Source organism: Martes martes (assembly GCF_963455335.1).
Source record: "Martes martes genome assembly, chromosome: Y".
Classification (NCBI taxonomy): domain Eukaryota; kingdom Metazoa; phylum Chordata; class Mammalia; order Carnivora; family Mustelidae; genus Martes; species Martes martes.
The window spans coordinates 18,868,624-18,938,531 of record NC_137907.1 but is presented as its reverse complement, the minus strand read 5'-3'; the positions used below and the strand labels follow the sequence as shown (position 1 = coordinate 18,938,531).

General features: G+C 61.3%; 4 protein-coding genes across 4 annotated transcripts; all 4 read right to left on the bottom strand.

The window, feature by feature from the left end:
• Positions 1 to 2,018: 2,018 nt before the first annotated feature.
• On the bottom strand, positions 2,019 to 9,552 carry LOC308337800 (testis-specific Y-encoded protein 10-like; the record flags this gene model as incomplete). The annotated part of the gene is made up of 7 exons (XM_080795998.1): positions 2,019 to 2,216; positions 2,918 to 3,002; positions 3,097 to 3,242; positions 3,342 to 3,453; positions 3,614 to 3,691; positions 4,122 to 4,424; positions 9,547 to 9,552. 7 exons carry the CDS (start codon positions 9,550 to 9,552, stop codon positions 2,194 to 2,196), a joined length of 753 nt encoding a protein of 250 aa, XP_080652124.1. The 3' UTR covers positions 2,019 to 2,193.
• A 10,407-nt stretch (positions 9,553 to 19,959) lies between these two features.
• On the bottom strand, positions 19,960 to 27,502 carry LOC308337799 (testis-specific Y-encoded protein 10-like; the record flags this gene model as incomplete). The annotated part of the gene is made up of 7 exons (XM_080795997.1): positions 19,960 to 20,157; positions 20,859 to 20,943; positions 21,038 to 21,183; positions 21,283 to 21,394; positions 21,555 to 21,632; positions 22,063 to 22,365; positions 27,497 to 27,502. The coding sequence occupies 7 exons, from the start codon at positions 27,500 to 27,502 to the stop codon at positions 20,135 to 20,137; spliced, it is 753 nt and encodes a 250-aa protein (XP_080652123.1). The 3' UTR covers positions 19,960 to 20,134.
• Positions 27,503 to 38,010: 10,508 nt separating this feature from the next.
• LOC308337818 (testis-specific Y-encoded protein 10-like) lies at positions 38,011 to 40,377 on the bottom strand. The gene is made up of 6 exons (XM_080796016.1): positions 40,093 to 40,377; positions 39,585 to 39,662; positions 39,334 to 39,445; positions 39,089 to 39,234; positions 38,910 to 38,994; positions 38,011 to 38,208 (listed from the first exon to the last, which is right to left on the bottom strand). The coding sequence occupies exons 1-6, from the start codon at positions 40,213 to 40,215 to the stop codon at positions 38,186 to 38,188; spliced, it is 567 nt and encodes a 188-aa protein (XP_080652142.1). The 5' UTR covers positions 40,216 to 40,377; the 3' UTR covers positions 38,011 to 38,185.
• A 15,579-nt stretch (positions 40,378 to 55,956) lies between these two features.
• On the bottom strand, positions 55,957 to 57,883 carry LOC308337815 (testis-specific Y-encoded protein 10-like). The gene is made up of 5 exons (XM_080796013.1): positions 57,513 to 57,883; positions 57,262 to 57,373; positions 57,017 to 57,162; positions 56,838 to 56,922; positions 55,957 to 56,136 (listed from the first exon to the last, which is right to left on the bottom strand). Exons 1-5 carry the CDS (start codon positions 57,570 to 57,572, stop codon positions 56,114 to 56,116), a joined length of 426 nt encoding a protein of 141 aa, XP_080652139.1. The 5' UTR covers positions 57,573 to 57,883; the 3' UTR covers positions 55,957 to 56,113.
• Positions 57,884 to 69,908: the final 12,025 nt, after the last annotated feature.

Sequence of the window (69,908 nt, the reverse complement as noted above, 5' to 3'; positions counted from 1 at the left end):
ACCCAGCACTTGCAACCTTGCCCAAACCACTAGAGGAGGCTCCTCTGGTGTTACCGCAGGAACAGGAGCACAGCCTTGGAGAGGGAGAAGGCTGGGGTGGTGACAGGGGGAGGGGGAGGAGGGGGAGACTGGGAGGAGAGGGAGAGAAGCCCAGAAGGAGAAGAAGAGCTGGGGGAGAGAGGGGGAATGGGAGGGAGGGAGAGAAGGGAAGAGAGGGACAGGGGCAGGAGGGAGAGCCGTGCGCAGGGATGGGGAGGGAGAGACAGGCAGGGCGTGGCGAGGAAGAGCGGAGGCGGGGAGGCAAGGACTGGTCTGCCCCCAGCTGAATTCATACTTTGCGAGGCATGTAGACCCAAAGGACACATCGCCTGTGAGGAAGGGGCCACCCACGCGTGGGGAAGCAACAGTTCGGCTGAGCAGAGCTGAATCCAGTGGTGTCAACCAGGGCAGCTGTCATGTTTCCCGAAAACATGAGACAGCAAATGGGGAAGTCACGGAGGAATAGAGGGTGGAAACAGCCAGGGAGTACACAGACACCAAGTACTGTGATTGTGGACTGCCCTGTGTCAGTAACGGGGCTGGTCAGTAACGGGGCTTCACAGCACTGGAGTAAGATGTGGACGACAGCAGAACGGGCAGGTGTTGAAAAGCTGGCCACATCTATGCTCCGTGCAAGAGACTGGCCTCTGAGTCCCAAAGTCACAAAGAATTTGAAAGTGGGAGGAGTGAGGCCAAGACCTCAGAAGATGGACGGTGCCCTACACGGTCAAAGCAGCCTGCGCGCACTTGGCCCTTAACCAGGGGAGCGTGCTCCGTGGGGTGTTGGTGAGGACTAGGGGTGCCCTTTGGTGGCATTTCCCTTTTGGGGTCTAACCGGATAGAGGGCATTGGGCACCTGCCTTCAGACCACGGAGAAGGAGGCAGATCAGCCTCGGGGTCAGCACGGGACAGACAGCACACGGGCGGGTGTCCTGGGTCTCGCATTCGGCAATACTCTGCCCTCTCCTCTGCTGACCATCTGGGGGACCCCAAGCCAACGTCCTAGGGAAGCCGGGAAGTGGGGATCATGGGGCTGCGTGGGGTTGTCAGTATGTGAGCGTGTCTCTGGACATGTGAGTGGGTGAAGGTTGTGTGCCTGGGAGGGTGAGTGAGTGTGTGCGTGTCAGGACATGAGGGTGACTGAATCACTGTGTGTTGGCTGGGGGGTGTTGGCTCTGCTCCTGAGTATGTGTCAGTGTATGTGAGTGGCTAAATATTCTGTGGCTTAGGGCGGTTGGAACCCGATGGTGTTCGTGTGTCTGTGTGCGCGCGCGCGTGCGTGTGTGTGTGTGTGCGGGCCCGCACGCGCGCGCGCGCGCGCGCCTTTCCCTGCAATTTATGCTTCCGCCCAGCTACCTGGGCCAGAACGACAGGGTGATCTTTCCTACCTTCCCTCCTCCCACTTTCCCCTCTCCGACAGTCCCTCCACAGGGCCTGGCCCCCACTCGCTCCCGCTGTATCTGGGGCTGAGAGGATGACTGTGTCAGCAAGGGCCTGGGCCCCTTGTTTAGAAGAAAGGAGAGCCCTGGCACTGGGGTTCAACGGAGTAATGAAACTACAGTCCCACCCGTGCTGTGTCTGAGGTCATCCACCAGGGAGCATCTCTGGGAGACGGTCATCGCCATCCACCAAAAGTTGACACTGGACACGTTTGGCCCTGGCTCGCCCTTCCCTTTCTTTGACCTCTGTTATTTCCCCAGGGAAGGCATGGGCCCTGTTAGCTGGCCTTTCGCTCATCTCCTCTCCCTGCCCACCTCCACCATCCCTAGGGGAAGGACCTCTGCCACGCTGGGATGCAGTCCCAGAGCTCGTGTGACCTGGACCTCTGGGCCAGCATACGGCCCCACCCCTTCCACGGAATAAGGATGCCGGGGCAGAGTAGTAAGCATCGACGGGAATCCCATGAGCTCAGGCTCCCCACCTGCCCCTTTCCATGAAGACGACCGTGTGTGAGCGTACACACAGTAACACACATAAACACGGTTGACGTCGTTTTTCCACATTTCAGTATTTTTACAGGGGGCCTCAATCGGCCCTGTGTTTCTCCCAGGCACCAGACTGGAGGTGTTCCCTGTGGGAGGGACCAGGCTGATCATCCGGCTCCATCTGAAGGTCCTGGACTCTTTCCGGGTCAAGGGCAAGGCTTCTGCGTATTCACCTCAACATGCTCAAGTTCCCTGGGAGAGACGGAGACACAGACACAGACGCACGGGCACACAGTCACCCGGGCACACATGAGGCGGCCGGTGAGTATCCTCTACGGGCCACACGCAGGTTTGCTTGAGGGTTTCAAGGCCCTTTCGGGGAACGGAGGCCATTCTCCCCTGCCCCTCTCCCCGGCCCTTGATGGCGATCCCCCTACATTTCCTCCACCCACATAGCAACGGTATCTGTGCACGCTCTCCAGTGTTCTCTGGCTGATTGCGGTGGGCACAGGAGATTGCCCAGGGAGATGACTGGGAGGACTCTACCGATGAACACACAAAAGTGACGGGGTGACGCATGAGCCTTTACGCCAGGGAACGCAGACATCTGCGCCAAGGCTGGCAAGAGGTGCTTAGGTGGGCTCAAAGCTGAGGCGGTGGCGAGGAGACCTGAGGGCAGGAGTTCACGGCCAGGGAGTGGCACTTCCCGCAAGGCAGCTGCTGAGCCGACTGCTTCTCCGGCTCTGCTCACTGGTGTTGCCTGACCCGCCTGCCTCAAGCTTCCCAGGCAGAACCAGTTTGACACCGCCCTCCCCGACTCACGGTGATGCCCTTTGGACACGGGGTCACCGCCTCTTGAGTGTTCCTCTAAGCCTCCGTTTCTGCATTTGCGGAGCCCAGCTCCCACGGAGCCGCACGGAGCATTTTCAGCACCCACGCCCTGGGCGTCTCACCTGCCCTCCTCTCAGTTCCCTCTGCTGGGGCCTTCTTCCTCACGTAGTACTGCAGGGGATCGGGCCACAGGTCGTCCATGATGATCTGGCAGGGGAAACGGGGCAGGGCTCAGATGCACATCCCAGTCCGCTGGGGAGCACAGGCAGGTTCACGTGCGCGGTTTGTCACAGGGACCCACCTCAGCTATCCTGCTAGGCCCGGCAAAGCTGTGGTCAGAGAACCAGCTGAAGAAGTTAAGGCTGCTCTTGTGGCGTCTGCGGCTACAGGCCTCCTGTTCGTAACAGTGGTGCCACTGGATGGGAGTGGAATGAGACGGCTCGTACCCTGCAAGAGGAAGGGTCCGTGCGAAGGCGCTGGATGATGCATCAGGTTCAACCCTGCCGCCTCCACCTGCTGCCGCCCATCCACGCAGAGGCCCCTTACCAGCAGCCCTGAGGACATACTCCTTCTCAACGACGTCGTTGCGGAAGTAGGAGTTCTCGCGAAAGAAGAGCAGGATCTTGCGGCCATCACGGGGAGACTCGAGTTCCTCCACCTGCCGGGCGGCAAAGTGGGGGAGAGGGTTGAGATCTCTGTCCAGCAGACCCTTCCCCTCCTAAGGCCTTGGGCCTTAGGGCCCCTCCCCTAACAGAATCGCTTCTGTTACCCCCTCTTCTCCCATCCCCCAGGCCGGGCCTCCATCTCCCGGGCCAGACCTTCAAATCCGTCATGGAGCCAAGTATGCCTTCATCTTGCTCACTGAGCATGGCTGACATCTGCGGGTGGTTCACAAACTGCTTCGGGTCAAGGACTCTCCGAGGGCTGGAGAAGAAAGAGCTAGAACAACAGAGCAGGTCTGCACAGCAAGTGCGCCCTGCATCTCCCCTCCTACCACCGGGACCCACTCCACCTCACAGATTGTGTCAAGGGCCCCTGCGCCCCCGCACGGCCTGCTGCATTAGTTAGTTAGGTAATTCCCTGCTGGGCACTAACACAGAAAGCTGGAAATCCTCGGTGACCTCCCTGCCCACCCACGGCCCCCTCCCCGGCACATCGAGGGCAACCTGCGGCCCCACCAGGGACCCCCACCCGGAAGCAGGGATTCGAAACTGTCGTGATCACCGAGGCATGAGCCAGGCCACCACAACGCAGGCCCCCTGCCACAGGAGTCTCCTGCGCTAGCCCGGCCACATCGGGGTCCCTCCGTGAAGGTATCAAGGATACAGCCTTGGCCCAGAAGCCAGGGATGCCCCGGATGAGGGCGCTTCGGTGGTCCAGGTGACGCCGTCGCCTCTGCCAGAACCTGAGCTTGAGCCCAGAGTAGGCCCTGCTGGCGTCTTTGTTCATGGGCTCCAGCTCTGACTGCAGGGCCTCGAGGGCCTGGAGCGGGGACGGGGGCGGACCTGGCCGTGCCTCTGGCCGTTCTTCCCCTTCCTGCTTCTCCTGCAGCTCCTGCGCTTCTCGCTCCTTCTGGCTCTCCTCCCAGGCCTCTTCCCTCCTGTCTTCCTCCTCCTCATCCTCCTCCTCCTGCACCTCTGGTACCTCTGCAACCTCATCCTCAACAGCCTCCTCCTCCTCCTCCTCCTCTTCCTCCTCCTCCTCCTCCTCTTCCTCCTCCTCCTCCTCAGTCTCCTCGCCCTCCTCAGCCTCCCCCTCTTCTTCAGCCTCACTGCCAACCTCCCTAGCCTCGTCGTCCTCGTCCTCGTCCTCCTCCTCAGTCTCCCGGGGTCCTCTGCCACCTGGACCACCGCAAGCTGCCACACCAACATTACGTCATCCCCCACTAGCACAAGCTCCACCACCAGGATGGCGCCCTCTCTCTCCCAACGGCCCTCCTCGTCCTGCGCTGGCTCTGCCGCCATCCCCACGCCTAGGCCCAGCAGCACCTTCGCCTCTCTTCTGGGGGTGGGGCTATATGTCCGCGGACAGCCGCGTCCCGATGGACCCCTCCCTCGACGGAGTCGGTCAGGATTGGGGGGCAGTCCCGCGTCCCATGTGGCCCCCAGCTGGGGCAGCTGCGGAGGAACGGAGCAGGAGGGGTGAGCACGCGGCTCCCGCAGGCGGCCCGGCAGTGGAGCTCCGCGGCCCAGCGAAGGGGGCACGTCAGCCGTCTCCTCGCAGAAGCCACCGGAGTCTGGGACGCATGCGCACAAGGGCTTCCGGCCAGGAGGCCACGGGGCCGAGGTGGAGGTGGCACGCGTGGGGCCTCGGCGCGAAGGAGGCCTGATCCACGCCCAGGACAATGGCCGGACCCCAGGTGCTGCCAGCGGCAAGGCCGTGGGCGTGGCCACCACAGGCCCCGCCCCTCACCCCCTGCGGGAGCCGGCCAGGGAGGCAGCCAGTGCGCCTCCTCCAGGGTGGCCTCGGGCTCTACCTAAGGCGCCCCAGGCCCCAGGGCCCACAACCCCCTCCCCTCCATCCCGTGGCCTCCTCCAGCCCGCTCTCCACCCGGTGTTTGTAGCCTGTCAATGCGAAACCGTCCCTTGCCCTTCCCCAACACGATCGTCCAAGACTGAGGACAGCGTATGCACCACCGGGAACCCTGGCCTAGCGTGCGTGGAAACGTCAGCCCAGGCATTGCGGAATAGGGCCATTCCAGGAGACAGAGGTCGGAAGCGGTCTGCCTGTTCGGGGCACGGGGCTAGGGGGCGGGGGTTCGGCCACAGTTTGCCCCCAGGCCACGTCCTTGGCTGCTCAGGAGAAGAGGGACCGAGAGTGCTCAATCCGTCTCTCCGCCTGTCCTTTCCCCATGCTCTGCTCTCCCTCTTCCCCCGACTCGGTGTTTGTCTTCAGGGCGCTGTTTCTCTGCCCACTCTCTGGCCACAGGGTCTCTGGAAGATGAAGGCTTCAGGAAGCAAGATGCAGAAGCCTGTCCGAGCACCTCCTTTCCCATGAAATAAGAGCCCTCTTCTCCTCTGTGACTAGCCACTGGTCACGTGACCAGGGAAAGGGTCCCAAGCTGGGTGCCCCCGACACAAACACACACAGACACACACACACACACACACACACACACACACTTACCCACAGACACTCAGTGTGTTTGGCATGGAGCACAGAGGGAGGCGTGCCTTTCGTGCAGCCAAGGGCATCCGGCAACGTGAATCCGGATGCCCCTCCCCTGAGACAATGTCTGGGCGAACCCTGTGGATGGGCAGTTGGGCATTCTGTCTGGCGGCCAGGTGACTACAGTGTGCACCCTTTGGGAGGCCGGAGGCAAGAAGCTGGGGCTGGCTCCCAGGTGACACAGCACGTACGCACGTACCTTCACTTCCAGAGACTGAGTGTCTTCCGTTGCATTCGGGCGAAACCACAAATGCCGTGGGGAAGGCGTTCCCAGCTTGTCTGGCCTGCAGAGGAGAACACATCTTCTCTAGCCTTCCCCTGCGGGCCACCAGGTCAGACCGTGAGCAGAACTTGAGGCTGGGCCGTCACGTCCCCAGGGCCGGCCCGTCACGTCCCCAGGGCTGGCCCCCACTCGTGGAGAGAGGATACCCAACGTGTGGCTTTGGGCCAACAAGGTAGGCTTGGGGCAATTTTGGTGTGCAGCCAGTGCAAGCCGGTCTCCCCCAGCATTACAGGAACAGACGGGTTTCTTACACCACACCTCAGTCATCTCAGTCGTCAAAGGGCCACACGTGCCGCGTCCTGTACACGGAGGTGCCTGTCGTGGTTGCTCTGGCGGTTCTTCACCCTCCACGTGTCCCCGGCAGGTCCGTACCGACTCTTGAGGCCACGGCATCTTCTGTGCCCTCGCACAGGTCTTCTTCGGCTCCGTCTCCTGAACCGGCGGTGGATGCGTGGCTCTGCGCCATGGCTCCACTCCATGGGCGGCTGGACTAATGTTATCGCGGGGGTTCGAGCTGCGCAGAGTTCATGCCGGCTGCCTTCTAAGGTGCCAGCGGTGTTCAGTACAGCCGAGTGCTTACACACCCGTGTGTTCAGACCAAGGTTTCTTTGCGTGCCCACAGGTACCCGTGTGGGCAGCTGGCTGTAACACCGTGGGAAAGGGGTACACAGGCGTGGCCTTCCATGTACACACACGTGCATGTGGAAGCGCGTGCACGGACAGACCTATTCCGTTCCCGGCCGGGTCTGCGGTGGGTTTGCAGTGGACCGGATTTCATATGCACCCCCACGGCCTTGGACTGTGGTTTCCACGTGTTCGGCCATCATGTGGATGATCTCCACGTCCACTCGCAATCCAGGGATACAGACATTCATGCAATGACAGACATCTGGCATTGCCCCTGCTAGGGAAGGAACAGGAGAGGGGCCAAAGGACAAGAGGTAAGCAGCCTGGAACGGAGACCTCACGGGAGGCTGGGTTTCAAGGGCACCTCCCTTGTTTCTTGTCCCCGTCGCCTCGACACACGTACACTGGAAAGCACACACGCATTCTGGGCGCCCCATCCCTTGCCTGCGAGACCACATCCGTGGAAGACCGTTGCCCTGGGTCCTCCAGTCCCGTAGCAAGCGTCCGTCTCCCAGCAGCTCTGGCCATTAAGCCCCTGGAGCGGGCGGTCTTCTTCAGGAGGCGCTCAGCCCTCTTGCGCCACGTACGTGTTTGCCCTGAAGCTGCCCTGAACTCCAGGCAGATGTGCACGAGCCACATCCCCTGGTTTGCACCCTAAGGCCCTGGGAGGAAACCCGATGTCCTTATGATGCGCCCAACAGCTTAAGCCATGCGACCTGCGGCAGGGGTCCAATCCTAAACACCTCTTTCCGGGGCAGGCGGGGCATCCCCCAGTCAAGGAAGCGGAGCGCCTGTGTTTATGGGAGACACCTGGGAGGCGCTTTAGCGGCACCGTCCAGCCTTTCCTCTCCCCTGTAGAGCTCGGCAGGCCCTTCCTAAAAGCCCCGAGGAGCGAGCCGCAGAGGGCTCTAGGGAAAGTGGGTGGGGCGAGCGCAGCACGTTCTGGGGTCCTCCACGTCCGGATCCCCGCGGGCAGCCCCGCTGCAACCGTCAGCATGCCTGGGACTTCCCCTCCATCTTGTCGACACGATGAATCCCACGGACTGGCCTGGGGGAGCTGTGAGGCTACTCTCCAGCTTAGGCGACAAGGAGACCAGAAGACGTGACGATGGCCCCAGCAGTCTTCCTTTGGCCCGTTGCTCTCCACCACCCTAGAATTCTCCCTGAGGGGCTGTATCGGACTTGAGATCCCCAACTTGAGATCTGACCAACCGCGGGCAGACTTGCTGACGTTCAGGCCCGAACCGTGAAGCCGGCAGGGTTCCCGAGCCCGAAGGCCAAACCCTCCTCGACCTACACCTAGCTGCCGGGGCCGCCAGGAGGGAACCCAGTTCCCCAAGGCAATGAGGTCAGGACTCCACAAACAGCATGAGATGTCGGCATAGCACCACAGGGGCCACTGGGAGGCTCTGCCGGGATCCATTCGTGGGCACACGTTGCCAGATCCCAAGCCCAGCTGAGGTGCAGGCGGTGGGGAACGTCGAAGACGGGGTGAGTGCAGGGCGAGCGGACGGGGAGGGGCGAGCCCCGGACTGGTGAGAAGTGGTGCTGGGAAACCCCTGTTGGCTCAGGGAGCAACAAGCTGGGTGCCCCTCGCTGAGGCAGGGAACACGTGCCTGTGGGTTCAGCTCCTCTCCTTTTCGTCCTCCCCGCCTGGTACACAGGAGGTGGACAAGACCGGCCCAAACAGGAGAAGAACAGAGTCCAGGATGGCCTTTCTACTGGGAGGAGAGCTCCCCGCAGGGCTCTTTCCTCTGGAGGAACGTGCTGCTCACGGATTCTTTCTTATTCTTTGCTGCCTTTGGCTAATCAACACAGAGGCGGGTACAAGGTTTGAGCCCCTCTGTAACACACACTGAGACCCCTAGGGTTTTCCCACACCGGCACCATCCGTGCAAGCTGCCTCGATGGGTGGTGTGCTTGACACGTGCCTGCCTTGCCTTGGCCCGTGTGCGTTTTGCGGCGAGAGGGGACAGAGAACCCTGAGTAACCATGGAATGCACACAAGGTCTGTGTGTCAGGAGGGACGTGGCTGCACTCCGCCACTGGCCCCTTTCTCCATAATCAGCAGAGCGGGAAGTGCCATGGGCCCTCTCCTTTCCCGACCAGGGACTCCCAACACACTCATACACACGTGACCCTGTCCAAAGGCTTGGGCACACATCACAGACACACACACTCACACACACACACAGACTCTCGACACCCAGACGTGCATGAGGCCACACAAAATCACACTCACGTGTTCTTCGAAACACAGAGAAACACGTGATGCGTCTGTGCTCGTGCAAACACACGCACATACCCTGCACACCCACACATGATCCCTGAAACCAAGTCATCGAGATGGCACATGCATACCCCCCCCACACACAGACTCACGGCACCCAGGCGTGCATGAGGCCACACGTAACCAGACTCACATTTTCATCTAAACACAGAGTGACATACAAGACACGTGTGTTCGTGCAAACACATGCACATGCTACACGCACCCACACATTATCTCTGATACAAAGGCGTGGAGATGACACATGCGCACAGACACACACACACACACACACACACAGACACATGAAAATGCAAACACACACCCACAAGCTCCATTCACACACACGCACACACACAAACACACACACGCTCAAGGAAACCTACTGAACACACTAAACTCACACTCATCGGTATTAAATTCAGGCTTGTAACAGCAGCCCTTGCATACAGACACATAGGGGCTTGTAAACACGAACACAGACACACACACACAATGCATACGACTCACAGAAGGTCTCCGGCAAAGGCCTACACATACAGTCCCGGCCCCAAAATACATACACACGTGTGTCGCGGAACCATCATACTCACACACGGAAATGACCACATCAAAAACCCCTGGCACAGAGGCATACACAACTGACGCCAACACATCGGAGCATGCACACTCACACACACACACAGAACACACGCAACCACACACACACTCCCCTGAGGATAGAGAAGCACGTAAGCAAAACCCATGGTCTACGTCATCCTGGAACACACAAGTAGCCCATCAAGTGTGCACACACACACACACACACACACATACACACATACTCTCCTCGAACCCACTGTACACACTGTGTACACACTCGCTCATGTTGATCTGAAGCATGCACACCATCCCTTGCCTGCAGACACATAGGTGCTTGCAAAAACACCCAGAACAGACCCAATTCACACGAGGTGTCCGGCACAGGCATACGCATGTGGCACCACCATAAAAACCATTACACGGGTGTGCCCAAGAACACTAACACACACACCCCAACACATCCACAAACTCCAGCACGCAGGCATACGCTACTCACGACGTTACATCTGAGCACGACACACTCACACATAGCCCTGAGGGTACAGAAGCATGTAAGTAAAACACATGGTCTGTGTCATACAGGAACACACACGTAGCCACTCAAACAGGCACACAAACACACACACACAGGTTCATGCTTCTGCAATCACACAGAGCACACCACACACAGTACACCAACACACACGTGCGCTTGCAAGCACACGTACACACAGACAACCCATACAAGGTCTCCGGCACAGGCGTACGCAGTTGACCTGCTCAAAAAGGAAGTATGCCCGTGATCCCCCGCAATCCAGAAACATCCACAGAATCTGACACGCAGGCATTCTCAAGGGTCCAAAACACACACTCATACGCGCACGCCCTGAGGATTCAGACACATGTGAGAAAACCACACATCCTCCCTGATATAGAAATGCACAGTCAACCGCTACACTCACACGCACGTACGTGCACACGCGCTTAAGCCCACGCAAACCCACATGCACTCCCTGCACAACCTATCTCATGTCACAGAGACATGCACCCTCAGCCCTACAACTGGAAACACAAGTTCACATGGAAACATGTACCCACAACACACACCAAACTCTCCAGCACAACTGTGTACAAAGAAGGCCCCAGAGAAACACACATACACACACACACACACACACACACACGCAGACGTTGCTTAGTGAAGAGGAGACACACAATGAAAACACATGGTCTACGGCATAAGGGCATTTCCAATTGTCCCCATACACACAAACACACACACTGATTACAGAAGAGGAGACACACAGTGAATACACCTGCTCGATGGCACAGAGGCATTCCCACTTATCCCCTCACACAGAGACATGCCTACACGCGCGCGCACACACACACGCACAGAAAAACACACACACACAGAGTCTCCAGCACCGAGGCTTGCAAGGGTGGCGACACCTACACACACAGGTACACACCCAAAACCACAATAACCCCTGGGCCTGCAAGTCCCCAAACACACCACAGGAATCTGTGGGCACACAAGGGTATGCACACAAAACACTCCCAGGCAAGGACTACGGCACACAGCCTTGTATGCGTAGCCCTGCAGGGTCACACACCCAGCGGTGCCTGGAAATGCATACGCACCGAATACACACCACTCACCTCACCCAGGCATACAGAATTCTGCGTGCACGCATACACACATGCCTCTGTGCGTAGAAGCACACACCTACGCAAAAAAATGCACGGAACCAGCTCGCAGGCATGACACTCGGCCACGCAAAACCACAGTCCTGCTCACGGGAACACACAACCAAGAAACAGACACCTACACACTCGGCGTCCAGCACACACACGTTCACACTCGCCACACACTCTCGCGTGCGTGCACCTGAAGCCTCCACCCACACATGAGGCAAGCACACGTGGCCACACTCAGAGACACACGTGTGCACACGCCGGCATGCACCTGCAGCACACGTGAACACGCCCACACGGCGCCGGTGTGCATGCAGTCACTCGAGGCCTCGCAACACACTCACCCATGGGTGTGCACACACACAGACGCAAAACATAAACACACCCTGTCTCCGGGATGCAGGCATACACCCTGGTCACCCACGCGCACACACATACGAGACACACAAGCTAAGCGCCCACGCACCCATGACGGCCTGCACACAGGGGAGCAAAAGAGGACATGCAAGTCCACACACACACGTGCAGAATCCTACACACATGGTCCTCAGCTCAGAGGAATGCTCAGGTGGCCAGAGGTGCTTGAAAATGCGCGCACACACACACACACACACACGGATGCGGACCTGCCCACAGCTGCTCCCTCACACACAGCACACTCACGATGTCACACAGCCTGTGGACCACACTGGCGTACCCTCACATATCCGTGGAACTGTCCCCTGCGGTGGGTGGTGTTACCTGCAGGAGGGTCTGGGGTCCACAGGGACGGTGAGGGACCGCCTCCCCCTTGGTCCTGCCGGGACCCTTCGGTTTGTGCTGGACCTGACCAGAAGCATGCATGGCCTCGCATCTCAGCAACGCAGGGCACACTTCCAGGAGCAGGGGAACTTGGAAAAGCTCTCCAAGCGATGTGAATATGGTGGTGCGAGGAGCCAAGGGGGCACCAGGGCCCCGCTCGGGAGCACCTTGGACCCTCCTGGGCCCCCTGCTCTAAAGAACAAGACTTCACCGGGAGAGCTGCACCTTTTTCCCCTCCTCGGCCAGATCCTGCCTAGGAAGGGTGGGGTTCTCTCCCCAGGCCCAGCCCTGCTGCGCCCGGCCCCCAAGCTCTCCATCACGCCCACCCATGGAATCCAACAGGATGGGGGCTGGAGGATCCCACCAGGCTGATTTCCTCCTTGCCATTTCCCGTGCCCCCGACAGAAGCCGACACATGGACCCAAAGGGCTCTGTAACTTGTTTATGGCCCTTCCCCCTGTCCCTGCAGCATTGGGCAGGATACTCTCTAGCGCCGCCCCTGCTGATCCTTGTCCCTGTTTCTGTCCCGTGCAGGCAGAGCACCACGGAGACGAGCCCATCCATGTCTCTCAACGGTGGAGGCCTCATCAAATTCGTCTCGGTGGTCAAACTCGGGTGCTCTCTGATGTCCACTTCCACACAGCGGCCATGCCCCGACACATACACACACGCATCACACACACACAGAGACAAACAGGAAAACACACACAAAAATCTTAGCTATTTGTGAAAACACATGCTGCCGGGATCGCCACGTGATGTTGCGAGCCCGCCTCGTCCCCGTGGGATCCCTGTTCCTCCCCAGCGAGGGCGCCACGACCCTCCTGTGGACGGCCTAGGGCCATTTCCCAGGATGTCCGTATGGCTGCGGGAGGCCAGGCGGTGCTCAGGAACGTGGAGGGCAGCCCGGGAGTCGTGGCCCACGACGGGGACGGGACAAGGAGCCCGACTCCCCAAGATAGGCCGGCCATCCCCAACTGAAGGCGTTGGCAGGAGGACCGAGAGAGGGGCCGACAGCCACGGGAGACAGTTCAGGAAAAGGCGGTGGCGAAGCCTTGCTTCGCCCGATTGAGCAGGGATTTGCCGGCACACAGCATGGGGGGCAGGCACCTGCCGGACTAGACACCTCCTCCGCCCTGTGGGTGTGCTCTGAGTGGCCCCAGGCTCACTTCCCACCCTGCCAGCTGCTGCGTGGGCCCAGGCTCCTCTGAGCCTCAGTTTCCCCGCCATGAAACTGACTGTCCCCGGGCACCCTCCCCACACAGTTCAGGACCCAGCCCTCGGGGCTCCTTACCGACAGGTCTTCCTCTCAGCTCACTCCCATGGGCCGCCTTCCGGCCTAGGGTAGTACTGCAAGGGATTGGGCCACAGCTCTTCGATGATGATCTGGGAGGGGAAAAAAGGCCAGGTGAGCGTGGGGCCCCCGGCCCCGGTCCCCAGCAGCCGGGGCCCCAGCATCACCGTTGCGGACGAAGGCCGCAGGGGCCTCACCTCGGCCATCCTGTTGGGCCCCGGGCAGCTGGGGTCACACAACCAGTTGAAGAAGTTCAGGCTGCTGCTGTCTCGCCTGCGGCTGGCACCTCCACGTTCCTCATCCCAGAACCACTGGACTGGGGTGCAACGAGTCGCCCTATATCCTGCAGGACGAGGAAACTTAAGGGAGGCCGTCCATGGCCAGGGCCCCACGCCCGCTCTCGCTCCCAACCTACAACCTCTCCCCCTCCGGTGCCAAATCCCTCCCCCGCCCCCAGGACCCCATACACCTCCCTTCCCGTTCCCGGGGCCCACGTGCCCGGCGGCCCTCCGCCAGCTCCCCTGAAGCTCAGGCCCACTCTTACCGGCGATGCTAAGGTGATACTCCTTAACGATCACGTCGTTCTGGAAGTAGGGGTTGCTCCCAAAGGAAAACATCAGCCCGCAGCGGTACTTGGGATGAACCAGCTCCTCCACCTGGCCCAGCAAAGCGAGAGGACGGGGAGGGGGAAGGGGACTGAGCGCGGCTCTGAGCAACCCTGCCGCAGCCCCTCCAGCTGCAACCCCACTCCCAAGGCACCACCGCCGGCCTCCGTCTCCAGGGCTAACCTCTAAATTGGTCATGTAGCTGAGCAGGTCTGCGTCCTGGTCACCTGTCACGGCTGATATCTGCGGGTGATTCAGGATCTGCCTTGGGTCAAGGAGCCTCGACGGCAAGTGCTCCGGAAAGAGAACCGGGAACCACCCGGGAACCCCCGGCCCTTCCCGACCGAGAGCCAGGGACCGAATGGGGCCTGTGCACAAACAGAAGGCACCGCCACACTCCCAGCCTCCTCAGCGCTTGCCCTTTCGTCACCCATGCTCTGCCCTGGGGTGGCGCTGGGCTGGAGGATCAACAGGGCGAGGCCAAGAGCCTGCCTGCTTTGCCTTCCCAAGTCCGTCTGGCCTGTGCCCGGGGCCGGCTGGGCCAGGAGGCGGTCAGTCACCACGCTGGATGTCTGGATGGGCTCGGTCCCCCGCTCACGGCCGTGTTTGCTTGTGTGCTCCCCTGAAGCCCTGGGCTCTTGAGGGACCTTCTGTGCCCACAAGGGGGCTGCTCCGCTCACTTGCAGCATGGCTGCACAGCCAGGGTGCCAAGCAAGAGCCTGGCAGAGTCAGCAAGAGAGGGAGGAAAGGGGTAGTGTGGGAGGACGGGGCGCGAAGGAGGAGAGAGAGAGAGACAGAGACACCCAAACTCCGAGGAAGAGACTTGCAGAGGGACGGCAGGGGGGGAGAGAGCGAGCCAGGGTGGGGGACGTGGAGACGGAGAGGCAGGGAGGCAGGAAACGTTTCTGTGAGCACCTGGGCCAGGGGCCTCGGCCCGCCTCAGTAGGACCTGCGGAGACAGAGTTTGTAGCACCCCTGCACCGTGTCCAGGGCCCCGGGGGCCGCTGAAGTCGGCCAGCCCGCTGACTGACCCTCAATGAGTGCAAGCGCACAGAACTCTAGGTCTGCCGTGACCTCGCCAAAAAGACAGGTTGGGAAGGACCGGGAAGGAGGCGCGCAGCCTCTCCATCTGCCCCACGCACCCCCCAAATCCTTTCCTTGCAGCATCTGCTCTGAGCCAAGTGGGACCGGGCTTCACTAGGAGTCCAGAGTGTTGACCCGGGTTCCACGACCGCAGAGGCCTGTTGGGGTGCTGCAGCCCCAAAGCACTGGCCCGGACCTTCTGCTCAGGCAGCAATGCACAGGTCCCAGCCCCTGCCTTTCCCCCCAACGCCCACTCCCTCCCCGCACCCACCTCCTCCGGGACCACCCTCTGCTGGCCCCTGCCCCTCTGCTGTGCAGGAGAAGGCTGGGGCCACTGCTCCCGCCTTGGGCCCACTGCTGCCTGGGCGGCCTACTGCCGCGAGGTGCCCAGCGCTAGAGGCCTGGGGCGCACGGCTGGGGGAGCGAGGCCCATCCCCGCAGCTCTCCTGCCCCTGGCTGAGGCTCTGCACCCTGCTGCCCTGCTCCCACTCTCCTCCACAGGTGCCCAAACCCAGCCAGCAGGCTGAAGGATACGGCGTGTGCCCAGAAGCCAGGGATGCCCTGGATGATGGCCCTTCTTCGAGCCAGGTGACCACTGTGCTTCCGATTCCTCCTGCGCTTCAGCCGCAAGTAGGCCCTGGAGGCTTGGGCGTCCACAGAGCGGAGCGCTTCCTGAACCACCTCCAGCGCGGCAAGTGCGGCCCCGGCTGGGTCGGGCCGGGGCACAGGCTCTGCCTGCCACAGCTCCTTCGGCCTCTCGACCTGCTGTGCTTGCGCCGCCTCCTCGTCTTCCGCCGCCAGCACCTCCTCGTCTTCCGCCGCCAGCACCTCCTCGACTTCCGCCGCCAGCACCTCCACGACTTCCACCGCCAGCACCTCCTCGTCTTCCGCCGCCAGCACCTCCTCGACTTCCACCGCCACCACCTCCACCACCGCCGCGATATCCTCCACCACCAGCACCAACTCCGGCCCCGCGCCGGCCTCCTCTGTGCCCCCCTGGGCCTCAGCTTCCCGCACAGCCTCTGCCACCACCCCCGCAGCCTCGAGGGCCAGAAGCGCCCCCGCGTGCCCGCAGGAGCCGGTCTCCCTGAGGGCCCCCGCCTCCTCACCGCCCTCGTCTGCGACCAAGGTGCTCCAGGATTCTGGGGCAGCCCCGCCTTCCCCGGACCTCGACTCACTCTCCATGTGGCCCTGGCCCTGAGCGCCGGCCGCTGGGGACTGAAGGCGACGGAGGCGGCACCGGCAGGTTCAGCTGCAGCGCCCAGGAACGCCGCTGGGCGGCAGCGCCTAGCAGAGTGCGCGGGCCTGGGGCACGCATGCGCACAGGCCCCCGGGGCGGGCGGTGACGGGGCAGACACGGGCGGCGCAGGGGTGTGGGGCGGGGGGAGGCACGCATGCGGCCTGGGCCGGATGGAGCCCCCGAGCCCCGCGCAGGACGCGGCGTGCTCCCGGGTCTAACCCGTGCCAGGGCAGTGGGCGTGGCCACCACCCGCCCTGTGTCTTGGCCGCACCAGAGCCCGCCCGGGAGCCCGCCCGAGCCCCTCCACCGCGGTGGCCTCCGCGCCTCTCAACCCCAAACGTTCTCTTCAGAGACCCCTGTCAGGCCTTTCCCGCAAGTGCCGTGGTATCCCAGCCCCACTCGTCCCTTTCTCGTCCGTCCGTCTGGGGCCCCTCGGCTGGCGCCAGGAATTGAAATCCGGCGGCTGAATGCCGAGTGTGCCCGCCGCGCGAAAGTCTCCCGCGCTCCTTCTTAGGGGACCTGGGGGAGAGCCCGGGGGGCATCAGCTGCTGCCCCACCTGCGCCCCGTCACTGCCACGTGGCTTTCGCCCTGGGCCTGCCCGGTGGTGCACGGCGCCAGGAGCCCGCCGCCAAGGTGCTGCGTGCAGGGGCCATCCGCCTCCCCAGCCCCCCACCCCCCATCCCCCGCCCCAGCTTTCCGGAAGAGAAGGGAACTGCACGCCAAGTACTTTCCCTGAAGTTACTCTGCAAAGAGCCGAGGTCCCTGGCCACCGGGGTGCCTACAGAGCTGCTAAGCCGGCCCCGGTGAGGTCCGTGATTGCGACTGGGCAGCATGCGACTGGGCCAGGCTTTCAGTCCAAAGAGAAACTCTGCAAATTCCTCTGCCCAAGCCAGTGGTAAAACTTGCTCCCAAGGTGCTTTCCTCTGAGCGGCCCCTTTCGCTTTGTTTCTGTGTCTCTTTTCCTCGTTGCGTTCTCCTTCTCCACCTGACTTGCATGCAAGGGCTCTTGTGTCTTTCTTCCAGCTCCGCTCCAAGTTCTCCCTTAGACTGCGTCGGTGGCTGAGTGGAGTACCGTGCGGGGAGGGGATGGCCAAGTGAGCATGCACAGCCCAAGTGCCCTTTCTCTGGTACTCCCCACGTCGGTCCTTTGAGACAAGACCACACCTCACAGAGGTCTGCTCCGGGGGGCGGGGGCGGGTGCTGTGGCGGGATAGGATGCTTGCCGCCTGAGGTGTCAGGGAAGGCCTCGTGGGTGATGGCAAGGCCACCAGCGTTGCGGTTGCATCGTGGGAGGGCCTCCATTAGAAGGAGTGGGTCGGTGTGTCCTGGGGGATTTTGACCAGAAAGACGCAGGAGGAACTCCCTTGGCGTTAAGTGCAGGGGCTGTGGTCGCAACAAGTGTCACAAACGCCCCTGCAGGGAGTAAGATGCATGGCTGTCTATGGGGCGAAGAAACAAATGTCTGAGACAGTCCGTGAGACAGCTCAGACTTTGGAATTACTGGTACAATCCAAACTGACCCAGCACTTGCAACCTTGCCCAAACCACTAGAGGAGGCTCCTCTGGTGTTACCGCAGGAACAGGAGCACAGCCTTGGAGAGGGAGAAGGCTGGGGTGGTGACAGGGGGAGGGGGAGGAGGGGGAGACTGGGAGGAGAGGGAGAGAAGCCCAGAAGGAGAAGAAGAGCTGGGGGAGAGAGGGGGAATGGGAGGGAGGGAGAGAAGGGAAGAGAGGGACAGGGGCAGGAGGGAGAGCCGTGCGCAGGGATGGGGAGGGAGAGACAGGCAGGGCGTGGCGAGGAAGAGCGGAGGCGGGGAGGCAAGGACTGGTCTGCCCCCAGCTGAATTCATACTTTGCGAGGCATGTAGACCCAAAGGACACATCGCCTGTGAGGAAGGGGCCACCCACGCGTGGGGAAGCAACAGTTCGGCTGAGCAGAGCTGAATCCAGTGGTGTCAACCAGGGCAGCTGTCATGTTTCCCGAAAACATGAGACAGCAAATGGGGAAGTCACGGAGGAATAGAGGGTGGAAACAGCCAGGGAGTACACAGACACCAAGTACTGTGATTGTGGACTGCCCTGTGTCAGTAACGGGGCTGGTCAGTAACGGGGCTTCACAGCACTGGAGTAAGATGTGGACGACAGCAGAACGGGCAGGTGTTGAAAAGCTGGCCACATCTATGCTCCGTGCAAGAGACTGGCCTCTGAGTCCCAAAGTCACAAAGAATTTGAAAGTGGGAGGAGTGAGGCCAAGACCTCAGAAGATGGACGGTGCCCTACACGGTCAAAGCAGCCTGCGCGCACTTGGCCCTTAACCAGGGGAGCGTGCTCCGTGGGGTGTTGGTGAGGACTAGGGGTGCCCTTTGGTGGCATTTCCCTTTTGGGGTCTAACCGGATAGAGGGCATTGGGCACCTGCCTTCAGACCACGGAGAAGGAGGCAGATCAGCCTCGGGGTCAGCACGGGACAGACAGCACACGGGCGGGTGTCCTGGGTCTCGCATTCAGCAATACTCTGCCCTCTCCTCTGCTGACCATCTGGGGGACCCCAAGCCAACGTCCTAGGGAAGCCGGGAAGTGGGGATCATGGGGCTGCGTGGGGTTGTCAGTATGTGAGCGTGTCTCTGGACATGTGAGTGGGTGAAGGTTGTGTGCCTGGGAGGGTGAGTGAGTGTGTGCGTGTCAGGACATGAGGGTGACTGAATCACTGTGTGTTGGCTGGGGGGTGTTGGCTCTGCTCCTGAGTATGTGTCAGTGTATGTGAGTGGCTAAATATTCTGTGGCTTAGGGCGGTTGGAACCCGATGGTGTTCGTGTGTCTGTGTGCGCGCGCGCGTGCGTGTGTGTGTGTGTGCGGGCCCGCACGCGCGCGCGCGCGCGCCTTTCCCTGCAATTTATGCTTCCGCCCAGCTACCTGGGCCAGAACGACAGGGTGATCTTTCCTACCTTCCCTCCTCCCACTTTCCCCTCTCCGACAGTCCCTCCACAGGGCCTGGCCCCCACTCGCTCCCGCTGTATCTGGGGCTGAGAGGATGACTGTGTCAGCAAGGGCCTGGGCCCCTTGTTTAGAAGAAAGGAGAGCCCTGGCACTGGGGTTCAACGGAGTAATGAAACTACAGTCCCACCCGTGCTGTGTCTGAGGTCATCCACCAGGGAGCATCTCTGGGAGACGGTCATCGCCATCCACCAAAAGTTGACACTGGACACGTTTGGCCCTGGCTCGCCCTTCCCTTTCTTTGACCTCTGTTATTTCCCCAGGGAAGGCATGGGCCCTGTTAGCTGGCCTTTCGCTCATCTCCTCTCCCTGCCCACCTCCACCATCCCTAGGGGAAGGACCTCTGCCACGCTGGGATGCAGTCCCAGAGCTCGTGTGACCTGGACCTCTGGGCCAGCATACGGCCCCACCCCTTCCACGGAATAAGGATGCCGGGGCAGAGTAGTAAGCATCGACGGGAATCCCATGAGCTCAGGCTCCCCACCTGCCCCTTTCCATGAAGACGACCGTGTGTGAGCGTACACACAGTAACACACATAAACACGGTTGACGTCGTTTTTCCACATTTCAGTATTTTTACAGGGGGCCTCAATCGGCCCTGTGTTTCTCCCAGGCACCAGACTGGAGGTGTTCCCTGTGGGAGGGACCAGGCTGATCATCCGGCTCCATCTGAAGGTCCTGGACTCTTTCCGGGTCAAGGGCAAGGCTTCTGCGTATTCACCTCAACATGCTCAAGTTCCCTGGGAGAGACGGAGACACAGACACAGACACACGGGCACACAGTCACCCGGGCACACATGAGGCGGCCGGTGAGTATCCTCTACGGGCCACACGCAGGTTTGCTTGAGGGTTTCAAGGCCCTTTCGGGGAACGGAGGCCATTCTCCCCTGCCCCTCTCCCCGGCCCTTGATGGCGATCCCCCTACATTTCCTCCACCCACATAGCAACGGTATCTGTGCACGCTCTCCAGTGTTCTCTGGCTGATTGCGGTGGGCACAGGAGATTGCCCAGGGAGATGACTGGGAGGACTCTACCGATGAACACACAAAAGTGACGGGGTGACGCATGAGCCTTTACGCCAGGGAACGCAGACATCTGCGCCAAGGCTGGCAAGAGGTGCTTAGGTGGGCTCAAAGCTGAGGCGGTGGCGAGGAGACCTGAGGGCAGGAGTTCACGGCCAGGGAGTGGCACTTCCCGCAAGGCAGCTGCTGAGCCGACTGCTTCTCCGGCTCTGCTCACTGGTGTTGCCTGACCCGCCTGCCTCAAGCTTCCCAGGCAGAACCAGTTTGACACCGCCCTCCCCGACTCACGGTGATGCCCTTTGGACACGGGGTCACCGCCTCTTGAGTGTTCCTCTAAGCCTCCGTTTCTGCATTTGCGGAGCCCAGCTCCCACGGAGCCGCACGGAGCATTTTCAGCACCCACGCCCTGGGCGTCTCACCTGCCCTCCTCTCAGTTCCCTCTGCTGGGGCCTTCTTCCTCACGTAGTACTGCAGGGGATCGGGCCACAGGTCGTCCATGATGATCTGGCAGGGGAAACGGGGCAGGGCTCAGATGCACATCCCAGTCCGCTGGGGAGCACAGGCAGGTTCACGTGCGCGGTTTGTCACAGGGACCCACCTCAGCTATCCTGCTAGGCCCGGCAAAGCTGTGGTCAGAGAACCAGCTGAAGAAGTTAAGGCTGCTCTTGTGGCGTCTGCGGCTACAGGCCTCCTGTTCGTAACAGTGGTGCCACTGGATGGGAGTGGAATGAGACGGCTCGTACCCTGCAAGAGGAAGGGTCCGTGCGAAGGCGCTGGATGATGCATCAGGTTCAACCCTGCCGCCTCCACCTGCTGCCGCCCATCCACGCAGAGGCCCCTTACCAGCAGCCCTGAGGACATACTCCTTCTCAACGACGTCGTTGCGGAAGTAGGAGTTCTCGCGAAAGAAGAGCAGGATCTTGCGGCCATCACGGGGAGACTCGAGTTCCTCCACCTGCCGGGCGGCAAAGTGGGGGAGAGGGTTGAGATCTCTGTCCAGCAGACCCTTCCCCTCCTAAGGCCTTGGGCCTTAGGGCCCCTCCCCTAACAGAATCGCTTCTGTTACCCCCTCTTCTCCCATCCCCCAGGCCGGGCCTCCATCTCCCGGGCCAGACCTTCAAATCCGTCATGGAGCCAAGTATGCCTTCATCTTGCTCACTGAGCATGGCTGACATCTGCGGGTGGTTCACAAACTGCTTCGGGTCAAGGACTCTCCGAGGGCTGGAGAAGAAAGAGCTACAACAACAGAGCAGGTCTGCACAGCAAGTGCGCCCTGCATCTCCCCTCCTACCACCGGGACCCACTCCACCTCACAGATTGTGTCAAGGGCCCCTGCGCCCCCGCACGGCCTGCTGCATTAGTTAGTTAGGTAATTCCCTGCTGGGCACTAACACAGAAAGCTGGAAATCCTCGGTGACCTCCCTGCCCACCCACGGCCCCCTCCCCGGCACATCGAGGGCAACCTGCGGCCCCACCAGGGACCCCCACCCGGAAGCAGGGATTCGAAACTGTCGTGATCACCGAGGCATGAGCCAGGCCACCACAACGCAGGCCCCCTGCCACAGGAGTCTCCTGCGCTAGCCCGGCCACATCGGGGTCCCTCCGTGAAGGTATCAAGGATACAGCCTTGGCCCAGAAGCCAGGGATGCCCCGGATGAGGGCGCTTCGGTGGTCCAGGTGACGCCGTCGCCTCTGCCAGAACCTGAGCTTGAGCCCAGAGTAGGCCCTGCTGGCGTCTTTGTTCATGGGCTCCAGCTCTGACTGCAGGGCCTCGAGGGCCTGGAGCGGGGACGGGGGCGGACCTGGCCGTGCCTCTGGCCGTTCTTCCCCTTCCTGCTTCTCCTGCAGCTCCTGCGCTTCTCGCTCCTTCTGGCTCTCCTCCCAGGCCTCTTCCCTCCTGTCTTCCTCCTCCTCATCCTCCTCCTCCTGCACCTCTGGTACCTCTGCAACCTCATCCTCAACAGCCTCCTCCTCCTCCTCCTCCTCTTCCTCCTCCTCCTCCTCCTCTTCCTCCTCCTCCTCCTCAGTCTCCTCGCCCTCCTCAGCCTCCCCCTCTTCTTCAGCCTCACTGCCAACCTCCCTAGCCTCGTCGTCCTCGTCCTCGTCCTCCTCCTCAGTCTCCCCGGGGTCCTCTGCCACCTGGACCACCGCAAGCTGCCACACCAACATTACGTCATCCCCCACTAGCACAAGCTCCACCACCAGGATGGCGCCCTCTCTCTCCCAACGGCCCTCCTCGTCCTGCGCTGGCTCTGCCGCCATCCCCACGCCTAGGCTCAGCAGCACCTTCGCCTCTCTTCTGGGGGTGGGGCTATATGTCCGCGGACAGCCGCGTCCCGATGGACCCCTCCCTCGACGGAGTTGGTCAGGATTGGGGGGCAGTCCCGCGTCCCATGTGGCCCCCAGCTGGGGCAGCTGCGGAGGAACGGAGCAGGAGGGGTGAGCACGCGGCTCCCGCAGGCGGCCCGGCAGTGGAGCTCCGCGGCCCAGCGAAGGAGGCACGTCAGCCGTCTCCTCGCAGAAGCCACCGGAGTCTGGGACGCATGCGCACAAGGGCTTCCGGCCAGGAGGCCACGGGGCCGAGGTGGAGGTGGCACGCGTGGGGCCTCGGCGCGAAGGAGGCCTGATCCACGCCCAGGACAATGGCCGGACCCCAGGTGCTGCCAGCGGCAAGGCCGTGGGCGTGGCCACCACAGGCCCCGCCCCTCACCCCCTGCGGGAGCCGGCCAGGGAGGCAGCCAGTGCGCCTCCTCCAGGGTGGCCTCGGGCTCTACCTAAGGCGCCCCAGGCCCCAGGGCCCACAACCCCCTCCCCTCCATCCCGTGGCCTCCTCCAGCCCGCTCTCCACCCGGTGTTTGTAGCCTGTCAATGCGAAACCGTCCCTTGCCCTTCCCCAACACGATCGTCCAAGACTGAGGACAGCGTATGCACCACCGGGAACCCTGGCCTAGCGTGCGTGGAAACGTCAGCCCAGGCATTGCGGAATAGGGCCATTCCAGGAGACAGAGGTCGGAAGCGGTCTGCCTGTTCGGGGCACGGGGCTAGGGGGCGGGGGTTCGGCCACAGTTTGCCCCCAGGCCACGTCCTTGGCTGCTCAGGAGAAGAGGGACCGAGAGTGCTCAATCCGTCTCTCCGCCTGTCCTTTCCCCATGCTCTGCTCTCCCTCTTCCCCCGACTCGGTGTTTGTCTTCAGGGCGCTGTTTCTCTGCCCACTCTCTGGCCACAGGGTCTCTGGAAGATGAAGGCTTCAGGAAGCAAGATGCAGAAGCCTGTCCGAGCACCTCCTTTCCCATGAAATAAGAGCCCTCTTCTCCTCTGTGACTAGCCACTGGTCACGTGACCAGGGAAAGGGTCCCAAGCTGGGTGCCCCCGACACAAACACACACAGACACACACACACACACACACACACACACACACACACACACTTACCCACAGACACTCAGTGTGTTTGGCATGGAGCACAGAGGGAGGCGTGCCTTTCGTGCAGCCAAGGGCATCCGGCAACGTGAATCCGGATGCCCCTCCCCTGAGACAATGTCTGGGCGAACCCTGTGGATGGGCAGTTGGGCATTCTGTCTGGCGGCCAGGTGACTACAGTGTGCACCCTTTGGGAGGCCGGAGGCAAGAAGCTGGGGCTGGCTCCCAGGTGACACAGCACGTACGCACGTACCTTCACTTCCAGAGACTGAGTGTCTTCCGTTGCATTCGGGCGAAACCACAAATGCCGTGGGGAAGGCGTTCCCAGCTTGTCTGGCCTGCAGAGGAGAACACATCTTCTCTAGCCTTCCCCTGCGGGCCACCAGGTCAGACCGTGAGCAGAACTTGAGGCTGGGCCGTCACGTCCCCAGGGCTGGCCCGTCACGTCCCCAGGGCTGGCCCCCACTCGTGGAGAGAGGATACCCAACGTGTGGCTTTGGGCCAACAAGGTAGGCTTGGGGCAATTTTGGTGTGCAGCCAGTGCAAGCCGGTCTCCCCCAGCATTACAGGAACAGACGGGTTTCTTACACCACACCTCAGTCATCTCAGTCGTCAAAGGGCCACACGTGCCGCGTCCTGTACACGGAGGTGCCTGTCGTGGTTGCTCCGGCGGTTCTTCACCCTCCACGTGTCCCCGGCAGGTCCGTACCGACTCTTGAGGCCACGGCATCTTCTGTGCCCTCGCACAGGTCTTCTTCGGCTCCGTCTCCTGAACTGGCGGTGGATGCGTGGCTCTGCGCCATGGCTCCACTCCATGGGCGGCTGGACTAATGTTATCGCGGGGGTTCGAGCTGCGCAGAGTTCATGCCGGCTGCCTTCTAAGGTGCCAGCGGTGTTCAGTACAGCCGAGTGCTTACACACCCGTGTGTTCAGACCAAGGTTTCTTTGCGTGCCCACAGGTACCCGTGTGGGCAGCTGGCTGTAACACCGTGGGAAAGGGGTACACAGGCGTGGCCTTCCATGTACACACACGTGCATGTGGAAGCGCGTGCACGGACAGACCTATTCCGTTCCCGGCCGGGTCTGCGGTGGGTTTGCAGTGGACCGGATTTCATATGCACCCCCACGGCCTTGGACTGTGGTTTCCACGTGTTCGGCCATCATGTGGATGATCTCCACGTCCACTCGCAATCCAGGGAGACAGACATTCATGCAATGACAGACATCTGGCATTGCCCCTGCTAGGGAAGGAACAGGAGAGGGGCCAAAGGACAAGAGGTAAGCAGCCTGGAACGGAGACCTCACGGGAGGCTGGGTTTCAAGGGCACCTGCCTTGTTTCTTGTCCCCGTCGCCTCGACACACGTACACTGGAAAGCACACACGCATTCTGGGCGCCCCATCCCTTGCCTGCGAGACCACATCCGTGGAAGACCGTTGCCCTGGGTCCTCCAGTCCCGTAGCAAGCGTCCGTCTCCCAGCAGCTCTGGCCATTAAGCCCCTGGAGCGGGCGGTCTTCTTCAGGAGGCGCTCAGCCCTCTTGCGCCACGTACGTGTTTGCCCTGAAGCTGCCCTGAACTCCAGGCAGATGTGCACGAGCCACATCCCCTGGTTTGCACCCTAAGGCCCTGGGAGGAAACCCGATGTCCTTATGATGCGCCCAACAGCTTAAGCCATGCGACCTGCGGCAGGGGTCCAATCCTAAACACCTCTTTCCGGGGCAGGCGGGGCATCCCCCAGTCAAGGAAGCGGAGCGCCTGTGTTTATGGGAGACACCTGGGAGGCGCTTTAGCGGCACCGTCCAGCCTTTCCTCTCCCCTGTAGAGCTCGGCAGGCCCTTCCTAAAAGCCCCGAGGAGCGAGCCGCAGAGGGCTCTAGGGAAAGTGGGTGGGGCGAGCGCAGCACGTTCTGGGGTCCTCCACGTCCGGATCCCCGCGGGCAGCCCCGCTGCAACCGTCAGCATGCCTGGGACTTCCCCTCCATCTTGTCGACACGATGAATCCCACGGACTGGCCTGGGGGAGCTGTGAGGCTACTCTCCAGCTTAGGCGACAAGGAGACCAGAAGACGTGACGATGGCCCCAGCAGTCTTCCTTTGGCCCGTTGCTCTCCACCACCCTAGAATTCTCCCTGAGGGGCTGTATCGGACTTGAGATCCCCAACTTGAGATCTGACCAACCGCGGGCAGACTTGCTGACGTTCAGGCCCGAACCGTGAAGCCGGCAGGGTTCCCGAGCCCGAAGGCCAAACCCTCCTCGACCTACACCTAGCTGCCGGGGCCGCCAGGAGGGAACCCAGTTCCCCAAGGCAATGAGGTCAGGACTCCACAAACAGCATGAGATGTCGGCATAGCACCACAGGGGCCGCTGGGAGGCTCTGCCGGGATCCATTCGTGGGCACACGTTGCCAGATCCCAAGCCCAGCTGAGGTGCAGGCGGTGGGGAACGTCGAAGACGGGGTGAGTGCAGGGCGAGCGGACGGGGAGGGGCGAGCCCCGGACTGGTGAGAAGTGGTGCTGGGAAACCCCTGTTGGCTCAGGGAGCAACAAGCTGGGTGCCCCTCGCTGAGGCAGGGAACACGTGCCTGTGGGTTCAGCTCCTCTCCTTTTCGTCCTCCCCGCCTGGTACACAGGAGGTGGACAAGACCGGCCCAAACAGGAGAAGAACAGAGTCCAGGATGGCCTTTCTACTGGGAGGAGAGCTCCCCGCAGGGCTCTTTCCTCTGGAGGAACGTGCTGCTCACGGATTCTTTCTTATTCTTTGCTGCCTTTGGCTAATCAACACAGAGGCGGGTACAAGGTTTGAGCCCCTCTGTAACACACACTGAGACCCCTAGGGTTTTCCCACACCGGCACCATCCGTGCAAGCTGCCTCGATGGGTGGTGTGCTTGACACGTGCCTGCCTTGCCTTGGCCCGTGTGCGTTTTGCGGCGAGAGGGGACAGAGAACCCTGAGTAACCATGGAATGCACACAAGGTCTGTGTGTCAGGAGGGACGTGGCTGCACTCCGCCACTGGCCCCTTTCTCCATAATCAGCAGAGCGGGAAGTGCCATGGGCCCTCTCCTTTCCCGACCAGGGACTCCCAACACACTCATACACACGTGACCCTGTCCAAAGGCTTGGGCACACATCACAGACACACACACTCACACACACACACAGACTCTCGACACCCAGACGTGCATGAGGCCACACAAAATCACACTCACGTGTTCTTCGAAACACAGAGAAACACGTGATGCGTCTGTGCTCGTGCAAACACACGCACATACCCTGCACACCCACACATGATCCCTGAAACCAAGTCATCGAGATGGCACATGCATACCCCCCCCACACACAGACTCACGGCACCCAGGCGTGCATGAGGCCACACGTAACCAGACTCACATTTTCATCTAAACACAGAGTGACATACAAGACACGTGTGTTCGTGCAAACACATGCACATGCTACACGCACCCACACATTATCTCTGATACAAAGGCGTGGAGATGACACATGCGCACAGACACACACACACACACACACACACAGACACATGAAAATGCAAACACACACCCACAAGCTCCATTCACACACACGCACACACACAAACACACACACGCTCAAGGAAACCTACTGAACACACTAAACTCACACTCATCGGTATTAAATTCAGGCTTGTAACAGCAGCCCTTGCATACAGACACATAGGGGCTTGTAAACACGAACACAGACACACACACACAATGCATACGACTCACAGAAGGTCTCCGGCAAAGGCCTACACATACAGTCCCGGCCCCAAAATACATACACACGTGTGTCGCGGAACCATCATACTCACACACGGAAATGACCACATCAAAAACCCCTGGCACAGAGGCATACACAACTGACGCCAACACATCGGAGCATGCACACTCACACACACACACAGAACACACGCAACCACACACACACTCCCCTGAGGATAGAGAAGCACGTAAGCAAAACCCATGGTCTACGTCATCCTGGAACACACAAGTAGCCCATCAAGTGTGCACACACACACACACACACACACATACACACATACTCTCCTCGAACCCACTGTACACACTGTGTACACACTCGCTCATGTTGATCTGAAGCATGCACACCATCCCTTGCCTGCAGACACATAGGTGCTTGCAAAAACACCCAGAACAGACCCAATTCACACGAGGTGTCCGGCACAGGCATACGCATGTGGCACCACCATAAAAACCATTACACGGGTGTGCCCAAGAACACTAACACACACACCCCAACACATCCACAAACTCCAGCACGCAGGCATACGCTACTCACGACGTTACATCTGAGCACGACACACTCACACATAGCCCTGAGGGTACAGAAGCATGTAAGTAAAACACATGGTCTGTGTCATACAGGAACACACACGTAGCCACTCAAACAGGCACACAAACACACACACACAGGTTCATGCTTCTGCAATCACACAGAGCACACCACACACAGTACACCAACACACACGTGCGCTTGCAAGCACACGTACACACAGACAACCCATACAAGGTCTCCGGCACAGGCGTACGCAGTTGACCTGCTCAAAAAGGAAGTATGCCCGTGATCCCCCGCAATCCAGAAACATCCACAGAATCTGACACGCAGGCATTCTCAAGGGTCCAAAACACACACTCATACGCGCACGCCCTGAGGATTCAGACACATGTGAGAAAACCACACATCCTCCCTGATATAGAAATGCACAGTCAACCGCTACACTCACACGCACGTACGTGCACACGCGCTTAAGCCCACGCAAACCCACATGCACTCCCTGCACAACCTATCTCATGTCACAGAGACATGCACCCTCAGCCCTACAACTGGAAACACAAGTTCACATGGAAACATGTACCCAAAACAAACACCAAACTCTCCAGCACAACTGTGTACAAAGAAGGCCCCAGAGAAACACACATACACACACACACACACACACACACACACGCAGACGTTGCTTAGTGAAGAGGAGACACACAATGAAAACACATGGTCTACGGCATAAGGGCATTTCCAATTGTCCCCATACACACAAACACACACACTGATTACAGAAGAGGAGACACACAGTGAATACACCTGCTCGATGGCACAGAGGCATTCCCACTTATCCCCTCACACAGAGACATGCCTACACGCGCGCGCACACACACACGCACAGAAAAACACACACACACAGAGTCTCCAGCACCGAGGCTTGCAAGGGTGGCGACACCTACACACACAGGTACACACCCAAAACCACAATAACCCCTGGGCCTGCAAGTCCCCAAACACACCACAGGAATCTGTGGGCACACAAGGGTATGCACACAAAACACTCCCAGGCAAGGACTACGGCACACAGCCTTGTATGCGTAGCCCTGCAGGGTCACACACCCAGCGGTGCCTGGAAATGCATACGCACCGAATACACACCACTCACCTCACCCAGGCATACAGAATTCTGCGTGCACGCATACACACATGCCTCTGTGCGTAGAAGCACACACCTACGCAAAAAAATGCACGGAACCAGCTCGCAGGCATGACACTCGGCCACGCAAAACCACAGTCCTGCTCACGGGAACACACAACCAAGAAACAGACACCTACACACTCGGCGTCCAGCACACACACGTTCACACTCGCCACACACTCTCGCGTGCGTGCACCTGAAGCCTCCACCCACACATGAGGCAAGCACACGTGGCCACACTCAGAGACACACGTGTGCACACGCCGGCATGCACCTGCAGCACACGTGAACACGCCCACACGGCGCCGGTGTGCATGCAGTCACTCGAGGCCTCGCAACACACTCACCCATGGGTGTGCACACACACAGACGCAAAACATAAACACACCCTGTCTCCGGGATGCAGGCATACACCCTGGTCACCCACGCGCACACACATACGAGACACACAAGCTAAGCGCCCACGCACCCATGACGGCCTGCACACAGGGGAGCAAAAGAGGACATGCAAGTCCACACACACACGTGCAGAATCCTACACACATGGTCCTCAGCTCAGAGGAATGCTCAGGTGGCCAGAGGTGCTTGAAAATGCGCGCACACACACACACACACACACACACACGGATGCGGACCCGCCCACAGCTGCTCCCTCACACACAGCAGACTCACGATGTCACACAGCCTGTGGACCACACTGGCGTACCCTCACATATCCGTGGAACTGTCCCCTGCGGTGGGTGGTGTTACCTGCAGGAGGGTCTGGGGTCCACAGGGACGGTGAGGGACCGCCTCCCCCTTGGTCCTGCCGGGACCCTTGGGTTTGTGCTGGACCTGACCAGAAGCATGCATGGCCTCGCATCTCAGCAACGCAGGGCACACTTCCAGGAGCAGGGGAACTTGGAAAAGCTCTCCAAGCGATGTGAATATGGTGGTGCGAGGAGCCAAGGGGGCACCAGGGCCCCGCTCGGGAGCACCTTGGACCCTCCTGGGCCCCCTGCTCTAAAGAACAAGACTTCACCGGGAGAGCTGCACCTTTTTCCCCTCCTCGGCCAGATCCTGCCTAGGAAGGGTGGGGTTCTCTCCCCAGGCCCAGCCCTGCTGCGCCCGGCCCCCAAGCTCTCCATCACGCCCACCCATGGAATCCAACAGGATGGGGGCTGGAGGATCCCACCAGGCTGATTTCCTCCTTGCCATTTCCCGTGCCCCCGACAGAAGCCGACACATGGACCCAAAGGGCTCTGTAACTTGTTTATGGCCCTTCCCCCTGTCCCTGCAGCATTGGGCAGGATACTCTCTAGCGCCGCCCCTGCTGATCCTTGTCCCTGTTTCTGTCCCGTGCAGGCAGAGCACCACGGAGACGAGCCCATCCATGTCTCTCAACGGTGGAGGCCTCATCAAATTCGTCTCGGTGGTCAAACTCGGGTGCTCTCTGATGTCCACTTCCACACAGCGGCCATGCCCCGACACATACACACACGCATCACACACACACAGAGACAAACAGGAAAACACACACAAAAATCTTAGCTATTTGTGAAAACACATGCTGCCGGGATCGCCAACGTGATGTTGCGAGCCCGCCTCGTCCCCGTGGGATCCCTGTTCCTCCCCAGCGAGGGCGCCACGACCCTCCTGTGGACGGCCTAGGGCCATTTCCCAGGATGTCCGTATGGCTGCGGGAGGCCAGGCGGTGCTCAGGAACGTGGAGGGCAGCCCGGGAGTCGTGGCCCACGACGGGGACGGGACAAGGAGCCCGACTCCCCAAGATAGGCCGGCCATCCCCAACTGAAGGCGTTGGCAGGAGGACCGAGAGAGGGGCCGACAGCCACGGGAGACAGTTCAGGAAAAGGCGGTGGCGAAGCCTTGCTTCGCCCGATTGAGCAGGGATTTGCCGGCACACAGCATGGGGGGCAGGCACCTGCCGGACTAGACACCTCCTCCGCCCTGTGGGTGTGCTCTGAGTGGCCCCAGGCTCACTTCCCACCCTGCCAGCTGCTGCGTGGGCCCAGGCTCCTCTGAGCCTCAGTTTCCCCGCCATGAAACTGACTGTCCCCGGGCACCCTCCCCACACAGTTCAGGACCCAGCCCTCGGGGCTCCTTACCGACAGGTCTTCCTCTCAGCTCACTCCCATGGGCCGCCTTCCGGCCTAGGGTAGTACTGCAAGGGATTGGGCCACAGCTCTTCGATGATGATCTGGGAGGGGAAAAAAGGCCAGGTGAGCGTGGGGCCCCCGGCCCCGGTCCCCAGCAGCCGGGGCCCCAGCATCACCGTTGCGGACGAAGGCCGCAGGGGCCTCACCTCGGCCATCCTGTTGGGCCCCGGGCAGCTGGGGTCACACAACCAGTTGAAGAAGTTCAGGCTGCTGCTGTCTCGCCTGCGGCTGGCACCTCCACGTTCCTCATCCCAGAACCACTGGACTGGGGTGCAACGAGTCGCCCTATATCCTGCAGGACGAGGAAACTTAAGGGAGGCCGTCCATGGCCAGGGCCCCACGCCCGCTCTCGCTCCCAACCTACAACCTCTCCCCCTCCGGTGCCAAATCCCTCCCCCGCCCCCAGGACCCCATACACCTCCCTTCCCGTTCCCGGGGCCCACGTGCCCGGCGGCCCTCCGCCAGCTCCCCTGAAGCTCAGGCCCACTCTTACCGGCGATGCTAAGGTGATACTCCTTAACGATCACGTCGTTCTGGAAGTAGGGGTTGCTCCCAAAGGAAAACATCAGCCCGCAGCGGTACTTGGGATGAACCAGCTCCTCCACCTGGCCCAGCAAAGCGAGAGGACGGGGAGGGGGAAGGGGACTGAGCGCGGCTCTGAGCAACCCTGCCGCAGCCCCTCCAGCTGCAACCCCACTCCCAAGGCACCACCGCCGGCCTCCGTCTCCAGGGCTAACCTCTAAATTGGTCATGTAGCTGAGCAGGTCTGCGTCCTGGTCACCTGTCACGGCTGATATCTGCGGGTGATTCAGGATCTGCCTTGGGTCAAGGAGCCTCGACGGCAAGTGCTCCAGAAAGAGAACCGGGAACCACCCGGGAACCCCCGGCCCTTCCCGACCGAGAGCCAGGGACCGAATGGGGCCTGTGCACAAACAGAAGGCACCGCCACACTCCCAGCCTCCTCAGCGCTTGCCCTTTCGTCACCCATGCTCTGCCCTGGGGTGGCGCTGGGCTGGAGGATCAACAGGGCGAGGCCAAGAGCCTGCCTGCTTTGCCTTCCCAAGTCCGTCTGGCCTGTGCCCGGGGCCGGCTGGGCCAGGAGGCGGTCAGTCACCACGCTGGATGTCTGGATGGGCTCGGTCCCCCGCTCACGGCCGTGTTTGCTTGTGTGCTCCCCTGAAGCCCTGGGCTCTTGAGGGACCTTCTGTGCCCACAAGGGGGCTGCTCCGCTCACTTGCAGCATGGCTGCACAGCCAGGGTGCCAAGCAAGAGCCTGGCAGAGTCAGCAAGAGAGGGAGGAAAGGGGTAGTGTGGGAGGACGGGGCGCGAAGGAGGAGAGAGAGAGAGACAGAGACACCCAAACTCCGAGGAAGAGACTTGCAGAGGGACGGCAGGGGGGGAGAGAGCGAGCCAGGGTGGGGGACGTGGAGACGGAGAGGCAGGGAGGCAGGAAACGTTTCTGTGAGCACCTGGGCCAGGGGCCTCGGCCCGCCTCAGTAGGACCTGCGGAGACAGAGTTTGTAGCACCCCTGCACCGTGTCCAGGGCCCCGGGGGCCGCTGAAGTCGGCCAGCCCGCTGACTGACCCTCAATGAGTGCAAGCGCACAGAACTCTAGGTCTGCCGTGACCTCGCCAAAAAGACAGGTTGGGAAGGACCGGGAAGGAGGCGCGCAGCCTCTCCATCTGCCCCACGCACCCCCCAAATCCTTTCCTTGCAGCATCTGCTCTGAGCCAAGTGGGACCGGGCTTCACTAGGAGTCCAGAGTGTTGACCCGGGTTCCACGACCGCAGAGGCCTGTTGGGGTGCTGCAGCCCCAAAGCACTGGCCCGGACCTTCTGCTCAGGCAGCAATGCACAGGTCCCAGCCCCTGCCTTTCCCCCAACGCCCACTCCCTCCCCGCACCCACCTCCTCCGGGACCACCCTCTGCTGGCCCCTGCCCCTCTGCTGTGCAGGAGAAGGCTGGGGCCACTGCTCCCGCCTTGGGCCCACTGCTGCCTGGGCGGCCTACTGCCGCGAGGTGCCCAGCGCTAGAGGCCTGGGGCCCACGGCTGGGGGAGCGAGGCCCATCCCCGCAGCTCTCCTGCCCCTGGCTGAGGCTCTGCACCCTGCTGCCCTGCTCCCACTCTCCTCCACAGGTGCCCAAACCCAGCCAGCAGGCTGAAGGATACGGCGTGTGCCCAGAAGCCAGGGATGCCCTGGATGATGGCCCTTCTTCGAGCCAGGTGACCACTGCGCTTCCGATTCCTCCTGCGCTTCAGCCGCAAGTAGGCCCTGGAGGCTTGGGCGTCCACAGAGCGGAGCGCTTCCTGAACCACCTCCAGCGCGGCAAGTGCGGCCCCGGCTGGGTCGGGACGGGGCACAGGCTCTGCCTGCCACAGCTCCTTCGGCCTCTCGACCTGCTGTGCTTGCGCCGCCTCCTCGTCTTCCGCCGCCAGCACCTCCTCGTCTTCCGCCGCCAGCACCTCCTCGTCTTCCGCCGCCAGCACCTCCTCGACTTCCACCGCCAGCACCTCCTCGTCTTCCGCCGCCAGCACCTCCTCGTCTTCCGCCGCCAGCACCTCCTCGACTTCCGCCGCCAGCACCTCCTCGACTTCCACCGCCAGCACCTCCTCGTCTTCCGCCGCCAGCACCTCCTCGACTTCCACCGCCACCACCTCCACCACCGCCGCGATATCCTCCACCACCAGCACCAACTCCGGCCCCGCGCCGGCCTCCTCTGTGCCCCCCTGGGCCTCAGCTTCCCGCACAGCCTCTGCCACCACCCCCGCAGCCTCGAGGGCCAGAAGCGCCCCCGCGTGCCCGCAGGAGCCGGTCTCCCTGAGGGCCCCCGCCTCCTCACCGCCCTCGTCTGCGACCAAGGTGCTCCAGGATTCTGGGGCAGCCCCGCCTTCCCCGGACCTCGACTCACTCTCCATGTGGCCCTGGCCCTGAGCGCCGGCCGCTGGGGACTGAAGGCGACGGAGGCGGCACCAGCAGCTTCAGCTGCAGCGCCCAGGAACGCCGCTGGGCGGCAGCGCCTAGCAGAGTGCGCGGACCTGGGGCACGCATGCGCACAGGCCCCCGGGTCGGCGGTGACGGGGCAGACACGGGCGGCGCAGGGGTGTGGGGCGGGGGGAGGCACGCATGCGGCCTGGGCCGGATGGAGCCCCCGAGCCCCGCGCAGGACGCGGCGTGCTCCCGGGTCTAACCCGTGCCAGGGCAGTGGGCGTGGCCACCACCCGCCCTGTGTCTTGGCCGCACCAGAGCCCGCCCGGGAGCCCGCCCGAGCCCCTCCACCGCGGTGGCCTCCGCGCCTCTCAACCCCAAACGTTCTCTTCAGAGACCCCTGTCAGGCCTTTCCCGCAAGTGCCGTGGTATCCCAGCCCCACTCGTCCCTTTCTCGTCCGTCCGTCTGGGGCCCCTCGGCTGGCGCCAGGAATTGAAATCCGGCGGCTGAATGCCGAGTGTGCCCGCCGCGCGAAAGCCTCCCGCGCTCCTTCTTAGGGGACCTGGGGGAGAGCCCGGGGGGCATCAGCTGCTGCCCCACCTGTGCCCCGTCACTGCCACGTGGCTTTCGCCCTGGGCCTGCCCGGTGGTGCACGGCGCCAGGAGCCCGCCGCCAAGGTGCTGCGTGCAGGGGCCATCCGCCTCCCCAGCCCCCCACCCCCCATCCCCCGCCCCAGCTTTCCGGAAGAGAAGGGAACTGCACGCCAAGTACTTTCCCTGAAGTTACTCTGCAAAGAGCCGAGGTCCCTGGCCACCGGGGTGCCTACAGAGCTGCTAAGCCGGCCCCGGTGAGGTCCGTGATTGCGACTGGGCAGCATGCGACTGGGCCAGGCTTTCAGTCCAAAGAGAAACTCTGCAAATTCCTCTGCCCAAGCCAGTGGTAAAACTTGCTCCCAAGGTGCTTTCCTCTGAGCGGCCCCTTTCGCTTTGTTTCTGTGTCTCTTTTCCTCGTTGCGTTCTCCTTCTCCACCTGACTTGCATGCAAGGGCTCTTGTGTCTTTCTTCCAGCTCCGCTCCAAGTTCTCCCTTAGACTGCGTCGGTGGCTGAGTGGAGTACCGTGTGGGGAGGGGATGGCCAAGTGAGCATGCACAGCCCAAGTGCCCTTTCTCTGGTACTCCCCACGTCGGTCCTTTGAGACAAGACCACACCTCACAGAGGTCTGCTCCGGGGGGCGGGGGCGGGTGCTGTGGCGGGATAGGATGCTTGCCGCCTGAGGTGTCAGGGAAGGCCTCGTGGGTGATGGCAAGGCCACCAGCGTTGCGGTTGCATCGTGGGAGGGCCTCCATTAGAAGGAGTGGGTCGGTGTGTCCTGGGGGATTTTGACCAGAAAGACGCAGGAGGAACTCCCTTGGCGTTAAGTGCAGGGGCTGTGGTCGCAACAAGTGTCACAAACGCCCCTGCAGGGAGTAAGATGCATGGCTGTCTATGGGGCGAAGAAACAAATGTCTGAGACAGTCCGTGAGACAGCTCAGACTTTGGAATTACTGGTACAATCCAAACTGACCCAGCACTTGCAACCTTGCCCAAACCACTAGAGGAGGCTCCTCTGGTGTTACCGCAGGAACAGGAGCACAGCCTTGGAGAGGGAGAAGGCTGGGGTGGTGACAGGGGGAGGGGGAGGAGGGGGAGACTGGGAGGAGAGGGAGAGAAGCCCAGAAGGAGAAGAAGAGCTGGGGGAGAGAGGGGGAATGGGAGGGAGGGAGAGAAGGGAAGAGAGGGACAGGGGCAGGAGGGAGAGCCGTGCGCAGGGATGGGGAGGGAGAGACAGGCAGGGCGTGGCGAGGAAGAGCGGAGGCGGGGAGGCAAGGACTGGTCTGCCCCCAGCTGAATTCATACTTTGCGAGGCATGTAGACCCAAAGGACACATCGCCTGTGAGGAAGGGGCCACCCACGCGTGGGGAAGCAACAGTTCGGCTGAGCAGAGCTGAATCCAGTGGTGTCAACCAGGGCAGCTGTCATGTTTCCCGAAAACATGAGACAGCAAATGGGGAAGTCACGGAGGAATAGAGGGTGGAAACAGCCAGGGAGTACACAGACACCAAGTACTGTGATTGTGGACTGCCCTGTGTCAGTAACGGGGCTGGTCAGTAACGGGGCTTCACAGCACTGGAGTAAGATGTGGACGACAGCAGAACGGGCAGGTGTTGAAAAGCTGGCCACATCTATGCTCCGTGCAAGAGACTGGCCTCTGAGTCCCAAAGTCACAAAGAATTTGAAAGTGGGAGGAGTGAGGCCAAGACCTCAGAAGATGGACGGTGCCCTACACGGTCAAAGCAGCCTGCGCGCACTTGGCCCTTAACCAAGGGAGCGTGCTCCGTGGGGTGTTGGTGAGGACTAGGGGTGCCCTTTGGTGGCATTTCCCTTTTGGGGTCTAACCGGATAGAGGGCATTGGGCACCTGCCTTCAGACCACGGAGAAGGAGGCAGATCAGCCTCGGGGTCAGCACGGGACAGACAGCACACGGGCGGGTGTCCTGGGTCTCGCATTCAGCAATACTCTGCCCTCTCCTCTGCTGACCATCTGGGGGACCCCAAGCCAACGTCCTAGGGAAGCCGGGAAGTGGGGATCATGGGGCTGCGTGGGGTTGTCAGTATGTGAGCGTGTCTCTGGACATGTGAGTGGGTGAAGGTTGTGTGCCTGGGAGGGTGAGTGAGTGTGTGCGTGTCAGGACATGAGGGTGACTGAATCACTGTGTGTTGGCTGGGGGGTGTTGGCTCTGCTCCTGAGTATGTGTCAGTGTATGTGAGTGGCTAAATATTCTGTGGCTTAGGGCGGTTGGAACCCGATGGTGTTCGTGTGTCTGTGTGCGCGCGCGCGTGCGTGTGTGTGTGTGCGCGGGCCCGCACGCGCGCGCGCGCGCCTTTCCCTGCAATTTATGCTTCCGCCCAGCTACCTGGGCCAGAACGACAGGGTGATCTTTCCTACCTTCCCTCCTCCCACTTTCCCCTCTCCAACAGTCCCTCCACAGGGCCTGGCCCCCACTCGCTCCCGCTGTATCTGGGGCTGAGAGGATGACTGTGTCAGCAAGGGCCTGGGCCCCTTGTTTAGAAGAAAGGAGAGCCCTGGCACTGGGGTTCAACGGAGTAATGAAACTACAGTCCCACCCGTGCTGTGTCTGAGGTCATCCACCAGGGAGCATCTCTGGGAGACGGTCATCGCCATCCACCAAAAGTTGACACTGGACACGTTTGGCCCTGGCTCGCCCTTCCCTTTCTTTGACCTCTGTTATTTCCCCAGGGAAGGCATGGGCCCTGTTAGCTGGCCTTTCGCTCATCTCCTCTCCCTGCCCACCTCCACCATCCCTAGGGGAAGGACCTCTGCCACGCTGGGATGCAGTCCCAGAGCTCGTGTGACCTGGACCTCTGGGCCAGCATACGGCCCCACCCCTTCCACGGAATAAGGATGCCGGGGCAGAGTAGTAAGCATCGACGGGAATCCCATGAGCTCAGGCTCCCCACCTGCCCCTTTCCATGAAGACGACCGTGTGTGAGCGTACACACAGTAACACACATAAACACGGTTGACGTCGTTTTTCCACATTTCAGTATTTTTACAGGGGGCCTCAATCGGCCCTGTGTTTCTCCCAGGCACCAGACTGGAGGTGTTCCCTGTGGGAGGGACCAGGCTGATCATCCGGCTCCATCTGAAGGTCCTGGACTCTTTCCGGGTCAAGGGCAAGGCTTCTGCGTATTCACCTCAACATGCTCAAGTTCCCTGGGAGAGACGGAGACACAGACACAGACGCACGGGCACACAGTCACCCGGGCACACATGAGGCGGCCGGTGAGTATCCTCTACGGGCCACACGCAGGTTTGCTTGAGGGTTTCAAGGCCCTTTCGGGGAACGGAGGCCATTCTCCCCTGCCCCTCTCCCCGGCCCTTGATGGCGATCCCCCTACATTTCCTCCACCCACATAGCAACGGTATCTGTGCACGCTCTCCAGTGTTCTCTGGCTGATTGCGGTGGGCACAGGAGATTGCCCAGGGAGATGACTGGGAGGACTCTACCGATGAACACACAAAAGTGACGGGGTGACGCATGAGCCTTTACGCCAGGGAACGCAGACATCTGCGCCAAGGCTGGCAAGAGGTGCTTAGGTGGGCTCAAAGCTGAGGCGGTGGCGAGGAGACCTGAGGGCAGGAGTTCACGGCCAGGGAGTGGCACTTCCCGCAAGGCAGCTGCTGAGCCGACTGCTTCTCCGGCTCTGCTCACTGGTGTTGCCTGACCCGCCTGCCTCAAGCTTCCCAGGCAGAACCAGTTTGACACCGCCCTCCCCGACTCACGGTGATGCCCTTTGGACACGGGGTCACCGCCTCTTGAGTGTTCCTCTAAGCCTCCGTTTCTGCATTTGTGGAGCCCAGCTCCCACGGAGCCGCACGGAGCATTTTCAGCACCCACGCCCTGGGCGTCTCACCTGCCCTCCTCTCAGTTCCCTCTGCTGGGGCCTTCTTCCTCACGTAGTACTGCAGGGGATCGGGCCACAGGTCGTCCATGATGATCTGGCAGGGGAAACGGGGCAGGGCTCAGATGCACATCCCAGTCCGCTGGGGAGCACAGGCAGGTTCACGTGCGCGGTTTGTCACAGGGACCCACCTCAGCTATCCTGCTAGGCCCGGCAAAGCTGTGGTCAGAGAACCAGCTGAAGAAGTTAAGGCTGCTCTTGTGGCGTCTGCGGCTACAGGCCTCCTGTTCGTAACAGTGGTGCCACTGGATGGGAGTGGAATGAGACGGCTCGTACCCTGCAGGAGGAAGGGTCCGTGCGAAGGCGCTGGATGATGCATCAGGTTCAACCCTGCCGCCTCCACCTGCTGCCGCCCATGCACGCAGAGGCCCCTTACCAGCAGCCCTGAGGACATACTCCTTCTCAACGACGTCGTTGCGGAAGTAGGAGTTCTCGCGAAAGAAGAGCAGGATCTTGCGGCCATCACGGGGAGACTCGAGTTCCTCCACCTGCCGGGCGGCAAAGTGGGGGAGAGGGTTGAGATCTCTGTCCAGCAGACCCTTCCCCTCCTGGCCTTGGGGAGGAATCGCTTCTGTTACCCCCTCTTCTCCCATCCCCCAGGCCGGGCCTCCATCTCCCGGGCCAGACCTTCAAATCCGTCATGGAGCCAAGTATGCCTTCATCTTGCTCACTGAGCATGGCTGACATCTGCGGGTGGTTCACAAACTGCTTCGGGTCAAGGACTCTCCGAGGGCTGGAGAAGAAAGAGCTACAACAACAGAGCAGGTCTGCACAGCAAGTGCGCCCTGCATCTCCCCTCCTACCACCGGGACCCACTCCACCTCACAGATTGTGTCAAGGGCCCCTGCGCCCCCGCACGGCCTGCTGCATTAGTTAGTTAGGTAATTCCCTGCTGGGCACTAACACAGAAAGCTGGAAATCCTCGGTGACCTCCCTGCCCACCCACGGCCCCCTCCCCGGCACATCGAGGGCAACCTGCGGCCCCACCAGGGACCCCCACCCGGAAGCAGGGATTCGAAACTGTCGTGATCACCGAGGCATGAGCCAGGCCACCACAACGCAGGCCCCCTGCCACAGGAGTCTCCTGCGCTAGCCCGGCCACATCGGGGTCCCTCCGTGAAGGTATCAAGGATACAGCCTTGGCCCAGAAGCCAGGGATGCCCCGGATGAGGGCGCTTCGGTGGTCCAGGTGACGCCGTCGCCTCTGCCAGAACCTGAGCTTGAGCCCAGAGTAGGCCCTGCTGGCGTCTTTGTTCATGGGCTCCAGCTCTGACTGCAGGGCCTCGAGGGCCTGGAGCGGGGACGGGGGCGGACCTGGCCGTGCCTCTGGCCGTTCTTCCCCTTCCTGCTTCTCCTGCAGCTCCTGCGCTTCTCGCTCCTTCTGGCTCTCCTCCCAGGCCTCTTCCCTCCTGTCTTCCTCCTCCTCATCCTCCTCCTCCTGCACCTCTGGTACCTCTGCAACCTCATCCTCAACAGCCTCCTCCTCCTCCTCCTCCTCTTCCTCCTCCTCCTCCTCCTCTTCCTCCTCCTCCTCCTCCTCTTCCTCCTCCTCCTCCTCAGTCTCCTCGCCCTCCTCAGCCTCCCCCTCTTCCTCAGCCTCACTGCCAACCTCCCTAGCCTCGTCGTCCTCGTCCTCGTCCTCCTCCTCAGTCTCCCCGGGGTCCTCCGCCACCTGGACCACCGCAAGCTGCCACACCAACATTACATCATCCCCCACTAGCACAAGCTCCACCACCAGGATGGCGCCCTCTCTCTCCCAACGGCCCTCCTCGTCCTGCGCTGGCTCTGCCGCCATCCCCACGCCTAGGCCCAGCAGCACCTTCGCCTCTCTTCTGGGGGTGGGGCTATATGTCCGCGGACAGCCGCGTCCCGATGGACCCCTCCCTCGACGGAGTCGGTCAGGATTGGGGGGCAGTCCCGCGTCCCATGTGGCCCCCAGCTGGGGCAGCTGCGGAGGAACGGAGCAGGAGGGGTGAGCACGCGGCTCCCGCAGGCGGCCCGGCAGTGGAGCTCCGCGGCCCAGCGAAGGGGGGACGTCAGCCGTCTCCTCGCAGAAGCCACCGGAGTCTGGGACACAAGGGCTTCCGGCCAGGAGGCCACGGGGCCGAGGTGGAGGTGGCACGCGTGGGGCCTCGGCGCGAAGGAGGCCTGATCCACGCCCAGGACAATGGCCGGACCCCAGGTGCTGCCAGCGGCAAGGCCGTGGGCGTGGCCGCCACAGGCCCCGCCCCTCACCCCCTGCGGGAGCCGGCCAGGGAGGCAGCCAGTGCGCCTCCTCCAGGGTGGCCTCGGGCTCTACCTAAGGCGCCCCAGGCCCCAGGGCCCACAACCCCCTCCCCTCCATCCCGTGGCCTCCTCCAGCCCGCTCTCCACCCGGTGTTTGTAGCCTGTCAATGCGAAACCGTCCCTTGCCCTTCCCCAACACGATCGTCCAAGACTGAGGACAGCGTATGCACCACCGGGAACCCTGGCCTAGCGTGCGTGGAAACGTCAGCCCAGGCATTGCGGAATAGGGCCATTCCAGGAGACAGAGGTCGGAAGCGGTCTGCCTGTTCGGGGCACGGGGCTAGGGGGCGGGGGTTCGGCCACAGTTTGCCCCCAGGCCACGTCCTTGGCTGCTCAGGAGAAGAGGGACCGAGAGTGCTCAATCCGTCTCTCCGCCTGTCCTTTCCCCATGCTCTGCTCTCCCTCTTCCCCCGACTCGGTGTTTGTCTTCAGGGCGCTGTTTCTCTGCCCACTCTCTGGCCACAGGGTCTCTGGAAGATGAAGGCTTCAGGAAGCAAGATGCAGAAGCCTGTCCGAGCACCTCCTTTCCCATGAAATAAAAGCCCTCTTCTCCTCTGTGACTAGCCACTGGTCACGTGACCAGGGAAAGGGTCCCAAGCTGGGTGCCCCCGACACAAACACACACAGACACACACACACACACACACACACTTACCCACAGACACTCAGTGTGTTTGGCATGGAGCACAGAGGGAGGCGTGCCTTTCGTGCAGCCAAGGGCATCCGGCAACGTGAATCCGGATGCCCCTCCCCTGAGACAATGTCTGGGCGAACCCTGTGGATTGGCAGTTGGGCATTCTGTCTGGCGGCCAGGTGACTACAGTGTGCACCCTTTGGGAGGCCGGAGGCAAGAAGCTGGGGCTGGCTCCCAGGTGACACAGCACGTACGCACGTACCTTCACTTCCAGAGACTGAGTGTCTTCCGTTGCATTCGGGCGAAACCACAAATGCCGTGGGGAAGGCGTTCCCAGCTTGTCTGGCCTGCAGAGGAGAACACATCTTCTCTAGCCTTCCCCTGCGGGCCACCAGGTCAGACCGTGAGCAGAACTTGAGGCTGGGCCGTCACGTCCCCAGGGCTGGCCCGTCACGTCCCCAGGGCTGGCCCCCACTCGTGGAGAGAGGATACCCAACGTGTGGCTTTGGGCCAACAAGGTAGGCTTGGGGCAATTTTGGTGTGCAGCCAGTGCAAGCCGGTCTCCCCCAGCATTACAGGAACAGACGGGTTTCTTACACCACACCTCAATCATCTCAGTCGTCAAAGGGCCACACGTGCCGCGTCCTGTACACGGAGGTGCCTGTCGTGGTTGCTCCGGCGGTTCTTCACCCTCCACGTGTCCCCGGCAGGTCCGTACCGATTCTTGAGGCCACGGCGTCTTCTGTGCCCTCGCACAGGTCTTCTTCGGCTCCGTCTCCTGAACCGGCGGTGGATGCGTGGCTCTGCGCCATGGCTCCACTCCATGGGCGGCTGGACTAATGTTATCGCGGGGGTTCGAGCTGCGCAGAGTTCATGCCAGCTGCCTTCTAAGGTGCCAGCGGTGTTCAGTACAGCCGAGTGCTTACACACCCGTGTGTTCAGACCAAGGTTTCTTTGCGTGCCCACAGGTACCCGTGTGGGCAGCTGGCTGTAACACCGTGGGAAAGGGGTACACAGGCGTGGCCTTCGATGTACACACACGTGCATGTGGAAGCGCGTGCACGGACAGACCTATTCCGTTCCCGGCCGGGTCTGCGGTGGGTTTAGTGGACCGGATTTCATATGCACCCCCACGGCCTTGGACTGTGGTTTCCACGTGTTCGGCCATCATGTGGATGATCTCCACGTCCACTCGCAATCCAGGGAGACAGACATTCATGCAATGACAGACATCTGGCATTGCCCCTGCTAGGGAAGGAACAGGAGAGGGGCCAAAGGACAAGAGGTAAGCAGCCTGGAACGGAGACCTCACGGGAGGCTGGGTTTCAAGGGCACCTCCCTTGTTTCTTGTCCCCGTCGCCTCGACACACGTACACTGGAAAGCACACACGCATTCTGGGCGCCCCATCCCTTGCCTGCGAGACCACATCCGTGGAAGACCGTTGCCCTGGGTCCTCCAGTCCCGTAGCAAGCGTCCGTCTCCCAGCAGCTCTGGCCATTAAGCCCCTGGAGCGGGCGGTCTTCTTCAGGAGGCGCTCAGCCCTCTTGCGCCACGTACGTGTTTGCCCTGAAGCTGCCCTGAACTCCAGGCAGATGTGCACGAGCCACATCCCCTGGTTTGCACCCTAAGGCCCTGGGAGGAAACCCGATGTCCTTATGATGTGCCCAACAGCTTAAGCCATGCTACCTGCGGCAGGGGTCCAATCCTAAACACCTCTTTCCGGGGCAGGCGGGGCATCCCCCAGTCAAGGAAGCAGAGCGCCTGTGTTTATGGGAGGTACCTGGGAGGCGCTTTAGCGGCACCGTCCAGCCTTTCCTCTCCCCTGTAGAGCTCGGCAGGCCCTTCCTAAAAGCCCCGAGGAGCGAGCCGCAGAGGGCTCTAGGGAAAGTGGGTGGGGCGAGCGCAGCACGTTCTGGGGTCCTCCACGTCCGGATCCCCGCGGGCAGCCCCGCTGCAACCGTCAGCATGCCTGGGACTTCCCCTCCATCTTGTCGACACGATGAATCCCACGGACTGGCCTGGGGGAGCTGTGAGGCTACTCTCCAGCTTAGGCGACAAGGAGACCAGAAGACGTGACGATGGCCCCAGCAGTCTTCCTTTGGCCCGTTGCTCTCCACCACCCTAGAATTCTCCCTGAGGGGCTGTATCGGACTTGAGATCCCCAACTTGAGATCTGACCAACCGCGGGCAGACTTGCTGACGTTCAGGCCCGAACCGTGAAGCCGGCAGGGTTCCCGAGCCCGAAGGCCAAACCCTCCTCGACCTACACCTAGCTGCCGGGGCCGCCAGGAGGGAACCCAGTTCCCCAAGGCAATGAGGTCAGGACTCCACAAACAGCATGAGATGTCGGCATAGCACCACAGGGGCCGCTGGGAGGCTCTGCCGGGATCCATTCGTGGGCACACGTTGCCAGATCCCAAGCCCAGCTGAGGTGCAGGCGGTGGGGAACGTCGAAGACGGGGTGAGTGCAGGGCGAGCGGACGGGGAGGGGCGAGCCCCGGACTGGTGAGAAGTGGTGCTGGGAAACCCCTGTTGGCTCAGGGAGCAACAAGCTGGGTGCCCCTCGCTGAGGCAGGGAACACGTGCCTGTGGGTTCAGCTCCTCTCCTTTTCGTCCTCCCCGCCTGGTACACAGGAGGTGGACAAGACCGGCCCAAACAGGAGAAGAACAGAGTCCAGGATGGCCTTTCTACTGGGAGGAGAGCTCCCCGCAGGGCTCTTTCCTCTGGAGGAACGTGCTGCTCACGGATTCTTTCTTATTCTTTGCTGCCTTTGGCTAATCAACACAGAGGCGGGTACAAGGTTTGAGCCCCTCTGTAACACACACTGAGACCCCTAGGGTTTTCCCACACCGGCACCATCCGTGCAAGCTGCCTCGATGGGTGGTGTGCTTGACACGTGCCTGCCTTGCCTTGGCCCGTGTGCGTTTTGCGGCGAGAGGGGACAGAGAACCCTGAGTAACCATGGAATGCACACAAGGTCTGTGTGTCAGGAGGGACGTGGCTGCACTCCGCCACTGGCCCCTTTCTCCATAATCAGCAGAGCGGGAAGTGCCATGGGCCCTCTCCTTTCCCGACCAGGGACTCCCAACACACTCATACACACGTGACCCTGTCCAAAGGCTTGGGCACACATCACAGACACACACACTCACACACACACACAGACTCTCGACACCCAGACGTGCATGAGGCCACACAAAATCACACTCACGTGTTCTTCTAAACACAGAGAAACACGTGATGCGTCTGTGCTCGTGCAAACACACGCACATACCCTGCACACCCACACATGATCCCTGAAACCAAGTCATCGAGAGGCACATGCATACCCCCCCACACACACAGACTCACGGCACCCAGGCGTGCATGAGGCCACACGTAACCAGACTCACATTTTCATCTAAACACAGAGTGACATACAAGACACGTGTGTTCGTGCAAACACATGCACATGCTACACGCACCCACACATTATCTCTGATACAAAGGCGTGGAGATGACACATGCGCACAGACACACACACACACACACACACACAGACACATGAAAATGCAAACACACACCCACAAGCTCCATTCACACACACGCACACACACAAACACACACACGCTCAAGGAAACCTACTGAACACACTAAACTCACACTCCTCGGTATGAAATTCAGGCTTGTAACAGCAGCCCTTGCATACAGACACATAGGGGCTTGTAAACACGAACACAGACACACACACACAATGCATACGACTCACAGAAGGTCTCCGGCAAAGGCCTACACATACAGTCCCGGCCCCAAAATACATACACACGTGTGTCGCGGAACCATCATACTCACACACGGAAATGACCACATCAAAAACCCCTGGCACAGAGGCATACACAACTGACGCCAACACATCGGAGCATGCACACTCACACACACACACAGAACACACGCAACCACACACACACTCCCCTGAGGATAGAGAAGCACGTAAGCAAAACCCATGGTCTACGTCATCCTGGAACACACAAGTAGCCCATCAAGTGTGCACACACACACACACACACATACACACATACTCTCCTCGAACCCACTGTACACACTGTGTACACACTCGCTCATGTTGATCTGAAGCATGCACACCATCCCTTGCCTGCAGACACATAGGTGCTTGCAAAAACACCCAGAACAGACCCAATTCACACGAGGTGTCCGGCACAGGCATACGCATGTGGCACCACCATAAAAACCATTACACGGGTGTGCCCAAGAACACTAACACACACACCCCAACACATCCACAAACTCCAGCACGCAGGCATACGCTACTCACGACGTTACATCTGAGCACGACACACTCACACATAGCCCTGAGGGTACAGAAGCATGTAAGTAAAACACATGGTCTGTGTCATACAGGAACACACACGTAGCCACTCAAACAGGCACACAAACACACACACACAGGTTCATGCTTCTGCAATCACACAGAGCACACCACACACAGTACACCAACACACACGTGCGCTTGCAAGCACACGTACACACAGACAACCCATACAAGGTCTCCGGCACAGGCGTACGCAGTTGACCTGCTCAAAAAGGAAGTATGCCCGTGATCCCCCGCAATCCAGAAACATCCACAGAATCTGACACGCAGGCATTCTCAAGGGTCCAAAACACACACTCATACGCGCACGCCCTGAGGATTCAGACACATGTGAGAAAACCACACATCCTCCCTGATATAGAAATGCACAGTCAACCGCTACACTCACACGCACGTACGTGCACACGCGCTTAAGCCCACGCAAACCCACATGCACTCCCTGCACAACCTATCTCATGTCACAGAGACATGCACCCTCAGCCCTACAACTGGAAACACAAGTTCACATGGAAACATGTACCCACAACACACACCAAACTCTCCAGCACAACTGTGTACAAAGAAGGCCCCAGAGAAACACACATACACACACACACACACACACACACACACACGCAGACGTTGCTTAGTGAAGAGGAGACACACAATGAAAACACATGGTCTACGGCATAAGGGCATTTCCAATTGTCCCCATACACACAAACACACACACTGATTACAGAAGAGGAGACACACAGTGAATACACCTGCTCGATGGCACAGAGGCATTCCCACTTATCCCCTCACACAGAGACATGCCTACACGCGCGCGCACACACACACGCACAGAAAAACACACACACACAGAGTCTCCAGCACCGAGGCTTGCAAGGGTGGCGACACCTACACGCACAGGTACACACCCAAAACCACAATAACCCCTGGGCCTGCAAGTCCCCAAACACACCACAGGAATCTGTGGGCACACAAGGGTATGCACACAAAACACTCCCAGGCAAGGACTACGGCACACAGCCTTGTATGCGTAGCCCTGCAGGGTCACACACCCAGCGGTGCCTGGAAATGCATACGCACCGAATACACACCACTCACCTCACCCAGGCATACAGAATTCTGCGTGCACGCATACACACATGCCTCTGTGCGTAGAAGCACACACCTACGCAAAAAAATGCACGGAACCAGCTCGCAGGCATGACACTCGGCCACGCAAAACCACAGTCCTGCTCACGGGAACACACAACCAAGAAACAGACACCTACACACTCGGCGTCCAGCACACACACGTTCACACTCGCCACACACTCTCGCGTGCGTGCACCTGAAGCCTCCACCCACACATGAGGCAAGCACACGTGGCCACACTCAGAGACACACGTGTGCACACGCCGGCATGCACCTGCAGCACACGTGAACACGCCCACACGGCGCCGGTGTGCATGCAGTCACTCGAGGCCTCGCAACACACTCACCCATGGGTGTGCACACACACAGACGCAAAACATAAACACACCCTGTCTCCGGGATGCAGGCATACACCCTGGTCACCCACGCGCACACACATACGAGACACACAAGCTAAGCGCCCACGCACCCATGACGGCCTGCACACAGGGGAGCAAAAGAGGACATGCAAGTCCACACACACACGTGCAGAATCCTACACACATGGTCCTCAGCTCAGAGGAATGCTCAGGTGGCCAGAGGTGCTTGAAAATGCGCGCACACACACACACAAACACACACACACACGGATGCGGACCCGCCCACAGCTGCTCCCTCACACACAGCAGACTCACGATGTCACACAGCCTGTGGACCACACTGGCGTACCCTCACATATCCGTGGAACTGTCCCCTGCGGTGGGTGGTGTTACCTGCAGGAGGGTCTGGGGTCCACAGGGACGGTGAGGGACCGCCTCCCCCTTGGTCCTGCCGGGACCCTTGGGTTTGTGCTGGACCTGACCAGAAGCATGCATGGCCTCGCATCTCAGCAACGCAGGGCACACTTCCAGGAGCAGGGGAACTTGGAAAAGCTCTCCAAGCGATGTGAATATGGTGGTGCGAGGAGCCAAGGGGGCACCAGGGCCCCGCTCGGGAGCACCTTGGACCCTCCTGGGCCCCCTGCTCTAAAGAACAAGACTTCACCGGGAGAGCTGCACCTTTTTCCCCTCCTCGGCCAGATCCTGCCTAGGAAGGGTGGGGTTCTCTCCCCAGGCCCAGCCCTGCTGCGCCCGGCCCCCAAGCTCTCCATCACGCCCACCCATGGAATCCAACAGGATGGGGGCTGGAGGATCCCACCAGGCTGATTTCCTCCTTGCCATTTCCCGTGCCCCCGACAGAAGCCGACACATGGACCCAAAGGGCTCTGTAACTTGTTTATGGCCCTTCCCCCTGTCCCTGCAGCATTGGGCAGGATACTCTCTAGCGCCGCCCCTGCTGATCCTTGTCCCTGTTTCTGTCCCGTGCAGGCAGAGCACCACGGAGACGAGCCCATCCATGTCTCTCAACGGTGGAGGCCTCATCAAATTCGTCTCGGTGGTCAAACTCGGGTGCTCTCTGATGTCCACTTCCACACAGAGGCCATGCCCCGACACATACACACACGCATCACACACACACAGAGACAAACAGGAAAACACACACAAAAATCTTAGCTATTTGTGAAAACACATGCTGCCGGGATCGCCAACGTGATGTTGCGAGCCCGCCTCGTCCCCGTGGGATCCCTGTTCCTCCCCAGCGAGGGCGCCACGACCCTCCTGTGGACGGCCTAGGGCCATTTCCCAGGATGTCCGTATGGCTGCGGGAGGCCAGGCGGTGCTCAGGAACGTGGAGGGCAGCCCGGGAGTCGTGGCCCACGACGGGGACGGGACAAGGAGCCCGACTCCCCAAGATAGGCCGGCCATCCCCAACTGAAGGCGTTGGCAGGAGGACCGAGAGAGGGGCCGACAGCCACGGGAGACAGTTCAGGAAAAGGCGGTGGCGAAGCCTTGCTTCGCCCGATTGAGCAGGGATTTGCCGGCACACAGCATGGGGGGCAGGCACCTGCCGGACTAGACACCTCCTCCGCCCTGTGGGTGTGCTCTGAGTGGCCCCAGGCTCACTTCCCACCCTGCCAGCTGCTGCGTGGGCCCAGGCTCCTCTGAGCCTCAGTTTCCCCGCCATGAAACTGACTGTCCCCGGGCACCCTCCCCACACAGTTCAGGACCCAGCCCTCGGGGCTCCTTACCGACAGGTCTTCCTCTCAGCTCACTCCCATGGGCCGCCTTCCGGCCTAGGGTAGTACTGCAAGGGATTGGGCCACAGCTCTTCGATGATGATCTGGGAGGGGAAAAAAGGCCAGGTGAGCGTGGGGCCCCCGGCCCCGGTCCCCAGCAGCCGGGGCCCCAGCATCACCGTTGCGGACGAAGGCCGCAGGGGCCTCACCTCGGCCATCCTGTTGGGCCCCGGGCAGCTGGGGTCACACAACCAGTTGAAGAAGTTCAGGCTGCTGCTGTCTCGCCTGCGGCTGGCACCTCCACGTTCCTCATCCCAGAACCACTGGACTGGGGTGCAACGAGTCGCCCTATATCCTGCAGGACGAGGAAACTTAAGGGAGGCCGTCCATGGCCAGGGCCCCACGCCCGCTCTCGCTCCCAACCTACAACCTCTCCCCCTCCGGTGCCAAATCCCTCCCCCGCCCCCAGGACCCCATACACCTCCCTTCCCGTTCCCGGGGCCCACGTGCCCGGCGGCCCTCCGCCAGCTCCCCTGAAGCTCAGGCCCACTCTTACCGGCGATGCTAAGGTGATACTCCTTAACGATCACGTCGTTCTGGAAGTAGGGGTTGCTCCCAAAGGAAAACATCAGCCCGCAGCGGTACTTGGGATGAACCAGCTCCTCCACCTGGCCCAGCAAAGCGAGAGGACGGGGAGGGGGAAGGGGACTGAGCGCGGCTCTGAGCAACCCTGCCGCAGCCCCTCCAGCTGCAACCCCACTCCCAAGGCACCACCGCCGGCCTCCGTCTCCAGGGCTAACCTCTAAATTGGTCATGTAGCTGAGCAGGTCTGCGTCCTGGTCACCTGTCACGGCTGATATCTGCGGGTGATTCAGGATCTGCCTTGGGTCAAGGAGCCTCGACGGCAAGTGCTCCGGAAAGAGAACCGGGAACCACCCGGGAACCCCCGGCCCTTCCCGACCGAGAGCCAGGGACCGAATGGGGCCTGTGCACAAACAGAAGGCACCGCCACACTCCCAGCCTCCTCAGCGCTTGCCCTTTCGTCACCCATGCTCTGCCCTGGGGTGGCGCTGGGCTGGAGGATCAACAGGGCGAGGCCAAGAGCCTGCCTGCTTTGCCTTCCCAAGTCCGTCTGGCCTGTGCCCGGGGCCGGCTGGGCCAGGAGGCGGTCAGTCACCACGCTGGATGTCTGGATGGGCTCGGTCCCCCGCTCACGGCCGTGTTTGCTTGTGTGCTCCCCTGAAGCCCTGGGCTCTTGAGGGACCTTCTGTGCCCACAAGGGGGCTGCTCCGCTCACTTGCAGCATGGCTGCACAGCCAGGGTGCCAAGCAAGAGCCTGGCAGAGTCAGCAAGAGAGGGAGGAAAGGGGTAGTGTGGGAGGACGGGGCGCGAAGGAGGAGAGAGAGAGAGACAGAGACACCCAAACTCCGAGGAAGAGACTTGCAGAGGGACGGCAGGGGGGGAGAGAGCGAGCCAGGGTGGGGGACGTGGAGACGGAGAGGCAGGGAGGCAGGAAACGTTTCTGTGAGCACCTGGGCCAGGGGCCTCGGCCCGCCTCAGTAGGACCTGCGGAGACAGAGTTTGTAGCACCCCTGCACCGTGTCCAGGGCCCCGGGGGCCGCTGAAGTCGGCCAGCCCGCTGACTGACCCTCAATGAGTGCAAGCGCACAGAACTCTAGGTCTGCCGTGACCTCGCCAAAAAGACAGGTTGGGAAGGACCGGGAAGGAGGCGCGCAGCCTCTCCATCTGCCCCACGCACCCCCCAAATCCTTTCCTTGCAGCATCTGCTCTGAGCCAAGTGGGACCGGGCTTCACTAGGAGTCCAGAGTGTTGACCCGGGTTCCGCGACCGCAGAGGCCTGTTGGGGTGCTGCAGCCCCAAAGCACTGGCCCGGACCTTCTGCTCAGGCAGCAATGCACAGGTCCCAGCCCCTGCCTTTCCCCCCAACGCCCACTCCCTCCCCGCACCCACCTCCTCCGGGACCACCCTCTGCTGGCCCCTGCCCCTCTGCTGTGCAGGAGAAGGCTGGGGCCACTGCTCCCGCCTTGGGCCCACTGCTGCCTGGGCGGCCTACTGCCGCGAGGTGCCCAGCGCTAGAGGCCTGGGGCCCACGGCTGGGGGAGCGAGGCCCATCCCCGCAGCTCTCCTGCCCCTGGCTGAGGCTCTGCACCCTGCTGCCCTGCTCCCACTCTCCTCCACAGGTGCCCAAACCCAGCCAGCAGGCTGAAGGATACGGCGTGTGCCCAGAAGCCAGGGATGCCCTGGATGATGGCCCTTCTTCGAGCCAGGTGACCACTGCGCTTCCGATTCATCCTGCGCTTCAGCCGCAAGTAGGCCCTGGAGGCTTGGGCGTCCACAGAGCGGAGCGCTTCCTGAACCACCTCCAGCGCGGCAAGTGCGGCCCCGGCTGGGTCGGGCCGGGGCACCGGCTCTGCCTGCCACAGCTCCTTCGGCCTCTCGACCTGCTGTGCTTGCGCCGCCTCCTCGTCTTCCGCCGCCAGCACCTCCTCGTCTTCCGCCGCCAGCACCTCCTCGTCTTCCGCCGCCAGCACCTCCTCGACTTCCACCGCCAGCACCTCCTCGTCTTCCGCCGCCAGCACCTCCTCGACTTCCACCGCCACCACCTCCACCACCGCCGCGATATCCTCCACCACCAGCACCAACTCCGGCCCCGCGCCGGCCTCCTCTGTGCCCCCCTGGGCCTCAGCTTCCCGCACAGCCTCTGCCACCACACCCGCAGCCTCGAGGGCCAGAAGCGCCCCCGCGTGCCCGCAGGAGCCGGTCTCCCTGAGGGCCCCCGCCTCCTCACCGCCCCCGTCTGCGACCAAGGTGCTCCAGGATTCTGGGGCAGCCCCGCCTTCCCCGGACCTCGACTCACTCTCCATGTGGCCCTGGCCCTGAGCGCCGGCCGCTGGGGACTGAAGGCGACGGAGGCGGCACCGGCAGCTTCAGCTGCAGCGCCCAGGAACGCCGCTGGGCGGCAGCGCCTAGCAGAGTGCGCGGGCCTGGGGCACGCATGCGCACAGGCCCCCGGGGCGGGCGGTGACGGGGCAGACACGGGCGGCGCAGGGGTGTGGGGCGGGGGGAGGCACGCATGCGGCCTGGGCCGGATGGAGCCCCCGAGCCCCGCGCAGGACGCGGCGTGCTCCCGGGTCTAACCCGTGCCAGGGCAGTGGGCGTGGCCACCACCCGCCCTGAGTCTTGGCCGCGCCAGAGCCCGCCTGGGAGCCCGCCCGAGCCCCTCCACCGCGGTGGCCTCCGCGCCTCTCAACCCCAAACGTTCTCTTCAGAGACCCCTGTCAGGCCTTTCCCGCAAGTGCCGTGGTATCCCAGCCCCACTCGTCCCTTTCTCGTCCGTCCGTCTGGGGCCCCTCGGCTGGCGCCAGGAATTGAAATCCGGCGGCTGAATGCCGAGTGTGCCCGCCGCGCGAAAGCCTCCCGCGCTCCTTCTTAGGGGACCTGGGGGAGAGCCCGGGGGGCATCAGCTGCTGCCCCACCTGCGCCCCGTCACTGCCACGTGGCTTTCGCCCTGGGCCTGCCCGGTGGTGCACGGCGCCAGGAGCCCGCCGCCAAGGTGCTGCGTGCAGGGGCCATCCGCCTCCCCAGCCCCCCACCCCCCATCCCCCGCCCCAGCTTTCCGGAAGAGAAGGGAACTGCACGCCAAGTACTTTCCCTGAAGTTACTCTGCAAAGAGCCGAGGTCCCTGGCCACCGGGGTGCCTACAGAGCTGCTAAGCCGGCCCCGGTGAGGTCCGTGATTGCGACTGGGCAGCATGCGACTGGGCCAGGCTTTCAGTCCAAAGAGAAACTCTGCAAATTCCTCTGCCCAAGCCAGTGGTAAAACTTGCTCCCAAGGTGCTTTCCTCTGAGCGGCCCCTTTCGCTTTGTTTCTGTGTCTCTTTTCCTCGTTGCGTTCTCCTTCTCCACCTGACTTGCATGCAAGGGCTCTTGTGTCTTTCTTCCAGCTCCGCTCCAAGTTCTCCCTTAGACTGCGTCGGTGGCTGAGTGGAGTACCGTGCGGGGAGGGGATGGCCAAGTGAGCATGCACAGCCCAAGTGCCCTTTCTCTGGTACTCCCCACGTCGGTCCTTTGAGACAAGACCACACCTCACAGAGGTCTGCTCCGGGGGGCGGGGGCGGGTGCTGTGGCGGGATAGGATGCTTGCCGCCTGAGGTGTCAGGGAAGGCCTCGTGGGTGATGGCAAGGCCACCAGCGTTGCGGTTGCATCGTGGGAGGGCCTCCATTAGAAGGAGTGGGTCGGTGTGTCCTGGGGGATTTTGACCAGAAAGACGCAGGAGGAACTCCCTTGGCGTTAAGTGCAGGGGCTGTGGTCGCAACAAGTGTCACAAACGCCCCTGCAGGGAGTAAGATGCATGGCTGTCTATGGGGCGAAGAAACAAATGTCTGAGACAGTCCGTGAGACAGCTCAGACTTTGGAATTACTGGTACAATCCAAACTGACCCAGCACTTGCAACCTTGCCCAAACCACTAGAGGAGGCTCCTCTGGTGTTACCGCAGGAACAGGAGCACAGCCTTGGAGAGGGAGAGGGCTGGGGTGGTGACAGGGGGAGGGGGAGGAGGGGGAGACTGGGAGGAGAGGGAGAGAAGCCCAGAAGGAGAAGAAGAGCTGGGGGAGAGAGGGGGAATGGGAGGGAGGGAGAGAAGGGAAGAGAGGGACAGGGGCAGGAGGGAGAGCCGTGCGCAGGGATGGGGAGGGAGAGACAGGCAGGGCGTGGCGAGGAAGAGCGGAGGCGGGGAGGCAAGGACTGGTCTGCCCCCAGCTGAATTCATACTTTGCGAGGCATGTAGACCCAAAGGACACATCGCCTGTGAGGAAGGGGCCACCCACGCGTGGGGAAGCAACAGTTCGGCTGAGCAGAGCTGAATCCAGTGGTGTCAACCAGGGCAGCTGTCATGTTTCCCGAAAACATGAGACAGCAAATGGGGAAGTCACGGAGGAATAGAGGGTGGAAACAGCCAGGGAGTACACAGACACCAAGTACTGTGATTGTGGACTGCCCTGTGTCAGTAACGGGGCTGGTCAGTAACGGGGCTTCACAGCACTGGAGTAAGATGTGGACGACAGCAGAACGGGCAGGTGTTGAAAAGCTGGCCACATCTATGCTCCGTGCAAGAGACTGGCCTCTGAGTCCCAAAGTCACAAAGAATTTGAAAGTGGGAGGAGTGAGGCCAAGACCTCAGAAGATGGACGGTGCCCTACACGGTCAAAGCAGCCTGCGCGCACTTGGCCCTTAACCAGGGGAGCGTGCTCCGTGGGGTGTTGGTGAGGACTAGGGGTGCCCTTTGGTGGCATTTCCCTTTTGGGGTCTAACCGGATAGAGGGCATTGGGCACCTGCCTTCAGACCACGGAGAAGGAGGCAGATCAGCCTCGGGGTCAGCACGGGACAGACAGCACACGGGCGGGTGTCCTGGGTCTCGCATTCAGCAATACTCTGCCCTCTCCTCTGCTGACCATCTGGGGGACCCCAAGCCAACGTCCTAGGGAAGCCGGGAAGTGGGGATCATGGGGCTGCGTGGGGTTGTCAGTATGTGAGCGTGTCTCTGGACATGTGAGTGGGTGAAGGTTGTGTGCCTGGGAGGGTGAGTGAGTGTGTGCGTGTCAGGACATGAGGGTGACTGAATCACTGTGTGTTGGCTGGGGGTGTTGGCTCTGCTCCTGAGTATGTGTCAGTGTATGTGAGTGGCTAAATATTCTGTGGCTTAGGGCGGTTGGAACCCGATGGTGTTCGTGTGTCTGTGTGCGCGCGCGCGTGCGTGTGTGTGTGTGCGGGCCCGCACTCGCGCGCGCGCGCCTTTCCCTGCAATTTATGCTTCCGCCCAGCTACCTGGGCCAGAACGACAGGGTGATCTTTCCTACCTTCCCTCCTCCCACTTTCCCCTCTCCAACAGTCCCTCCACAGGGCCTGGCCCCCACTCGCTCCCGCTGTATCTGGGGCTGAGAGGATGACTGTGTCAGCAAGGGCCTGGGCCCCTTGTTTAGAAGAAAGGAGAGCCCTGGCACTGGGGTTCAACGGAGTAATGAAACTACAGTCCCACCCGTGCTGTGTCTGAGGTCATCCACCAGGGAGCATCTCTGGGAGACGGTCATCGCCATCCACCAAAAGTTGACACTGGACACGTTTGGCCCTGGCTCGCCCTTCCCTTTCTTTGACCTCTGTTATTTCCCCAGGGAAGGCATGGGCCCTGTTAGCTGGCCTTTCGCTCATCTCCTCTCCCTGCCCACCTCCACCATCCCTAGGGGAAGGACCTCTGCCACGCTGGGATGCAGTCCCAGAGCTCGTGTGACCTGGACCTCTGGGCCAGCATACGGCCCCACCCCTTCCACGGAATAAGGATGCCGGGGCAGAGTAGTAAGCATCGACGGGAATCCCATGAGCTCAGGCTCCCCACCTGCCCCTTTCCATGAAGACGACCGTGTGTGAGCGTACACACAGTAACACACATAAACACGGTTGACGTCGTTTTTCCACATTTCAGTATTTTTACAGGGGGCCTCAATCGGCCCTGTGTTTCTCCCAGGCACCAGACTGGAGGTGTTCCCTGTGGGAGGGACCAGGCTGATCATCCGGCTCCATCTGAAGGTCCTGGACTCTTTCCGGGTCAAGGGCAAGGCTTCTGCGTATTCACCTCAACATGCTCAAGTTCCCTGGGAGAGACGGAGACACAGACACAGACGCACGGGCACACAGTCACCCGGGCACACATGAGGCGGCCGGTGAGTATCCTCTACGGGCCACACGCAGGTTTGCTTGAGGGTTTCAAGGCCCTTTCGGGGAACGGAGGCCATTCTCCCCTGCCCCTCTCCCCGGCCCTTGATGGCGATCCCCCTACATTTCCTCCACCCACATAGCAACGGTATCTGTGCACGCTCTTCAGTGGTCTCTGGCTGATTGCGGTGGGCACAGGAGATTGCCCAGGGAGATGACTGGGAGGACTCTACCGATGAACACACAAAAGTGACGGGGTGACACATGAGCCTTTACGCCAGGGAACGCAGACATCTGCGCCAAGGCTGGCAAGAGGTGCTTAGGTGGGCTCAAAGCTGAGGCGGTGGCGAGGAGACCTGAGGGCAGGAGTTCACGGCCAGGGAGTGGCACTTCCCGCAAGGCAGCTGCTGAGCCGACTGCTTCTCCGGCTCTGCTCACTGGTGTTGCCTGACCCGCCTGCCTCAAGCTTCCCAGGCAGAACCAGTTTGACACCGCCCTCCCCGACTCACGGTGATGCCCTTTGGACACGGGGTCACCGCCTCTTGAGTGTTCCTCTAAGCCTCCGTTTCTGCATTTGCGGAGCCCAGCTCCCACGGAGCCGCACGGAGCATTTTCAGCACCCATGCCCTGGGCGTCTCACCTGCCCTCCTCTCAGTTCCCTCTGCTGGGGCCTTCTTCCTCACGTAGTACTGCAGGGGATCGGGCCACAGGTCGTCCATGATGATCTGGCAGGGGAAACGGGGCAGGGCTCAGATGCACATCCCAGTCCGCTGGGGAGCACAGGCAGGTTCACGTGCGCGGTTTGTCACAGGGACCCACCTCAGCTATCCTGCTAGGCCCGGCAAAGCTGTGGTCAGAGAACCAGCTGAAGAAGTTAAGGCTGCTCTTGTGGCGTCTGCGGCTACAGGCCTCCTGTTCGTAACAGTGGTGCCACTGGATGGGAGTGGAATGAGACGGCTCGTACCCTGCAGGAAGAAGGGTCCGTGCGAAGGCGCTGGATGATGCATCAGGTTCAACCCTGCCGCCTCCACCTGCTGCCGCCCATCCACGCAGAGGCCCCTTACCAGCAGCCCTGAGGACATACTCCTTCTCAACGACGTCGTTGCGGAAGTAGGAGTTCTCGCGAAAGAAGAGCAGGATCTTGCGGCCATCACGGGGAGACTCGAGTTCCTCCACCTGCCGGGCGGCAAAGTGGGGGAGAGGGTTGAGATCTCTGTCCAGCAGACCCTTCCCCTCCTGGCCTTGGGGAGGAATCGCTTCTGTTACCCCCTCTTCTCCCATCCCCCAGGCCGGGCCTCCATCTCCCGGGCCAGACCTTCAAATCCGTCATGGAGCCAAGTATGCCTTCATCTTGCTCACTGAGCATGGCTGACATCTGCGGGTGGTTCACAAACTGCTTCGGGTCAAGGACTCTCCGAGGGCTGGAGAAGAAAGAGCTACAACAACAGAGCAGGTCTGCACAGCAAGTGCGCCCTGCATCTCCCCTCCTACCACCGGGACCCACTCCACCTCACAGATTGTGTCAAGGGCCCCTGCGCCCCCGCACGGCCTGCTGCATTAGTTAGTTAGGTAATTCCCTGCTGGGCACTAACACAGAAAGCTGGAAATCCTCGGTGACCTCCCTGCCCACCCACGGCCCCCTCCCCGGCACATCGAGGGCAACCTGCGGCCCCACCAGGGACCCCCACCCGGAAGCAGGGATTCGAAACTGTCGTGATCACCGAGGCATGAGCCAGGCCACCACAACGCAGGCCCCCTGCCACAGGAGTCTCCTGCGCTAGCCCGGCCACATCGGGGTCCCTCCGTGAAGGTATCAAGGATACAGCCTTGGCCCAGAAGCCAGGGATGCCCCGGATGAGGGCGCTTCGGTGGTCCAGGTGACGCCGTCGCCTCTGCCAGAACCTGAGCTTGAGCGCAGAGTAGGCCCTGCTGGCGTCTTTGTTCATGGGCTCCAGCTCTGACTGCAGGGCCTCGAGGGCCTGGGGCGGGGACGGGGGCGGACCTGGCCGTGCCTCTGGCCGTTCTTCCCCTTCCTGCTTCTCCTGCAGCTCCTGCGCTTCTCGCTCCTTCTGGCTCTCCTCCCAGGCCTCTTCCCTCCTGTCTTCCTCCTCCTCCTCCTCCTCCTGCACCTCTGGTACCTCTGCAACCTCATCCTCAACAGCCTCCTCCTCCTCCTCCTACTCTTCCTCCTCTTCCTCCTCAGTCTCCTCGCTCTGCTCAGCCTCCCCCTCTTCCTCAGCCTCACTGCCAACCTCCCTAGCCTCGTCGTCCTCGTCCTCGTCCTCCTCCTCAGTCTCCCCGGGGTCCTCCGCCTCCTGGACCACCGCAAGCTGCCACACCAACATTACGTCATCCCCCACTAGCACAAGCTCCACCACCAGGATGGCGCCCTCTCTCTCCCAACGGCCCTCCTCGTCCTGCGCTGGCTCTGCCGCCATCCCCACGCCTAGGCCCAGCAGCACCTTCGCCTCTCTTCTGGGGGTGGGGCTATATGTCCGCGGACAGCCGCGTCCCGATGGACCCCTCCCTCGACGGAGTCGGTCAGGATTGGGGGGCAGTCCCGCGTCCCATGTGGCCCCCAGCTGGGGCAGCTGCGGAGGAACGGAGCAGGAGGGGTGAGCACGCGGCTCCCGCAGGCGGCCCGGCAGTGGAGCTCCGCGGCCCAGCGAAGGGGGGACGTCAGCCGTCTCCTCGCAGAAGCCACCGGAGTCTGGGACGCATGCGCACAAGGGCTTCCGGCCAGGAGGCCACGGGGCCGAGGTGGAGGTGGCACGCGTGGGGCCTCGGCGCGAAGGAGGCCTGATCCACGCCCAGGACAATGGCCGGACCCCAGGTGCTGCCAGCGGCAAGGCCGTGGGCGTGGCCGCCACAGGCCCCGCCCCTCACCCCTGCGGGAGCCGGCCAGGGAGGCAGCCAGTGCGCCTCCTCCAGGGTGGCCTCGGGCTCTACCTAAGGCGCCCCAGGCCCCAGGGCCCACAACCCCCTCCCCTCCATCCCGTGGCCTCCTCCAGCCCGCTCTCCACCCGGTGTTTGTAGCCTGTCAATGCGAAACCGTCCCTTGCCCTTCCCCAACACGATCGTCCAAGACTGAGGACAGCGTATGCACCACCGGGAACCCTGGCCTAGCGTGCGTGGAAACGTCAGCCCAGGCATTGCGGAATAGGGCCATTCCAGGAGACAGAGGTCGGAAGCGGTCTGCCTGTTCGGGGCACGGGGCTAGGGGGCGGGGGTTCGGCCACAGTTTGCCCCCAGGCCACGTCCTTGGCTGCTCAGGAGAAGAGGGACCGAGAGTGCTCAATCCGTCTCTCCGCCTGTCCTTTCCCCATGCTCTGCTCTCCCTCTTCCCCCGACTCGGTGTTTGTCTTCAGGGCGCTGTTTCTCTGCCCACTCTCTGGCCACAGGGTCTCTGGAAGATGAAGGCTTCAGGAAGCAAGATGCAGAAGCCTGTCCGAGCACCTCCTTTCCCATGAAATAAGAGCCCTCTTCTCCTCTGTGACTAGCCACTGGTCACGTGACCAGGGAAAGGGTCCCAAGCTGGGTGCCCCCGACACAAACACACACAGACACACACACACACACACACACACACACACTTACCCACAGACACTCAGTGTGTTTGGCATGGAGCACAGAGGGAGGCGTGCCTTTCGTGCAGCCAAGGGCATCCGGCAACGTGAATCCGGATGCCCCTCCCCTGAGACAATGTCTGGGCGAACCCTGTGGATGGGCAGTTGGGCATTCTGTCTGGCGGCCAGGTGACTACAGTGTGCACCCTTTGGAGGCCGGAGGCAAGAAGCTGGGGCTGGCTCCCAGGTGACACAGCACGTACGCACGTACCTTCACTTCCAGAGACTGAGTGTCTTCCGTTGCATTCGGGCGAAACCACAAATGCCGTGGGGAAGGCGTTCCCAGCTTGTCTGGCCTGCAGAGGAGAACACATCTTCTCTAGCCTTCCCCTGCGGGCCACCAGGTCAGACCGTGAGCAGAACTTGAGGCTGGGCCGTCACGTCCCCAGGGCCGGCCCGTCACGTCCCCAGGGCTGGCCCCCACTCGTGGAGAGAGGATACCCAACGTGTGGCTTTGGGCCAACAAGGTAGGCTTGGGGCAATTTTGGTGTGCAGCCAGTGCAAGCCGGTCTCCCCCAGCATTACAGGAACAGACGGGTTTCTTACACCACACCTCAGTCATCTCAGTCGTCAAAGGGCCACACGTGCCGCGTCCTGTACACGGAGGTGCCTGTCGTGGTTGCTCCGGCGGTTCTTCACCCTCCACGTGTCCCCGGCAGGTCCGTACCGACTCTTGAGGCCACGGCATCTTCTGTGCCCTCGCACAGGTCTTCTTCGGCTCCGTCTCCTGAACCGGCGGTGGATGCGTGGCTCTGCGCCATGGCTCCACTCCATGGGCGGCTGGACTAATGTTATCGCGGGGGTTCGAGCTGCGCAGAGTTCATGCCGGCTGCCTTCTAAGGTGCCAGCGGTGTTCAGTACAGCCGAGTGCTTACACACCCGTGTGTTCAGACCAAGGTTTCTTTGCGTGCCCACAGGTACCCGTGTGGGCAGCTGGCTGTAACACCGTGGGAAAGGGGTACACAGGCGTGGCCTTCCATGTACACACACGTGCATGTGGAAGCGCGTGCACGGACAGACCTATTCCGTTCCCGGCCGGGTCTGCGGTGGGTTTGCAGTGGACCGGATTTCATATGCACCCCCACGGCCTTGGACTGTGGTTTCCACGTGTTCGGCCATCATGTGGATGATCTCCACGTCCACTCGCAATCCAGGGAGACAGACATTCATGCAATGACAGACATCTGGCATTGCCCCTGCTAGGGAAGGAACAGGAGAGGGGCCAAAGGACAAGAGGTAAGCAGCCTGGAACGGAGACCTCACGGGAGGCTGGGTTTCAAGGGCACCTGCCTTGTTTCTTGTCCCCGTCGCCTCGACACACGTACACTGGAAAGCACACACGCATTCTGGGCGCCCCATCCCTTGCCTGCGAGACCACATCCGTGGAAGACCGTTGCCCTGGGTCCTCCAGTCCCGTAGCAAGCGTCCGTCTCCCAGCAGCTCTGGCCATTAAGCCCCTGGAGCGGGCGGTCTTCTTCAGGAGGCGCTCAGCCCTCTTGCGCCACGTACGTGTTTGCCCTGAAGCTGCCCTGAACTCCAGGCAGATGTGCACGAGCCACATCCCCTGGTTTGCACCCTAAGGCCCTGGGAGGAAACCCGATGTCCTTATGATGCGCCCAACAGCTTAAGCCATGCGACCTGCGGCAGGGGTCCAATCCTAAACACCTCTTTCCGGGGCAGGCGGGGCATCCCCCAGTCAAGGAAGCGGAGCGCCTGTGTTTATGGGAGACACCTGGGAGGCGCTTTAGCGGCACCGTCCAGCCTTTCCTCTCCCCTGTAGAGCTCGGCAGGCCCTTCCTAAAAGCCCCGAGGAGCGAGCCGCAGAGGGCTCTAGGGAAAGTGGGTGGGGCGAGCGCAGCACGTTCTGGGGTCCTCCACGTCCGGATCCCCGCGGGCAGCCCCGCTGCAACCGTCAGCATGCCTGGGACTTCCCCTCCATCTTGTCGACACGATGAATCCCACGGACTGGCCTGGGGGAGCTGTGAGGCTACTCTCCAGCTTAGGCGACAAGGAGACCAGAAGACGTGACGATGGCCCCAGCAGTCTTCCTTTGGCCCGTTGCTCTCCACCACCCTAGAATTCTCCCTGAGGGGCTGTATCGGACTTGAGATCCCCAACTTGAGATCTGACCAACCGCGGGCAGACTTGCTGACGTTCAGGCCCGAACCGTGAAGCCGGCAGGGTTCCCGAGCCCGAAGGCCAAACCCTCCTCGACCTACACCTAGCTGCCGGGGCCGCCAGGAGGGAACCCAGTTCCCCAAGGCAATGAGGTCAGGACTCCACAAACAGCATGAGATGTCGGCATAGCACCACAGGGGCCGCTGGGAGGCTCTGCCGGGATCCATTCGTGGGCACACGTTGCCAGATCCCAAGCCCAGCTGAGGTGCAGGCGGTGGGGAACGTCGAAGACGGGGTGAGTGCAGGGCGAGCGGACGGGGAGGGGCGAGCCCCGGACTGGTGAGAAGTGGTGCTGGGAAACCCCTGTTGGCTCAGGGAGCAACAAGCTGGGTGCCCCTCGCTGAGGCAGGGAACACGTGCCTGTGGGTTCAGCTCCTCTCCTTTTCGTCCTCCCCGCCTGGTACACAGGAGGTGGACAAGACCGGCCCAAACAGGAGAAGAACAGAGTCCAGGATGGCCTTTCTACTGGGAGGAGAGCTCCCCGCAGGGCTCTTTCCTCTGGAGGAACGTGCTGCTCACGGATTCTTTCTTATTCTTTGCTGCCTTTGGCTAATCAACACAGAGGCGGGTACAAGGTTTGAGCCCCTCTGTAACACACACTGAGACCCCTAGGGTTTTCCCACACCGGCACCATCCGTGCAAGCTGCCTCGATGGGTGGTGTGCTTGACACGTGCCTGCCTTGCCTTGGCCCGTGTGCGTTTTGCGGCGAGAGGGGACAGAGAACCCTGAGTAACCATGGAATGCACACAAGGTCTGTGTGTCAGGAGGGACGTGGCTGCACTCCGCCACTGGCCCCTTTCTCCATAATCAGCAGAGCGGGAAGTGCCATGGGCCCTCTCCTTTCCCGACCAGGGACTCCCAACACACTCATACACACGTGACCCTGTCCAAAGGCTTGGGCACACATCACAGACACACACACTCACACACACACACAGACTCTCGACACCCAGACGTGCATGAGGCCACACAAAATCACACTCACGTGTTCTTCGAAACACAGAGAAACACGTGATGCGTCTGTGCTCGTGCAAACACACGCACATACCCTGCACACCCACACATGATCCCTGAAACCAAGTCATCGAGAGGCACATGCATACCCCCCCACACACACAGACTCACGGCACCCAGGCGTGCATGAGGCCACACGTAACCAGACTCACATTTTCATCTAAACACAGAGTGACATACAAGACACGTGTGTTCGTGCAAACACATGCACATGCTACACGCACCCACACATTATCTCTGATACAAAGGCGTGGAGATGACACATGCGCACAGACACACACACACACACACACACACAGACACATGAAAATGCAAACACACACCCACAAGCTCCATTCACACACACGCACACACACAAACACACACACGCTCAAGGAAACCTACTGAACACACTAAACTCACACTCCTCGGTATGAAATTCAGGCTTGTAACAGCAGCCCTTGCATACAGACACATAGGGGCTTGTAAACACGAACACAGACACACACACACAATGCATACGACTCACAGAAGGTCTCCGGCAAAGGCCTACACATACAGTCCCGGCCCCAAAATACATACACACGTGTGTCGCGGAACCATCATACTCACACACGGAAATGACCACATCAAAAACCCCTGGCACAGAGGCATACACAACTGACGCCAACACATCGGAGCATGCACACTCACACACACACACAGAACACACGCAACCACACACACACTCCCCTGAGGATAGAGAAGCACGTAAGCAAAACCCATGGTCTACGTCATCCTGGAACACACAAGTAGCCCATCAAGTGTGCACACACACACACACACACACACATACACACATACTCTCCTCGAACCCACTGTACACACTGTGTACACACTCGCTCATGTTGATCTGAAGCATGCACACCATCCCTTGCCTGCAGACACATAGGTGCTTGCAAAAACACCCAGAACAGACCCAATTCACACGAGGTGTCCGGCACAGGCATACGCATGTGGCACCACCATAAAAACCATTACACGGGTGTGCCCAAGAACACTAACACACACACCCCAACACATCCACAAACTCCAGCACGCAGGCATACGCTACTCACGACGTTACATCTGAGCACGACACACTCACACATAGCCCTGAGGGTACAGAAGCATGTAAGTAAAACACATGGTCTGTGTCATACAGGAACACACACGTAGCCACTCAAACAGGCACACAAACACACACACACAGGTTCATGCTTCTGCAATCACACAGAGCACACCACACACAGTACACCAACACACACGTGCGCTTGCAAGCACACGTACACACAGACAACCCATACAAGGTCTCCGGCACAGGCGTACGCAGTTGACCTGCTCAAAAAGGAAGTATGCCCGTGATCCCCCGCAATCCAGAAACATCCACAGAATCTGACACGCAGGCATTCTCAAGGGTCCAAAACACACACTCATACGCGCACGCCCTGAGGATTCAGACACATGTGAGAAAACCACACATCCTCCCTGATATAGAAATGCACAGTCAACCGCTACACTCACACGCACGTACGTGCACACGCGCTTAAGCCCACGCAAACCCACATGCACTCCCTGCACAACCTATCTCATGTCACAGAGACATGCACCCTCAGCCCTACAACTGGAAACACAAGTTCACATGGAAACATGTACCCACAACACACACCAAACTCTCCAGCACAACTGTGTACAAAGAAGGCCCCAGAGAAACACACATACACACACACACACACACACACACACACGCAGACGTTGCTTAGTGAAGAGGAGACACACAATGAAAACACATGGTCTACGGCATAAGGGCATTTCCAATTGTCCCCATACACACAAACACACACACTGATTACAGAAGAGGAGACACACAGTGAATACACCTGCTCGATGGCACAGAGGCATTCCCACTTATCCCCTCACACAGAGACATGCCTACACGCGCGCGCACACACACACGCACAGAAAAACACACACACACAGAGTCTCCAGCACCGAGGCTTGCAAGGGTGGCGACACCTACACGCACAGGTACACACCCAAAACCACAATAACCCCTGGGCCTGCAAGTCCCCAAACACACCACAGGAATCTGTGGGCACACAAGGGTATGCACACAAAACACTCCCAGGCAAGGACTACGGCACACAGCCTTGTATGCGTAGCCCTGCAGGGTCACACACCCAGCGGTGCCTGGAAATGCATACGCACCGAATACACACCACTCACCTCACCCAGGCATACAGAATTCTGCGTGCACGCATACACACATGCCTCTGTGCGTAGAAGCACACACCTATGCAAAAAAATGCACGGAACCAGCTCGCAGGCATGACACTCGGCCACGCAAAACCACAGTCCTGCTCACGGGAACACACAACCAAGAAACAGACACCTACACACTCGGCGTCCAGCACACACACGTTCACACTCGCCACACACTCTCGCGTGCGTGCACCTGAAGCCTCCACCCACACATGAGGCAAGCACACGTGGCCACACTCAGAGACACACGTGTGCACACGCCGGCATGCACCTGCAGCACACGTGAACACGCCCACACGGCGCCGGTGTGCATGCAGTCACTCGAGGCCTCGCAACACACTCACCCATGGGTGTGCACACACACAGACGCAAAACATAAACACACCCTGTCTCCGGGATGCAGGCATACACCCTGGTCACCCACGCGCACACACATACGAGACACACAAGCTAAGCGCCCACGCACCCATGACGGCCTGCACACAGGGGAGCAAAAGAGGACATGCAAGTCCACACACACACGTGCAGAATCCTACACACATGGTCCTCAGCTCAGAGGAATGCTCAGGTGGCCAGAGGTGCTTGAAAATGCGCACACACACACACACACACACACACACGGATGCGGACCTGACCACAGCTGCTCCCTCACACACAGCACACTCACGATGTCACACAGCCTGTGGACCACACTGGCGTACCCTCACATATCCGTGGAACTGTCCCCTGCGGTGGGTGGTGTTACCTGCAGGAGGGTCTGGGGTCCACAGGGACGGTGAGGGACCGCCTCCCCCTTGGTCCTGCCGGGACCCTTGGGTTTGTGCTGGACCTGACCAGAAGCATGCATGGCCTCGCATCTCAGCAACGCAGGGCACACTTCCAGGAGCAGGGGAACTTGGAAAAGCTCTCCAAGCGATGTGAATATGGTGGTGCGAGGAGCCAAGGGGGCACCAGGGCCCCGCTCGGGAGCACCTTGGACCCTCCTGGGCCCCCTGCTCTAAAGAACAAGACTTCACCGGGAGAGCTGCACCTTTTTCCCCTCCTCGGCCAGATCCTGCCTAGGAAGGGTGGGGTTCTCTCCCCAGGCCCAGCCCTGCTGCGCCCGGCCCCCAAGCTCTCCATCACGCCCACCCATGGAATCCAACAGGATGGGGGCTGGAGGATCCCAGCAGGCTGATTTCCTCCTTGCCATTTCCCGTGCCCCCGACAGAAGCCGACACATGGACCCAAAGGGCTCTGTAACTTGTTTATGGCCCTTCCCCCTGTCCCTGCAGCATTGGGCAGGATACTCTCTAGCGCCGCCCCTGCTGATCCTTGTCCCTGTTTCTGTCCCGTGCAGGCAGAGCACCACGGAGACGAGCCCATCCATGTCTCTCAACGGTGGAGGCCTCATCAAATTCGTCTCGGTGGTCAAACTCGGGTGCTCTCTGATGTCCACTTCCACACAGCGGCCATGCCCCGACACATACACACACGCATCACACACACACAGAGACAAACAGGAAAACACACACAAAAATCTTAGCTATTTGTGAAAACACATGCTGCCGGGATCGCCACGTGATGTTGCGAGCCCGCCTCGTCCCCGTGGGATCCCTGTTCCTCCCCAGCGAGGGCGCCACGACCCTCCTGTGGACGGCCTAGGGCCATTTCCCAGGATGTCCGTATGGCTGCGGGAGGCCAGGCGGTGCTCAAGAACGTGGAGGGCAGCCCGGGAGTCGTGGCCCACGACGGGGACGGGACAAGGAGCCCGACTCCCCAAGATAGGCCGGCCATCCCCAACTGAAGGCGTTGGCAGGAGGACCGAGAGAGGGGCCGACAGCCACGGGAGACAGTTCAGGAAAAGGCGGTGGCGAAGCCTTGCTTCGCCCGATTGAGCAGGGATTTGCCGGCACACAGCATGGGGGGCAGGCACCTGCCGGACTAGACACCTCCTCCGCCCTGTGGGTGTGCTCTGAGTGGCCCCAGGCTCACTTCCCACCCTGCCAGCTGCTGCGTGGGCCCAGGCTCCTCTGAGCCTCAGTTTCCCCGCCATGAAACTGACTGTCCCCGGGCACCCTCCCCACACAGTTCAGGACCCAGCCCTCGGGGCTCCTTACCGACAGGTCTTCCTCTCAGCTCACTCCCATGGGCCGCCTTCCGGCCTAGGGTAGTACTGCAAGGGATTGGGCCACAGCTCTTCGATGATGATCTGGGAGGGGAAAAAAGGCCAGGTGAGCGTGGGGCCCCCGGCCCCGGTCCCCAGCAGCCGGGGCCCCAGCATCACCGTTGCGGACGAAGGCCGCAGGGGCCTCACCTCGGCCATCCTGTTGGGCCCCGGGCAGCTGGGGTCACACAACCAGTTGAAGAAGTTCAGGCTGCTGCTGTCTCGCCTGCGGCTGGCACCTCCACGTTCCTCATCCCAGAACCACTGGACTGGGGTGCAACGAGTCGCCCTATATCCTGCAGGACGAGGAAACTTAAGGGAGGCCGTCCATGGCCAGGGCCCCACGCCCGCTCTCGCTCCCAACCTACAACCTCTCCCCCTCCGGTGCCAAATCCCTCCCCCGCCCCCAGGACCCCATACACCTCCCTTCCCGTTCCCGGGGCCCACGTGCCCGGCGGCCCTCCGCCAGCTCCCCTGAAGCTCAGGCCCACTCTTACCGGCGATGCTAAGGTGATACTCCTTAACGATCACGTCGTTCTGGAAGTAGGGGTTGCTCCCAAAGGAAAACATCAGCCTGCAGCGGTACTTGGGATGAACCAGCTCCTCCACCTGGCCCAGCAAAGCGAGAGGACGGGGAGGGGGAAGGGGACTGAGCGCGGCTCTGAGCAACCCTGCCGCAGCCCCTCCAGCTGCAACCCCACTCCCAAGGCACCACCGCCGGCCTCCGTCTCCAGGGCTAACCTCTAAATTGGTCATGTAGCTGAGCAGGTCTGCGTCCTGGTCACCTGTCACGGCTGATATCTGCGGGTGATTCAGGATCTGCCTTGGGTCAAGGAGCCTCGACGGCAAGTGCTCCGGAAAGAGAACCGGGAACCACCCGGGAACCCCCGGCCCTTCCCGACCGAGAGCCAGGGACCGAATGGGGCCTGTGCACAAACAGAAGGCACCGCCACACTCCCAGCCTCCTCAGCGCTTGCCCTTTCGTCACCCATGCTCTGCCCTGGGGTGGCGCTGGGCTGGAGGATCAACAGGGCGAGGCCAAGAGCCTGCCTGCTTTGCCTTCCCAAGTCCGTCTGGCCTGTGCCCGGGGCCGGCTGGGCCAGGAGGCGGTCAGTCACCACGCTGGATGTCTGGATGGGCTCGGTCCCCCGCTCACGGCCGTGTTTGCTTGTGTGCTCCCCTGAAGCCCTGGGCTCTTGAGGGACCTTCTGTGCCCACAAGGGGGCTGCTCCGCTCACTTGCAGCATGGCTGCACAGCCAGGGTGCCAAGCAAGAGCCTGGCAGAGTCAGCAAGAGAGGGAGGAAAGGGGTAGTGTGGGAGGACGGGGCGCGAAGGAGGAGAGAGAGAGAGACAGAGACACCCAAACCCCGAGGAAGAGACTTGCAGAGGGACGGCAGGCGGGGAGAGAGCGAGCCAGGGTGGGGGACGTGGAGACGGAGAGGCAGGGAGGCAGGAAACGTGTCTGTGAGCACCTGGGCCAGGGGCCTCGGCCCGCCTCAGTAGGACCTGCGGAGACAGAGTTTGTAGCACCCCTGCACCGTGTCCAGGGCCCCGGGGGCCGCTGAAGTCGGCCAGCCCGCTGACTGACCCTCAATGAGTGCAAGCGCACAGAACTCTAGGTCTGCCGTGACCTCGCCAAAAAGACAGGTTGGGAAGGACCGGGAAGGAGGCGCGCAGCCTCTCCATCTGCCCCACGCACCCCCCAAATCCTTTCCTTGCAGCATCTGCTCTGAGCCAAGTGGGACCGGGCTTCACTAGGAGTCCAGAGTGTTGACCCGGGTTCCGCGACCGCAGAGGCCTGTTGGGGTGCTGCAGCCCCAAAGCACTGGCCCGGACCTTCTGCTCAGGCAGCAATGCACAGGTCCCAGCCCCTGCCTTTCCCCCCAACGCCCACTCCCTCCCCGCACCCACCTCCTCCGGGACCACCCTCTGCTGGCCCCTGCCCCTCTGCTGTGCAGGAGAAGGCTGGGGCCACTGCTCCCGCCTTGGGCCCACTGCTGCCTGGGCGGCCTACTGCCGCGAGGTGCCCAGCGCTAGAGGCCTGGGGCCCACGGCTGGGGGAGCGAGGCCCATCCCCGCAGCTCTCCTGCCCCTGGCTGAGGCTCTGCACCCTGCTGCCCTGCTCCCACTCTCCTCCACAGGTGCCCAAACCCAGCCAGCAGGCTGAAGGATACGGCGTGTGCCCAGAAGCCAGGGATGCCCTGGATGATGGCCCTTCTTCGAGCCAGGTGACCACTGCGCTTCCGATTCATCCTGCGCTTCAGCCGCAAGTAGGCCCTGGAGGCTTGGGCGTCCACAGAGCGGAGCGCTTCCTGAACCACCTCCAGCGCGGCAAGTGCGGCCCCGGCTGGGTCGGGCCGGGGCACAGGCTCTGCCTGCCACAGCTCCTTCGGCCTCTCGACCTGCTGTGCTTGCGCCGCCTCCTCGTCTTCCGCCGCCAGCACCTCCTCGTCTTCCGCCGCCAGCACCTCCTCGACTTCCGCCGC

Coding starts and splice junctions, on each gene's coding strand:
- LOC308337818 (XM_080796016.1), bottom strand. CDS start 40,215: ATGAACAAAGACGCCAGCAGGGCCTACTCTGGGCTCAAGCTCAGGTTC. Junction 39,663..40,092: donor CTGGCTTCTGGGCCAAGGCT/GTATCCTTGATA, acceptor GACCCGAAGCAG/TTTGTGAACCACCCGCAGAT. Junction 39,446..39,584: donor GCTCCATGACGGATTTGAAG/GTCTGGCCCGGG, acceptor GCCGCCCGGCAG/GTGGAGGAACTCGAGTCTCC.
- LOC308337815 (XM_080796013.1), bottom strand. CDS start 57,572: ATGTCAGCCATGCTCAGTGAGCAAGATGAAGGCATACTTGGCTCCATG. Junction 57,374..57,512: donor GCTCCATGACGGATTTGAAG/GTCTGGCCCGGG, acceptor GCCGCCCGGCAG/GTGGAGGAACTCGAGTCTCC. Junction 56,923..57,016: donor GGCCTAGCAGGATAGCTGAG/GTGGGTCCCTGT, acceptor TTCCCCTGCCAG/ATCATCATGGACGACCTGTG.